General features: G+C 28.1%; 1 protein-coding gene across 2 annotated transcripts; it reads left to right on the top strand.

Annotated features, from left to right (window-relative positions):
* Nucleotides 1–14,035: 14,035 nt before the first annotated feature.
* Nucleotides 14,036–69,413, top strand: LOC129972104 (annulin-like). Of its 2 annotated transcripts, none has more exons than XM_056086088.1 (17): nt 14,036–14,176; nt 23,257–23,582; nt 49,545–49,769; nt 50,614–50,750; nt 51,670–51,814; nt 53,107–53,225; nt 54,281–54,391; nt 54,557–54,731; nt 55,256–55,394; nt 56,328–56,434; nt 57,145–57,310; nt 58,657–58,736; nt 60,415–60,560; nt 61,402–61,549; nt 63,046–63,206; nt 65,603–65,742; nt 66,761–69,413. In XM_056086088.1, exons 2-17 carry the CDS (start codon nt 23,432–23,434, stop codon nt 66,978–66,980), a joined length of 2,370 nt encoding a protein of 789 aa, XP_055942063.1. In that variant the 5' UTR covers nt 14,036–14,176; nt 23,257–23,431; the 3' UTR covers nt 66,981–69,413. The 2 variants fall into 2 exon arrangements, with proteins under 2 accessions (XP_055942063.1, XP_055942064.1); XM_056086089.1 differs by lacking the exon at nt 14,036–14,176 and adding an exon at nt 21,813–21,923.
* The last annotated feature ends 2,676 nt before the right edge of the window (nt 69,414–72,089 follow it).

Below are 72,089 nucleotides of genomic sequence, written 5' to 3'. Positions count from 1 at the left end.
GGTAAAAAAAAAAAAAAAAGTAACTATGAGCATTTTTGACAATAAAAAAGACGTTGATACACTGAAGTGATCGTAAAAAAAAAAAAAAAAAAAAAAAAAAATCATGACTTTCCCATTAGAGAATCGTTGCTCAAACGCAGTTCTACCCGAACTCTAGATCAGTGTATCTAAACCCATTATATCGAGCATTTTCCCACTGATGTGGCGTAAAAGCTTTCAGTATGTATGCCAGTTTGGAAGTTGTCTTTATCATCTGATCATAGCTCAAAATCGTAAGACCAGTTCCACAAAAGAGCTCTCGCATAGATTCAGAACGGGATGATAGTTGATCAGTCTCTGAATACTAAACTAAATATAAACTTAGTTTAATTTTGTAAGATTAATATCCAAATTCTAGGTTAGTTGAAAGTTATTTTGAAAGAAGTCATATGACGTAAGTATAATGGGGCTTACAATCTTTTCTCTAAACTTTCACACTACACAAGCGGAAGTAGAACTGACCATCAATAGATCAAATGCAAAACAGATAAATATATATCATGGATTTGTGTTTCCAATTCGCAACCCAGCGATTCCGAACCTACAATTCTGCCTCGAATCAAAAGCATCAACAACCACGAAAAAATTATATTAAAAGAAATCAAATATGATTTTTTTCTAATATAATTCAAACCAATATATTTGTTGAAGTAATTTTGTGTATAAGTATTTAGAAAATACAAAAATGTTTAAAATTCCATTTCCGAAAGTAGAGTGCGAATCCACTGTTTAAGAAGAGATGCTTTAGTCTTACCGAAAATAAATTAAAAGAATAAAGCAATTAAATAATATGATTGTCGTATTTTCTTCACATTTCCTTATTCAAATAATGGATTTCAGTTTCACTTTCGATTCTCGGGATTATCCGAGACTGCAATAAGGAAAATTAAAGACAAGAAAATTAATAACCGTTTTCCTAAACGGAAACCACTTGAAATGAACTGTTTTCAATGGGTAAAGGCCGTGACCCAGAGCACATCCGCACTTGGAAAAGATAAAGTATTTGACACTTCCTAAAGCAAGCGATCGTCACTTGCGCATGACTCAACTATGTTCTGGGGAACTCTGTGACGAAGAAAATTTTGTTAGGGTTCTTCAAAGCAAAGCCGTGACATAAGAATTAATAATCGGGAGATATAGATGACGTCTCTGCATCATGGTTTCGGTTGCGAGAATCGGAGACTGTTGAGTGATGCGTCGCCAAACAAATTGGCCGCCAAGAAAAAGCGCCAAATGTGATTTATGTGAATATCGTTTAACTGTGAAATGTTGGGCTATATTTAAGTGGTCAGATTTTCTGAAATTCAGATCGTCACAGTAGTTAAAAAGTGATTGGGAATTTTTTTATTTTCAAAAAATTATTTTTCAATTTTAATCTAATAAAATAGAAATCATTTCACTGATTACAAAAATGTATATTTTGTATAAGTTTCAAAAGTTGAGAATTTATAAATTATATTTTAACAGCGAATAAGCTCCTAGTATAGAAAGATAAAGTTTTCAAATTTTTATATGTACAGAGCGCAATCTATTTATTACAATTGCATAAAATTTTATGGAACAATATTTGCAAATATTATGCATATGTTAAACATGTTTTTTGAACAATAGTATTAATCTTTAGATACTGTTTATTATGCAAAATATATTTTTTAAACTTTTAAGTAAGAGATATTCGTCATTTTTTAAAATTTTTTATTATTAGCGTATTTAAATCACAACATCCATGTGTCATTAAAAAAACAAATATTTTTTTACAATTTTTAAACAAAAATAAATCATTAATTCTATATGTTCTAAATTTTCTATCAGATGTTAAATTTTACTTGTGAAAAAATCCTCTTTATTTATAATTGAAATTTCGACAAATTTCATTGTCGACAGCGTCCAAGTTCCCTTAAGGGTAGGGAAAAATAAATATAAATTCCGGAAGTAATCGAAATGTGATTATAAATGTTGTTCGAAGGAAACCGAAAGCATTAAATAAAATATCTTTCCTTTATTTATATTTTCAAACAATTATTTTTTCTTTCATATTAATTCATTTGCATAGGACGAGTTAAAGAGACTCCATTCTATATTTAACAAAAGTTTTAAAAAAATTCTTCAAAACCTAAATTTAAAAAAAAAATCGAATACAGTTAATTTTTCGAATATCAGTTTTTTATAAATAATTATAAAGCGAGATAATCCATCAAAATTTAATTCAGGTGCGAAACAATTTTTTTTTAAAGACAAGTAAAATTATAATCCAGACGCACCGGCTAAAGGAATATGCCATATTTTAATAAATTTCAAAACTTTTCTTTTTTTTTTTTTAAATTTAAAGCTTTTACAAAAACATTATATGGTTTTAATTTAAGCTGAAGAAGTGAAATCTTTAGAATCGGGTTTTCTTACTTATAAAAATTATACAATCATTTTTGCAAAATGTTTATTACAAGAGTTTAGTTTCTGCAAAAATTGAGATATTTTATATACAATTCAGACAAATAGCCTTTATTCAAGGTTGATCTATCTAATTTGGACATCTGAGGATTTTAAAAATGCATAGGTTAACCGAAAAAGTTACTACCTTGAAAAATTCTGGAAAAAGAACTTGCATCTAAAACTAATTTTTAAAAAATTATTTTGATATTCGAGCGATTTTGATCAAGATAATATAATGATTTCAATGCTTTTAAAGACAAATATTTCATAAAATGACTGATACAAATCCAGCATCAGTATGAATAAGGAAATGAATTATTCAATTTATTTTAATTTCATTTAAATTATACTACTAATAATAAAATTTGCTCCTTAATTTGATAAATATAAAGGAAGATTGATTGATACCAATATTAATAATTAATGAGATTTTATTTTGTTCTAATTTATTAAATTAAAAGGTTTACTAGGGAAATCTTCAAAAGATATTTCCATAACATCATAATGATCAAGAAACATTTATTTAACTGCAAAGAAAAAACATTAATAATGAATTGTTAAATTCTTTTGAGTAATTCCCTCAACTTGTCATGATATATTACTAGAATATCCATCCCAAATTACCCTTGGTATAATTCTAAAACGAGAAGTTAATCTAAATGAATTAAAATGAAAAACTATGAGCGAAATTTTTTTCATTTTAAATTATTTATACTTTTATTAAAAACAAGGAGAAATGTTTGTATAAAAAATACATTTTACTCTATTATACTATTCACTGTTTTTAAATATGGTATTCTCTATTTAAAATATACACTATTTACTATTTTTTAATATACTATTTCAATGGAAGTTTTCTCTGATAATTAGTACAAAAAGTGAGTAAAAGTAAAATTTTTTCATATACTTTGTCAAAAAAAAAACAACAACAACAATGGATTTCTTGTTTTAATTTAGTTTAGTTAACTCAGCATCCTATTCTGAAGCTACACTAGTACCATATGACAGATTCGAGAAATAGGAACTTCACTCAACTTCAAAGATAAAAACCTAAACCAGAACCCTTCATTAAATTTTGCTCCAAACCTAAATAATGAAAACTCTAAAACAATTAAACCGAGAAAATAAGCGAATTAAAATTAAGGAAAAGGAAAAGCATTTGTCATTAACCCTTTAATGATCGGTTAAGCTGTTTCCGGCGATCTAATGCCTATTATTCAACCCTGAGGAATGCCTTTGCGTTCCTAAAGTGTCTCACAAATTTCGCGTGTATATGAATTCAACAGAAAACCCCAATTGGTGATGTAAATTAAGCACGAAAAAAAATTATAAGAAATTTCTTTTATCAAAATCATTTCTTTGTAATAAGAAGAAAGATCTTTCATGATAATTTATTGTCTGTCACAACTCAACTTTTTCACAAGAGGCTTCCTTAATTTTAAAAAGATTAATTAATTTCTTCTGTAGTGGATAAAGAAGATCTTTTTATGTCAAAAAAGACCAAGAATTACCTGAAATTTCGAGACACCATAAGTTACAGCACCTTAAAAGTGAGAAAAAAAAAGTTAGTGTCTTCCTGAAAACGAATTCATTTTTCTTCCTCACAATGCAGTCTTTCAAGAAGGAACAATTGAGTTGCAACTCAAAATAGAAGCGTGTCTAATGAAAACAAAGTGCAGGGTTTCACGTTGTAACAAAACCAATAAAAAGGCGTTACATCATGCCATGCTTTGAAGACCTACCTCCGAGAAGTTAATTACAGGTATACTGTGTATTACAGGTATACAGGTATATATACTACTTCGCGACTGTCAGCCCAGAATGATCAAAAAGGAATTTTATAAATCTTCTTTCATCTACATTTTCTTTATTAAATTGTGTTCTATAAGTATATTTTCAATTATTTACAACAACAAAATTTGTAAAGATATTTTCCTGCCAGCTTCGTCCATCTGAGATTAGCTGAGGTCATTCACTCCGACCCCTTACGTCATGTCTACCCTCACCACCCTTTCTTCCTTACCAAGAATTTTACACTGGAGGAGGGGGAAGAAAGTTTGTTTATCTGAGTTACTGTAGGAGGCCGTCACAATATCACAAAGGACTTACAGCTTTGAACGTTAGATTTGATGATCAAAAATACGAAAAATCCAATGCTTTCAAATGCGTTTTAGGATTAAGGGCTTCATATTTATTGAAATGACGAATTTGGTGTAAAACCTTTTCAACACAGACGATTCCCGAATGAAGTTTTATTGTGAGAAAAGTATTATCTGAGTTGAAAGTACACTAAACTACTCATTTTCGGTATATAATAGAATAGTATAGACTTACATTTTTGAATATACTTTTCTTATATATTCAGACAAAGTTAAATTTTTAAATATTTTCAAAGATTTAGTTTTTTTCTTTAAATAATTGAACAATACATAATGATATAACTGTTATCTTATATTGCATTGATATTGTTTTTATTGATAGCAAGCTATAATCTTTATTACTAGAAATATTAAGATCTTTTAAATATTTTTTATAATATATGGAAATTAAAATAGCTATTTTAAATGTCACACCGTTTTTTTTTATTATTATTACACAGACGATTGAGAGGAAATAAAACAGTTTATAATTTTGGTTCGAAAAAAAAAAAAAAATGTGCTAAATTCAATAATTACCATGTTCTCGGATTTTAATCTAATCCAAGTAAATAAAACTTATATCTTTAAAAAATATTCACTAATAATTGTATGTGACACACTCAAAGCAAGCGCGACTAATGAAAACATTTTAAAATTATTTAAAATGCATTTCATTGTGAATTAAAAATCCATTTAAAAATCATGACAATTTTTTTTGCACTCATACTTAAAATGCACCATTTTTGTTTATAATTATTGCAATTATTTTTATATACAAACTTTCTTGTAAAAGAACTTTACTATCTTCTTCTCTTCTTTTTAATAAATTTTTATTGGTTTTTAATTGAAAATTCAAATTTCACTTGTAATTAATTATTGATGTGTTTCAATTATCTTTATTCTCTATTTCTTCAAATATCTTGAAGTTTATAGCCAGCTTTTTTACTTTCTTGTTCTCAAATCTCCTGAGTCCCCCCCCCCCCAAAAAAAAAAATGTTGGTTTGTCTCTGAACACGATAACTCAAAAATGCTTTGAACTAGATGGCTGAAATTTGGTATATTGTCCTTAAACCAAATTCGATGATTTCTACAAAATTTAGAGTAAAATCCATTCAGAAGTAATCTGTCTTTCCGGCTGTTCGAATATAATTCAACACGATAGCTACAAAATGAAGACGGTTAGCTGCATAGAATTAAGCTTACAGATTTAATATCTATTGTATAGGCACTGATCAAATTTTGAATCATATCCTATGTTAACCCTTTCTAGGGCTGTGGGAAGTATGCTTCCCACCAAATTTATCAATCTTTGTGTGAAATTAAGTAGGTTGGAATAAGTTCTGACAAATTTTTTTATTAAGTCAAAAACTTAGATGCTTTAGTTCTTTATCTCAGACAAAATGATGTGTCTTGATTTGTTACTTAATTATTAATTAACCAAATTAATTAATTAATAAAATTAAATTTATCTGATACGCTAAATGAATCCCTTTTCTTATTCTAATTTCAAGCCTAAAAATATTTTAACATAATATGATTAGAAAAAAATGTCCCTTTAAAGGGTTAAGTCTATACTTTTAAAAGGTTGTAAATGCGATAGCTAAAAAAAAAAATCTATGATTTAAACCAATAAATTCGTCTATTACTTGTGGTTATAACTATAGTTTCGTGTCAAATTTTGGCGTCAATAAGATTGCAAACGATATCCAAAATAGATATTCTTGAGATAAATTCTGTAAAAATGCTAGATTCATTCCAAAAATCTATATATATCAATTATCTTTAACCAATGCCGTGCAAAATATTAATTCGCTTACCCAAGGTTCTCAAATTTATGTAGAGGAGAAAACAAGATTTTTACTAGAGAGTTTTCAAGAAAATTCGCGGAAACCATTCTGTTTGTTTTATATTGTAAAACACATATTTTGAAAAAACTTCAATGATTAAATATATCAGGCTTAAAATATTTAGGAAATTGGCTGAAAAATCGCTATTAATGAGTATTTTATTTTTCTTATCATATGTTGTATAATATATATATATATGTTGTTATATAACATATGTATATATAATATATATATATATGTTGTTATATAACATATGTATATATAATATATATATATATGTTGTTATATAACATATGTATATATAATATATATGTATACATATGTTGTATTATAAAACTATTAGATAATTCTGTGTTCGTATGAAACTTAAATTTCCTATGCTTTTCTGAATTTAGCTTTTCTGAATGCTTTTCTGAATTTAGCAGAAAAGCATTCTTAAGCTAAAATAAAAGACTCGGAAGAAACTATGACTACATCATTTTTTAAAAATATCATTGACGCATTTGCAGTCATGTATCATACAGGATGTGGTATATTCAAATTTTTTTTTCTTACAATAAATATGATTTACTGCTCTGAATGGAAGTTATCAAATATGGAAGTAGTATATTTGTCCAATAATAAATAAGACGATTTTCTGCAAGCTCATATTTTACGATTATGAGTCATCCTGTGGAGATACTTCCCTTTTATGATTTAAAAATAATAATTTTCATTCATTAAATTTATAGTGAAGATTTACGTTATTGTTTTCGTTTAAAAAGATATCATATTTACCCGCGATAAACTCAATGAATTGTTTGTAAATCTCAAGAAAAAAAAATTATAATTAAACATATGATTTTGTATAAATCAAATGAAGAAGCAATATATTTTATTCCTAAAAAAATAAAAAATAAAAATTCTGATAATTTTGATTATGTTTCACGATAGAGAAAATTTTACATTAGAAGTGAAAATGAATGGTGACCCTCACTGTATGAATGAAAATAAAAGTTTTCATTTTAAAAATGCGTTAAGAAAATGTACGTTCTATTTTAGATTTTGACGAATCTCCATGTTAAAAAAACACATTTTTGGAGAATGTGTGTCTATCTGTGACAAAGATAACTCAAAAACGATTTGAGCTAGACAGATGAAATTTGCTATACGGTCTTTACACCGAATTTGCACATTTCTTTCAAGTTTTGAGTAAAGTCTGTTCAGAGGAAGTCCGTCTGTTCAACTCTCGGAATATAAGTTAACACGATAACTACAAAACGAAGAGACCTAGATAGATGGGATTCGGTATATAGATTTAACATCTATAGTGTATACACCTGTCAAATTTTGAGTCAAATCCAACTACAGGATGTCTATCTGTTGATCTGTACTTTCAGAAATAAGTAAACTAGATAATTCAAAAATCCATTAGTATACGAATTTGTGACTAAAGTGTAATTTTGTGACACATTTTTGTTTCAATCGGTTGAGACAAATGCGTCCAAAGCACGAATTCGATTTTTGGATATTATTGACAACATGCCAGGGTTAATCACCAAATAACTCGTCAAGTATCACACGATAGATTCAGTAAAAATGGTAAATTCAAGCCAGAAGTTAATATTTCATAGTTATTATGGTTCAGAGGTGCAATGCCCCGAAAGGTATTCTCTGGAATAATGCCTTTATTAGAGAGTATGCGAGAAAGTTTTGGAGAGACCACTCTCGCTGGTTAAGTAAATAAATAGAATTTAATTTAATTATTTAACTAATTAAGAACAATTTTCAATGAAAATATAACAACTGCTATATAAAAATTTGGAGAACTATAAAGTGCTTTATAGATATATTTTTTTTATTTTAATAAAATAGTTAATATTTCGTAATTATTGTACTCCAGTGCCACGTAAGATGTTCTTTGGCATGAAGAATTATTAGAAAGCACGCGAGAAAGTTTTTGGGAGACAATTCCTGCAGGTTTTAGGATCAAGTTAGAAATGAAACTTGATGATGATCCTCATTTCTATGAATGAAAATAAACATTTTCACTTTTAAACGCGTTGTTAAAATTTATGTTCGATTTTGTTATTTAGAAATATATTCTAATGAATATGCAGTTTCTTTAGATACTGCCACTGAAGCATACAAAAATTGCTTTTAAAAGTTGTTTTCTGTACCTAGAGGGTGTGAAAGATAGGCGTTATTGACCGCTGAATACGTTTATGGATTTCATAGATTTACCTATATAGGGTTCAAATGATAGTGCATTTTAACTCAGCTTAAATAATACGCTCATAAGAGTTTCTGTGACTTAATGGCAAAGATTTGGATTTCGGAATTGAAACGCAATTCCGTCAGCGATTCATCTTCTTTGTGACACTAGTACTCATTCAATCTTTCTCAAGTCACTTGTCCTATTGTCACATGGAAATTTGGAGAAATGCCTATCACTTCTAGTGTCGTCTGTTGAAAGTCTCAAAATAGCTCTCTCACTTTTAAAGCAGATTGTTCATCTAACTTAACTAAACTAAGTAAAAAAGGCACTTACGAATAATCCAGAAGAATTATTTCAAAGTCTTTGCAGACTATAAAGTCCTCAACCACCAATTCAAAAAATTTTAATAATAAATACGCTTGCATCATTTTCATCCTCCCTTTTCAGTCACAGCATTGTGTATCACAAGATATGTTATAAGCAAAGAGCTTTATGTCATCGGTTAATATTTTTAAACTGGCAAACTACCGGCCAATTGTTGATGCAAGAAAAAAAAATCATACAAACCGAATGCAATTTTATGGATAATGCACAGATTGCACTGAATTGCAGGATAAACCATTTGATCTAGTGTTCTCAAATTCAATGCATACTTTTTTTTGTATAGAAGGTGAATATAATAAGAAAGGGTTTTTGAGAATTTAAATTACATGTTGGAATACAAATTAATGGAAATTTTAATTTTTTCCGACTAGAAATAGAAATGGAGTATGATATTATAGAAAACAACTAAATTTTCAATTTCAATTTTATTTTAGTGCAACTTTTACTTTCTCGCATATGAAATACAGAGGAAGTGCACTGTAACTGTCAAAAATTTCAAATTCGAGATCTTAAAGAATCTTCACGTTTCTTACTCCCTCAGTTTGAAAAAAAGACATATTTTTTACATTATATCTCATCATTATGTCTATCAGTTTGTGAAAACGATTACTCAAAACGCTTTGAGCTAGGAGGATGAAATTTGGTGTATCATTTTTACAACAAATTTTTAGATTTCTATCAGATTTTGAACGAAATCTAATAACAAACAGTTTGCTTGTCTGTTCAAGTACAAGTGAACTCGATTTCTTCAAAATGCAAAGTGCTAAGAAAACAAAATTTGATACATTTTGTACATTATCTAGCTTTTTCAAATATCTGGGCTATATATTCACTGAATAATTTCCATAATAGCATTTTTGATATTAAAATATGTTTGAAATTTAATGCAGCTTTGTTTTTTTAATTTCAGTTAACATTAAATGCTCAGAAGCAATAATTGTAAAAATTCTAGAGCTCATTGTACACTTTCAGAAGTTATAGCATTGAAAATTAATATTACAACTGCCTTTCATACATTTTTCAATAATTATCAATAACTTGATTGCAAAGTCCGAGACGGAGGATTACGTATTTCAAACTGGATTTCAACTGCGAATTTTTAACGGGGTTAAATATTTTATGTCTGCAGTATGAGAAAAGTTTGGAGAGAGATTCATTGTTTGGCTCCATTATTTGACAACTGCTAAAAAATGAACAGATTCATATTTAAGTATCTCTCATATAGGTTCAGAATAGAAAGCTAATAAAAGAGTCATGTCACCTAGTCAATCACCTAGATATATTCATTTACCGAAGCCAAGGTATACAAATGAGACATTTTGTTAGTCTAGAAATAAAATGTGATTCTATTTTCCAAGATATATCTACATTGTTACTTAGTAATTGTAAGATATTGTTTCTTAGTAAAAGAAAAAAAAAATGCAATTTAATATTCTCGGAAAGGGAATTTAATTTTTATTTGTTATGTTAACACTGAATTTAAGATTCCTTTGCGCACTTTTTGGATTTACATAGATGACTGAATTCTATTTTACATATTTTCCTTTCGAAATGAGGCACTGAAGCGTAAAAGAAAATTCTGAGTAAAACTGTGAGCTCGATGAAAAATATGTAAATAAGCATTTCAGTATAATAATAGCATTGACTCAAATTATTAAACATATTTTTTATGTATATTGAAGGTTACAAAGATTAAGGACAAGACAAAGATCAAATATTTTTTATACTGAATAAATTCTATAAAAAATAAGAATTCCAAAAATTCTAAATAACTAAGTACTTACGATGAAAGTATTTTTTCTGTTATATGATCTTATAATAAAGATGTTTCTGGCTTTTTATACACAAGGCGTTTTTAAATTGATAATATAGTCCAATATGTATTATTTTTACTTTCTCGTATGCGAAGTATAGAGGAAGTATCGCAATCGTCAAAAAATTCGAGCTAGACCCTGTGACCCAAAAACTAATTTTTGGAATTATGTCTCTCTGCTTATGACAAAGAAAAAAAATCGTTTGGACTCAAAGGATTTTTAGCCTTAATTTAATCCATCTAACTAGACAGATGAAATTTGGTACATGGACTTTACTCAACATTTATTTAAATTCTATTAAATACTGAAAGAAATTCATTCACTGGAAATCTATTTGCCTGTCTGTTCTTGCACGAAGTAACTCAATAACTTCAAAAAAACAGATAAATAATCTATAAAAAATATGGTGCACAAATTTAGTATCTGAGATATAGATAATAACCAAATTTTGTGCCCAATCTGTCAAACGACTGTCTGCCTGTACTTTTGCATGCATATATATGCAATAAGCCGTAAACACAATGACTTAAATCAATGAAATTCAGCATGCTATCGTTTGATTATAACTGTGATTTTCTGCCGAATTTTTGTTTTAATCGAGTTGAAAAAAGGAGCACAAAGTACAATACCGAGTATATTAATGTACTTTGTACAAGTACAAAGTACATTAATTCTCAAAATAGATTCAGTAAAAATGCTAGATTTATGCCAACGATTTATTTTTCATTTACCAAACAAAGAATTTGCGGTTCTGCACAAAGTTCCCAATTTTTTGCGGAGGAAAGTGGGTAAGACTTTTATTGGAGAATATGTGAGAAAGTTTCGGGAGACTACTCCTGCTAGTTTTGCTCTATAATAAAAATTGTTTTTGGCTTTAGAATTTATCAGTTAAGTTTCTCTTAATTCTAGCTACGCAAGGCAGCTTTTATTTACTGAAAAATCAAATGCTCATGTTGATCAGTTGGATGCTTCTATAAAGAAAAAGAAAAATCATCAACTCATACAAACTTTTTTAGAATAAATAGATGAAAAAGAAACAATCCCACTAATTGGGTAGATTTGATAAATTGATGTAATAAATTAAACCAATCAAATATTCTTTCAAAACAATATTTTACAAATACGACATTTTGCCATTTTTAGTAATAAAACTCGATTCAATGTGAGCCTTTCTAGAAATCTCTTCATCATTTTTATCTTGTACAATAAACAATATCACTGAATTAAATAGATTTATTAATCTAATAAATCAAATCAACGTATTATTCGTAGTACATGCTGTTCGTATATGTTATACGCTGTATGGACCGAATGCGAAAATGTTGGGAAATAAGTAATAATTTTGATGTTTGAAATAATAAGTATTTTATGAACTTTTTTGTTCCATTTGGTGAACTTGGTATTGCATTCTCTTTTTACTATCAGGCATTTCCCCTTTTTATCATCCTATAATGCATTATTCCTTTGATCTTTAACCTACCAAACGATATTTAAAGTTTTTTGGTATATGCAATATTTACTTTTTTTTTAACCTTCAACTATAAAATTTCTCTATATTATATTGCGATTACGAAATGCTACATGAATATTTGCATGCTATACGCTATGGGCTTTTTAATCTTTTAAGTTTCGAACGTAAAGGGATGGTTCAACAAGATATTGAATCCTTACTCTTGTACTATTTTAGAGTTCTCATTCCAATGCGTCTTGAAAATTCAAGGAAGAAACACTCAGTATTATCCATAACCGTCATGAAAATAAGGCTATTTTTCTCGGGTTTCAAATAATTACTAGTAAAATGTCTTGGGTTTTACGAAATTAAATAATTTCAATTAATTTTTTTTAAAAAAAGAACAATTTGATTAATTTTTAAACAATTCTCTTCTGAGGAATTATTCTTTCTACTTTTACCATACATTAAATATCATCTCACTCGTCTGTTAACCAAATATGACGAAATACTTCAATGCAAAACGAGTTGAGTTTAAGTTATCAACTACATTATTAATGGAACAATGAGTATTTACCCAATTAACAGGTTAAATACTCGTTGTTATATATTTAATTTTTTATATTATTAAATTCCATGTGTTTTTGTTGTAGTGAGAAAACCTATACATTAGTCATATATTTCCTAATGCTAAATTTCAGTTAAATGGACCGAGTTGACTGCCCTCTACTAACGTATAGGTATTGAAACATTCTAGGTTACAATTCTGAAAAACTGTTCACCTTAGTTGAGCTAAAGTATCAAGAGTGTTTCGATTTAAGGAATAAGCAAGTTCGATTTAAAGAGTAAGTGTATTGAAAAATCCGGACACACAGAGATGTATTACAGATGGAAAAGATGCAAAAATACTTAGCAAGGCAAAAAAATTATAAAGTATGAAAATGAAATAAAAATTTAGATTTTGGACTTTAATTAGTTCATTTTATAGTAATTAAATTTTTTGGAATATTTGAAGTTATAAAGAAGTATAAATTATATATTTTGCTATGCCTTTATCACTTTTTCTTCACCCTCAGTGATTGTATTCAAATTATCTTATTCAATCAGCATTGAAAATTGATATTGATATTTTATTTAGAAGTCAACTTTATAAAAAATTAAACATAGTCCAAATTCTTGAATAAAACTATTTATTGATAAGAATAAAACTGGGCAGTCTAGAATATTAGAATATTTAATTCAAATTTGGAACATTTTTTATAATCCAAAACAAAAGTGCAGAGATCAGGATTTTTTTTTTTTTTGATTATCTGAAAAGTAATAACTTTATACGTATAGCAGGAGGTGTATATTTAATATAATCAATTTTTATAATAATCAAATTTAGATTATATTTTTCGACATGGGTTATTATACTTTAAATTTAAGCCATTTAATAAAAATTAGAAACTTATCAAAGAGTCTCAATTTTAAACAGACACTCGATATACGGGATTGAATTAGATAATCCAACTAATAATTATACTTGCATCGTCTTTCTAATAGTTTTCATCTTCTTATATAAATTGTTTTAGGATGAAATAATTTATATTAGTCAATCGTTTAAGATGAAATCACCAAATTAGACGATAAAGCAGAGTTTCTGGCACTCCTTCCGTCGGATCCTACTCTCATCCGCTGGAAGATTAAGTGCCCGGATGAGTGCAAAAAGCAACCCTTTTCATTCTCTATTTGTAAAAAAAGCGGAGAGTATGAAACAATTTCTCGTTCGAATCTCAAACCCGGCGGCTGTGATCTAACGTTACTGTTCCGATCCATTGAACATAAGGAATATACGGAGGCTATTTATCTACCGCATCTCTTCTCACTATTTACAGGTTAGTGAGGCTCATTTCGGAGTCACTTTTTTTATTAATATTTGTTTTATTTTGCTTAATGGAGTAGAAAAATATTTATCAAGATTGTTTTTTATTTATTTTTTTTGTTCGAAACTTTGACAAATGTCATCAAGTGAGTAATTTTTCTGCCTTTGAAATTTTAATGATTCATTCTCCATGTAGATTCTATGGAATAATTGTTGCTTTTCATGAATTTTTTTATGATACATATTTGTTAATATCTGATAAAATTATTAAGAAAAATGCTCATTTTCTAAAGAGATAACTAGTGTGGAATGGTTTTGAGAAATTTTCAGCGAAAGCAATTGTGATAGTTTTAAATATGGAATATAAAAATATATTTTTCGTGTTTCGTTATAGTTAACATTCGAATGTAGTTCTCTAAAGCAATTGCTTTTTCCTAAGATTATTTAAATGAAATTTAAATAATCTTAAAACGTACCATTCTCTTAAAACGTTCTTGCTAGAAAAATTCCAACAATCTAAATAAAGAAAATCTTTTTTTTTTCTTATAACTATATAGTATAACGGGCATCGGAATACAAGTTCCTAAAAGCCACCGACATTTACTCAAGATTACTCTAATAAAGTTTAAAATTTTGTCTTCAAATACATGATATATTAATTATCTCAAAAGAAATTATTTCATGTTCAGATAATTTCTATATAGCAAATTAATTTTTCCCCGTTTTTTTCATCATTGTGTCACTTGATGATATACTCCTTTCTTAATCTTTTATTATTGCATAATATTTCTTAATCTTTTATATTACATTATAATCTTAATCTTTTATTATTACATTATACTTAAAATAAAATAGAATATTTCTGACAGATTTCAAAAGTCAAAGTCTCTTATAAGCATTCATTTATTTAGTTATAATTTTGATGCACATTGTATAATTTTTTAAAAAGTAAGAATCTGTCTTATTAATTCAAATCCTCTTATAATATTATGAGTCATTCGTCTCATTTTAAACTTTACGATTTGTTGATTTTTTTAGATAATTTCTCAGTCAGTGAACGGAATCGGAATCTTTTCCTTAGAATGATATAAAATAAAATGACAACGATATGATTTTTTAAGATGTCGAAATAATCTTACGATGATTTAAAACTTCAAAACTGCTACAAGAAAGAAAATTATCTTGTCTTTTTTTTTTTAACTTTCGATATGAACTCAAATGATTTGCCAATGAAAATTTCATAAAGATAATGAATTATTTAAAGATATTATATCACAATATTTCTCTTACTATAAATAGTTGTTTGACGGAAATCTGAGTAAAAAGCTCTTAGCACTACTGAAATTATTTTTATTTCGTGAATGGTCTCGATTTGATTGAATGATAGATTTGATTAAGAATCTGGAAAGATAATTCTAATCATTTGCTAGCAATAACTGCTTACTCCATAGATAATATATGGAAGTGATAAATAGGGTTACATCCTAACCGATAGGATTGATTAAATTATTATTACATATGCATTCATAAACTGAAGACTATTTGTTTTCATTAGAAAATGGACATAGTTTGTAAAAAAATCTTCAGTAGATTTGGAGAAGTTTGAAGAATAATATGCCCTTTCAGTCTAAAATTCTTTTTTCTTCTGAGTTGTAAATTCAAGTATAATTTGTGTGAGAGAAAAAAACATATTTGAATAGTTGGACCAATATGAGTGAAAGAGTATAAGTAAAATTTAAGTCCACTAATTAGTTAATTAATGGTTAGTTGTGTTATTTACTTTATTTAAAAACATATTTGGAAAAGTATATTTAGTATATATTATTATAAGTATAAGTATTAGTAAGTATTATAAGTATAAGTATTAGTAAGTATTATAAGTATAAGTATTAGTAAGTATATTTAGTATAAAAGTAGTATATAGTATATTTGGAAAAAGGAGTATATCTAGTCTTTATACAATATTAGCAAAGAAAATAGAATCTCAGTACTACATTATCATACTATTTGAGAAAAAGGTAAAAAGTACCAAACTTGAGTTATTTTTCATAAATTATTGCAATATTAGCAGAATTTTGTTCAATAATTGGAAGTTCGTTTGAGGCATACTGTATATAAAAATATTTTTAAGCCTATCTTTAAGCCTTAGTTGTTTTTCATTCAATATTGCTATATTAGCAGAATCCATTAAATGGATTCCTTAGCAGAAGTCCATTAAATGGATTCCTTAGCAGAAGTCCATTAAATGGATTCCTTAGCAGAAGTCCATTTAATGGATTTTGTATTTAAAATTATTTTTAAGCCTTTCATATATCCATTTATGAAAAAGAATATATTGTATATTAGAATAATATATAAATAAGATTTTTTTTCCTTGAATATTCTCTTAACATTTTTGAATTTTACATTTTCAAAGAATTATTTTTGATTAAAGAAGAGCATTTTTACAGTTTATATCTATATTAGATACATAACTTAACCTGATTTCTTGAGAATAATTCTTATATATGTGTGATATTATCTTTGAATATAATTGATATATTATTTTTGGAGACTGTTTATAATTATTTTCTCATTGTTATTTGCAAAATCGTTTTCAAATACCTGATCAGTTTTTACTATGAGCATTTGATTACGACCAATAATCCTGGTCATAGGGTCTTAACTTTCTGGGCAAGAGATCGTATGTTCAAGGTCTAATTCTACCTGATTGCTGCGGACCTAGAGTACGGAAAATATTTATTTTGGCTGAAATATTCTGTAGAAATTCGGAGAATGGAATGTCGCTTGAAATGTCAACGTTATTGTTTGGCTACATTTAATCTCTTAATCATTTGAACCTGATTTCTTGAGAATAATTCTTATATATGTGTGATATTATCTTTGAATATAATTGATATATTATTTTTGGAGACTGTTTATAATTATTTTCTCATTGTTATTTGCAAAATCGTTTTCAAATACCTGATCAGTTTTTACTATGAGCATTTGATTACAACCAATAAGCCTGGCCACAGGGTCTTAACTTTCTGGGCAAGAGATCGTATGTTCAAGGTCTAATTCTACCTGATTGCTGCGGACCTAGAGTACGGAAAATATTTATTTTGGCTGAAATATTCTGTAGAAATTCGGAGAATGGAATGTCGCTTGAAATGTCAACGTTATTGTTTGGCTACATTTAATCTCTTAATCATTTGAACCTGATTTCTTGAGAATAATTCTTATATATGTGTGATATTATCTTTGAATATAATTGATATATTATTTTTGGAGACTGTTTATAATTATTTTCTCATTGTTATTTGCAAAATCGTTTTCAAATACCTGATCAGTTTTTACTATGAGCATTTGATTACAACCAATAAGCCTGGCCACAGGGTCTTAACTTTCTGGGCAAGAGATCGTATGTTCAAGGTCTAATTCTACCTGATTGCTGCGGACCTAGAGTACGGAAAATATTTATTTTGGCTGAAATATTCTGTAGAAATTCGGAGAATGGAATGTCGCTTGAAATGTCAACGTTATTGTTTGGCTACATTTAATCTCTTAATCATTTGAACCTGATTTCTTGAGAATAATTCTTATATATGTGTGATATTATCTTTGAATATAATTGATATATTATTTTTGGAGACTGTTTATAATTATTTTCTCATTGTTATTTGCAAAATCGTTTTCAAATACCTGATCAGTTTTTACTATGAGCATTTGATTACGACCAATAATCCTGGTCATAGGGTCTTAACTTTCTGGGCAAGAGATCGTATGTTCAAGGTCTAATTCTACCTGATTGCTGCGGACCTAGAGTACGGAAAATATTTATTTTGGCTGAAATATTCTGTAGAAATTCGGAGAATGGAATGTCGCTTGAAATGTCAACGTTATTGTTTGGCTACATTTAATCTCTTAATCATTTGAACCTGATTTCTTGAGAATAATTCTTATATATGTGTGATATTATCTTTGAATATAATTGATATATTATTTTTGGAGACTGTTTATAATTATTTTCTCATTGTTATTTGCAAAATCGTTTTCAAATACCTGATCAGTTTTTACTATGAGCATTTGATTACAACCAATAAGCCTGGCCACAGGGTCTTAACTTTCTGGGCAAGAGATCGTATGTTCAAGGTCTAATTCTACCTGATTGCTGCGGACCTAGAGTACGGAAAATATTTATTTTGGCTGAAATATTCTGTAGAAATTCGGAGAATGGAATGTCGCTTGAAATGTCAACGTTATTGTTTGGCTACATTTAATCTCTTAATCATTTGAAGTTGCATTATATGAGAAGTGAATCATTTGAAGTTGCATTATATGAGAAGTGAATCATTTGAAGCTGCATTATATGAGAAGTGAATCATTTGAAGTTGCATTATATGAGAAGTGAATCATCGCTTTTCAGTTTTTCAGCTGAAGTCAAATAGTTAAAAGATGCTCGTATTCGGTGCAAAGATTACCTATGATATACCCACACATCAAATATTCTATATTTCTTAATTTAATCCGTGATATATTCATTTCCCAAAACGGAAGGTGCCATCGAAATAATAAAAAAGCAAACTGTTTAAGGGGTTAAAATTAAGATGTCTATACAAAATTAACATTCATAATATATCAAACTGTGACGTTTATTGATAACTAAACTAAACCAAACCCAGTTGGTGTCAATCAAGAATGTGGTTTGGTAGCATCTATTTTAGTGGCATGATAAAAAGAATGTAAAAAAGGAATATATTAATAACGAGTACAAAGTAAACAATCCTCGTGTCTCCATTCTGACATTTTAGAATTTCAGGATGAATTAATTTGTCAAAATTAAAATTAATAAATGCTAATTTCAAATCAAAACTTGTTTATTAAATGGCAATTGTGGTTAAATGTTTGACCTATTTTCAATATAATTATTATTTTGAAAATATTTTAGACAGGTTATCGTTGTAAATCATTTATTTCCTTGAAATAAGAAAATTTCTTCGCAGACTCTCGTACATAAACAAAAATGAATCCATAATCGTTTGAACAGCCTTGGAATCTTGGAATGCATAAAAATGTCGTTGATCCGCTATGTAAGAAGACCTCGTAGCAATTTTTTTTAGTGCCGTAGCCGTAATTCAAGATATAATAGCACGAATAGATGTCTCGTATCAGTATTCTAATGTCAAAAAAAGTCTTATCTCAAATGACTTATCATTGACAAATTTGATAAAACACGAATCAAAATAATTTTTGTTTAACTTAATATCTGGATGAAGGATGATAAATTGATTTTAAAGGATTTTCATATTTAAAGTTTAATCAAAGGAAACAGAATTGAAACGTCGAAATTTCAATCTGAAAAATATTTTAGCTTCTGATATATCTAAGATTGTTTGTATAAAGTAGGAAATAGAATTGGATGCAAATAGATCTTCATTGCATGATTATCCATTTATTTCTTCTATAAATATTCTTTATATATTTTTTATTTTAAGTTTTAGAATAATAACTGCATTTAATATGTTTTTAGATGTAAAACAAATTGACAATTAGAATTGGGAAAATAAAATCATAAGTTTAAATAAGAATCCCTAAGTCATTATCTATTCGGAGAGAAGATTTGTTGGCCTTTTTCATCAAACCGAGGCAACTTATTCTTGCTTTCTTTTATTAGCAGTGAATCTTATTGTTCATTATACTCGTACATAATGGAAACAATATGGAGTCGTTGTATAAATGTTTACAATTCTGAATATTTGAGAGCAATTTCTTGAAGGGAGTAAAATATTATTGTCATTGTAGTACAGAATCTTTACCATCTAATGCGAAAAAGTAAAATTCATCTTTCGCAATATATGTACCAGGTAAAGCGCAGAAGTAAAATTTAATTAGTGCAATCTTGTTCTCAGATGAAAGTTTTAGTAATACAAAGACTATAGCATCCATTATATACAAAAAAATATATACAAAGACTATAGCATAAACATTGGAAAAATTCACTAAGAAAAGTTTCTTCTAATACTACATTTGTTCCATTCTTAAAATAATTAATTTTAATAAAATGGATCCTTTTAATGTTAAATAAACGAACTCAGGGTATCAAGTTCATTTAGAATTTCTGAAATGTGAGATCGTTTCGAAATCAAATTCACTTTCACTTTTAAAGATTTTAAATGATAAAATCAATTTTTTTAGGCGAATTATAAAAATATATTTATTTGTAATACAATAAATTTTCTGTAAAATATAATCTAATTCCTTTTCAATTTTTTTTCATACAATTAATTCTTTTACAACGTGAGCTGTAGGGAAAGAATTGCTTAACTTATATCGTGTTAAGAGATTGAACAATAGTTTTCGATTGTTTGTGGTTGTGATGACATTTAAAGTCGCCGAGATCTGACATTATTTACGAAGTATCATATCATGAATGATAAGATGATATAATCAATGATTGTTTTTGAATTTCATAAGCTAAACGTGAAAAGCGTCACCTGAGAAGCTTAGACATTCTAATTTTAAATACATACATATATGTTGTAAATTGAATATTGAATTGCTAAACTTTTGTCATGAATTTCTGTGTTTGGGAAAAGAAATGTATATAAGCATAAAAAGAATTGCCGATTTTGATTGTAATTTTAGTATTTAAAAATATTTTTTTGAATTATTAGTTAACAAGTATATTGACAACTATGTATATTTTGAGGAACAGTTTTTTATTTTTTTTCTTATTTTGTCCATCATTAAATTTGTAATTCTTCTGTTTCCAAAGAAATTCTAAAAGAATGAAATGCACTCTTTCAAGTGCTACTGAATTTACAATTAATATAATGTGAATCCGAATGCTTATTAAACGCAAGAACGTTATAATCATTAAATAAAATGTACTTTTGATTATAAAATGGTATAATTGTTTTTCATTTATTTATCATGCACAGTTTATTTTACTTTATGATTAACAGTAAAATTAGCTTAAAATTTCGGCATTAATTTTTGAAAAAATTATATTCAAATAATTCAAAAGAATGTGCTCATAAAATTATTGTTGTAATGTATCGGAAGATGTCAGCTGCTAGTGGAATTCAGATGATTTTTTTATTTCATCACCTGCCTTATGATTTCATTTATTTTCACTATAACTATTGTACTAATTTTGTCATTTTTTTTAAACCAAAAATTTCATCAAAAGAATGCAAACGATATTTTGATGCAAAGAAAAATAATTAATATTAAAATAAATATATGAATCTAACATTTCTTAATACAGCCATATTTAAACACAAAAACACTAAAAGAATGCTACACGAAATTTGTTCTAAAAAATGATCCTATTTTGCTCTGTTTTTTTGAGTGTCTTAAACAATAGAGTTGCAAACTAATATCACTGCAAAAGCACGCATGTTTATCCATTCCTAGACAGAGAAATAAAGAAAACAAAGTCATAACATTTCAAACGATAAACACAGAAACATAATATTTATAAGAAATTTCATTCTTTTGTGCATCATTTGTCAGAATCCCGCTGTTTTTTTATAGTTGCATCGGTTATTGATATTTCAATGAAGTTATCATGCACCCAAATGGCGGTTATTGCCGCTGTGAACTGTCACACGACGTCATCTTTTAGCTATGCAGCTGTTAGCGAGAATACAAACACAGTGTCTGCAGAATTCTTTAGATTGACAAGCACAAGTCTGCGCCGTGAGATATGGGGAAAATTAAATGTTTTCCCACCTATATCCATACAGCTATTGCGCGTGTAAATAGTTTCTCAGGTTGTATTCTTTTTTTTTTTTAATGAATCTTTTGGTTTGATGTATTTTTGGAATTTCTGTGCAATTGATGAAATATCTGTGCAGTTAATCGTAGTTGTAAAAAGAAGAGTTATCTGTTAGCTTATTTTATTTTCGAAGTGTCAAAGAGTTATATTTTTGATTTGTACTATATAATTGAGCATTATTATAGGAAGAGTTAGTCATTAAATGTTTTTGACATATTTTTAAATTTTCGCTGATTTGTATTATTAATATATATCACTGATTTATGTATAAGGTATATTAAGAATAGTTAACTGTTTCAGGAAAATATATTGATTTCATCTGGGAATTAAAATGGTCTATTATTCTCATTATTCATTTTGATTTAGCTGTTTAAATATTTATACATTAAAAAAAAGGATACCCTATACAAATTCGAATCTGTTTTTATTTACTTTTTACTTTTTATTATTTATACCAAATACATTTTTTAGCTTTTTATTAATTTAAGAAAGCTTCATTTATTAAAGTTTTTTTCGTCCATTATTTTCACTGAAAATGTTTTTAAATAATAATAATAATTGGAAAATTTTATTTATGCAAACGGTAATCAAACGATAACATGTCTTAACATCGTTTATGAATTTAATTATCTTTGTATTTTCTAATAAACAATTATCACAATCAAAATTCAATACTATATGAATCATTTTTTATCTATAATATCTTACAAGTTCTTCAAAATCAGACGATGTATCAGATATCTTTTGTGTTTAAATAATAATAATAATAATTCAGTTTGAAAGTCTTGATTATGCAAACGATAATATGCCTTAATATTGTTTAAGAATTTAATTTTCTTTGTATTTCCTTTTAAATATTTATCATAATCACTATTCAATACTATATTTATCATTTTTTTATTTGTAATAGTTACGTAAAACATCGCAAAACAGCCGCTGAAAGAACTTTTGATATTTAAATTAACAGTTTTGCAAATCCTGAAGATGTATCAATCATCTTTTTGTTTGCTAACATAAGAAAATAATGTAAGATTTTTTAAAATTGCCACAAAAAACTTCCACAAAATTTCTTTGTAATTCAAATATTACAATTAATCCTGAATAAATATAAATAATATATATATATATCATCGAATAAATTTAAACAACCATTTAGAAAAAAATACTGCTTCCCATTCAGACGATCGCAAGGGATCACTACACATGTTTACCAAACCACACAGGTGTCACCAGTCTGCCCAAACCTCTCAGCAACGCATTACTCGGATGTTCTATTGCATGTCATGCCCTTGGCCTAGTCCTACTAAATCCCACACTTTCTCTTTCAGAGATCACCATCGAGAGGCCCATCTCTTCCAGCCAGTGAAGAAGCTATCGCAAAGGTGTGTACTTGCGAGACTGGTTCAGCAAGAATCTTAGACGGGGGGAGCAGTTTTGCTCCGAAATCGTTTATCTTTTTTTAAAAAATATCGTTTGGACAGTAATCAGCCAGAATAAGAGAAGATGGGAAAGTGTTATTCGTGTTTTCGCGCCAAGTTTACGCCCAGTTCTCAGGATGGTAAAACTGGAGGTCTGCCCCTAGTGCCTACGAGGAAACCTAGCAAGCCTGATGTACCTGGAGATCTGCCCCGCCCGCCCAGTGTGGACAGCAACAGTAAGTGAAATTGAATTTTTTTTTTCATGATATTTGCGTTTAATTTTTTTGAAAGTAAAATATTATGGGAAAATTCTGTTAACTGAAGATGAACGTCAGGAACTGTATCATTAATATATAGTGGGCAAGACATATTCTCTATCTTAAAAGTTGACGCTTTGTGAGGGGAAAATGTATTGAATACTATACAGATTACGAAAGTTTATATTACTGAGACGAACTTAAATATTATTATATATAAAAGAGGAAAACCAGGCAAATATAAATTAACTCTTTCAATCATTGTGGTTATTTCCTGAACCACTTATATTAATGTTTTATGTTCAGTTATTAAATCACTTAACAGAAAAAATATGCTTTAAAATTAGTAGTTTTAAGTTTTAAACTGAATACTTTTTTCATTAAGTGATCTTAAAGTTGGAACACTGGGCATTAAATACTTTGATAAATGTAGTTTAGAAAATAGATCACCATGTTTCAAGAAATGAGAAAAGTGTTGATTATCGCTTAATAAGCTCATAATAGAATTTTTTTTCTTAGGAAAACGTTTTTGTGTTAATTGAATTACTTAACACTCGAAGTTACAGGTCAATAGATAATCAATCCTTTGAAAAAATTGGATTTTGAATTTCATACGAGTCTGTAATGCAGATTATAAAATTTTGCACAAAATTTTATCCATGTAGCTCTTTACGTTACTTACTTTTCTTGTTCAGTTATACTTGAACAAGTAGACAGACTTTATGTGAACAGATTTAGTCCAACGCATGATAGAAATCCACAAATTTGTTTAATGAGTACGCACCAAATTGCATCTATCTAGTTTTAAGAGTTTTAAACCACACAGATTTTATTCCAAAAAACAAGTATTTCAGATTCAAGGCGCTGTAAAACAAAGATTCATCAAAATCTCGGGATAAGAATTTTTGACCATTGCAAAATGTATTTGTTTGCATGCTTTTGAAGGAAAAGACTCCATTCTCTTTGTATTTAGAGAAAATAAAAAAAGAAAGAGGTATAATAAATAATGAAAGAAGCATTTTGACTGTTGAAAGAGTATTCTCTTACTTCATTTGCATTCTTTTACCATCATTTAATTCTGTGCTTTTGAAAAACATCATGAATGTAAATAGTATCCCGCATTCGTATGAAATCGTGTCTCTAAATTACACTGTCATGTATTTTTTTTCTTTTGTTAAATTAGGCATTCAAACATCTGAAATTATTCTAATCTAAATAAAATTGTGCGTAATTGAATTCAAATTGCTGAAAAGGCGCCATGAGCGTTGCCAAATCTTTGTTATAAATGCCTGTAATTATAATCATTTCAAATAACACAAGCTTTTGCCAAAAAAAAAAAAAAAAAAAGACTTGCTACTGAATCCCAAAGAGAAAAAAAATGAATAGAAAATATTTAATTCTTTTCATTAATTTATTTCTCTTTAATTTATTTTGAATGGCTTATTTAGTTCTGTATATATAGTATATATAAAATTATAAATACTTTAGCATCAAAATCTGGGCTTCCACAGATACTGAGTTGCTTAATATCCCATGCTAAAGTGTTCGGTCGTATATATGATTTTTTTCACTAATTACGCTGAACATATTATTCTCAAGCTGACTCTATAAGAAATGTTGCATCAAATGACTCGTGATCATAAAACTAGTTCTTTTTGTGAAACACATTCAGAAGACTCAGAAAGAAAAACACATTTTTGTATATGATGTAGCACATTATTTCATCATCTGATTGCCGTAGAATGAAATATCGTTGCGTATGGCCATAAAACCATATTTATTACTATAAGTACAAATAAATGCTATGAAATATTTCAGGTTGGATTTTTCATCATGAAGAATATGTCGATAAGATTTTTATGAAAATATTTGCTGCTTTAGAATAAAACATTCGAGCTTAAAGTTTCATGAAAAATGTTGGCTATTATCCCTGAATATATTCTATTTCGAAATATTATTATTTTCATTTTTTATTGTCATATAAAAGCTTAAATTATTGAAAGAAATTAAATTATTAAAAAGATTTCCTTACTTTTTTTGGAAAGAAAATGAAAACGATATCAAATATCGTATGCAAATAATTTGTGTTTCACGATTTTATTGATCTAAAATTGAAATAAATGCAAACGATATTAAGTAATGTTAGAAGGAGATGATGATTAATACATTTGTTGCATCTTCTGACTTTTTGGCATCCTAAAATTAATTGCCCAGGATTGTGTATTAGAAATAATTAAAAAGTTATTGAAAATTTAAGCATATTAAGTTAAATGAGTAAATATTACTTATTATGATGCATAGTAACCAATAGTTTGCAAGAGGTGACGAATCCAATTATTTATTTAAGGGAAATATTAAAGTTGTGTAGTTTTTGTATGTTATATCTTTTTTTATTTTTGTATAAGATTCCTTATATTAGTTATTTTAAAATATTTGTTCAGGGCTAAGAATGAACACATATTTGATAGCTAAAGTCGAGTAAAAAAGAAGGCATTTCGATATTTCTTTATGTTTTTAACTTTTGATTCGATAGCAGTTTAAATTTTTTTAAATTTGTGTTATAATTTTGTTTATGATTGTAAGCAATATCCTTAAAAAAGAGGAAATATTGATAAGAAAGCAAAATTATGATTATAGCTGAATTATTGACCACCTTAGACATTTTAAAAAAATGTTTTTCAGGTAAATGTTCGTAAATAACAATTTGTAGAACTTCAATAAAGAACAAATACATTTTGATAAAGAACAAATGCATTTAGTAGGTATTTTATTACTAACATTAATATCAAACTCGAAAAATTAGTTAATAACGCTTAGCAGAATCTATTTTGAAAAAAAAAATTACTTAATTTCGAAAGACATTTTTTTTACGTTCATACGACTTTCCGAAGTTTAATATATGCGTTAATTAAGTAGGAGCATTACGACGCGAGCAGCCGGCGTATTTATAGAAAACAGGTACTAGATAAAACGCATTTTCCGTCAATACCAAACAGGAATGTTTGGAAAACACGGGAAGAATTTATTCATTTACGCGCTTTCAAGGTGCTAATTTCAATAATGAATGTTCCGTTTTTATTTATTTGTGGAAATTCTTCCGTAGTCGTAGAATTTTGGCTTGCATTTTTATGTAAATTGTGTCAATTGCTGCCACTAAAGGGGAAAAAAGTGAAACATTTTTTAAAAAAATTTTTTGTTGGCTGTGAAGAATTATCAGTTGGCTTTTAAATCTCATTATATGGTCATGATATCAATTATTGTTAATTGCCTTTCAGCTATCAAATATATATATATTAATGCTTAGCTTAACCTAATACATTTCTTTCATTTCTTTATCTCTTTACTTCGCTGAAGAAGTTAATAAACATTTCTAAATTTCTGAACAATTTTCAATTGGTTTAGAACACACATGATTTTGAAGAAATAGTGTTGTCTTTTTGCTTTCTTTGTTTTCTTTTTTGCTTTTGTTTATATTGAAATAATACTGGGAATTCGAAAATAATATTTATTTTTAATTTATTGCATTTAAAAAATTATTATGCATCTCGAAAACGATATTTAAAATGATTTTCCCCCTATTTTTTAATAAAGAATTTTAAAAAATATTTTGAATTTTGCCTTTTGACTGCTGTTTATATTATTTTGAAATTTGAGTTTAATTCATAATTGCCTTAATTTGGGTGTTTAAAGTATAACATTAAAGCAAGTTTCTAATATCTACGCTTTAAACTAAGTATTAAAAAATTAAATTAAACTGTTAGTAACTTCGGAATTATATTAATATTTCAGTTAGTCTTTTTTTATAAATTTTATTTTTTGTTGTTTATTTTCTTTTTATATTGTTCCTTTTGCTCTATTCTACTTACTTTCTATATTTTATTTGCGTGTATTTTATTTTTTATGTGTGCTATTTACGTGCATAGAGTTAATTCTTTTATAAAACATATTCGAAATATATGAAGCAGGAAAACACTTTATTATATTAAAATTTCGTCATTTTCGTGTGTCAGTCATTTCAAGCCCTAATTTATTTGAAAATCAATGATTGCAATTAATTTTTTTTTTCGCAAATATAAGTCTTGATCATGACGTTTTATTTCTCACTAAGCAGTCTATTTTTCGTCTCTCTCTTGCCAAAATTTATATAATTCTTCCCTAAATACCCCTTTGTCCCCCGCATTCTTTTTTTGATTTATAACATTTTCAGGCTCTTATCGGCATAAATCATGCCATTAATTCCATGTCTTCTTCATCTTTTTCTATTCGCTACTCTGTTATAAGCTACAAGAAAAAGTTTTGTGATCTTGTATGCTTTAGAGAATTTTTGAAACGGTATAAAAAAAAAACTAAAAAATAAGAATAAAAAACGAAATAGAATCGTCGGACAGTTAGTTGTAAGAATAGAGGACAGTTGTAAGAAAATTCAATTCAAAATTGATATTTAGTGATATCTTATGAAAATTATAAAATTAATAGAAGTTCCTTGAGTAATTCCTTATTAAAATTTTGATCATTCACGAAATCTATAAAACTAGAAAAGCTAGAAGAAATTCTTGATTTCAGAATTTTTCTCCGCTGTCCCACTTACGGATTCAGAGTTCAAGAAATCCGGTTTAATAGGAAGAAATCACGACTGCTAAGCTAGAATCCATGTATAAAAAATTTTATGTGAGATCAATATCTCGAGTGTTTTCTAAATCGAGTTGAGTAATCTTCGAAAATTTCGAACTGGTGACGAATCTCCACATTTCAGGCCTCTTTGAGTCCGAAAAACTCATTTTTATCATAATGTGGAGTGTCTATTTCTGACAAAGATAACTCATAAACAGTTTGAGTTAAGTAGATGAAATTTGGCGTATGATATTTATTCCAAATTTGTAGATTTCTATCAAATTTTGGCAAAATCAGTACTGAGGAAGTCTGTCTGTCCGGCTGTTCGTATATAAGACAATACGATAATTACATAACAAAGAGAGATGGACGGATAAAACTCGGAAAACAAATTTAACAATTATAATCTAGATGCTTATGAAATTTTGAATCAAATCCAACTAGAGACTGACCGTCTGTCTATCTGTATACTTTAAAAAAACGTAAATGTAATACTGCAACAGCTTAAAAATATCAAATTTTATATGTGATTCTGTGACTACACGTGTAGTTTTTTGCCAAATTATTGTTTCAGTTGGGTGGGAAAAACGCGTCTAATACACAAATTCAATTTTCGGATACAATTAGGATTAATCGCCAAAGAAAATCGTCAAGAATCACACGATAAATTCAGCTAAATTCACGGAAAAGTTTAATATTTTGTAACTATTGTACAAATATCATGCAAGGTGTTTTCTGTGATAGTATAGAGAGATGCGAGAAAGTTTTGAAGAGACCATTGCTGCTAGCTTCATTAATAATTTCCGAAGCTGTGTTTTTCAGAATATACAAGCAAAAACGCGCGAAGAAACAGAATTTTAAATTTGTTAAGGATTTTTCAAATAAATTCACAACTTTCGGTTTTACTTATAACTTTTCATATGGAATGAAATATTGTTTTAAGTTATTTCTTTCTCTTTGGAGTTTCATATTTTTAAAATATAAATGTACACAAACTGAAATTTATGACTTCACGTTTAAATATATTTTATCATTCTGTTCCACCGTTTTTTCAATATTTTGTTTACTTTGACCATGCTTCATAGCAGGTTTAATTTATTAATTGATGTAAAAATCCGTATATTCTCCAGCGTACAAGTATTCTTCCCAAATTTCAAATGCAAAATAAACTTAATGTTGAGACTCATTATTGTCTTTTCAATGCGATGACAATAACTATATTTATATTTCATCCAAACATTTATTTAATTGAATTCGGCTATTTATCATATAATCCCTTCTTAATGACATCAGTGGACAAAACTTCAAATTGAAACTGACGCAAATAAATGTCTCTACTTGCAATTTTCTTTCGCTTTATAAAGTCGTTCACCTTGCTTTAAAATCTCAATAAATTTGTTACCCATGTTTACAATTTTGCATAACCTGAATCCTTTATTTTCAACCCAAACAGTCGGAGGTCATCTCTCTCATTCCCAATTCCAGCATTCTTGATGAATCCACTTAATTACAGATCGTCGGATTCTTTTTGATCTTGGATCATTCACTGATTATCGACACAAATTAGGCTGTGGGAACCAAAAAAAATCTTCTTGGAAAAGTTTGTTATAGCTCCAGGCTTCACAAGTTGATTCAAGGATTAAAACGAACCCGATTCTGGATTGTAACATTGGTTAATTAATTTTAATTATCTAATTTAGAAGCGGAAATGATGCGGGGAGTTTAATCCTGAGGTTTTGATGTTGTTTATAGCACACCCAAAGGTATTTTTAATTCTCATATCGTGAGCTGAATGGGTGGTAAAGAATGGATGTTAAAGAACAACCTCTTGAGTCATAAAGCTTCTTTTGTGTTGTTTCTATTAAGATTGCGCAGTTATGCGACGTAGGAATATAAAAAGAAAAGATCAAAATAGATAAGTTTGGTTCCTAGAAGAAATTTCTTGCAGGCATTTTATTCAAATATTTATGCCTATTGTAGTATACAATAAAAACGCTGTGACAGCAAAAAGTTGTTTGAACGGTTTGAAAGACTTTTCATCATCAGTTTGCAGTTATTTTCAATAACGGAATCTTTGCCATTAATAATGATAAAAAAATCAATACATATAGTTTCTAATTATAATCCTGCAAATTCAGATATGGTATAGAGGTCGAAAGTATAGCGATTTTAATTAGCCTAAGACATAATAATAAAGATTATCTATCCATATTGAATTTATTGATTGGCTATTTTTTTTTCATTTAGTACCTTATATTCTGTACCAAAGTGACAAAATTTTTGGAAATATCTCTATGTGAGATGCGACAAAATTGCTGACTATGCTGATGAAGTTGCTGAAATAATATTCAGCAATATTATAATTTTTAAGTGCATAAAATATTGAGACTATGTCTAAAACGGAGAATAACAATCGTATAATAAGTAATTTGGGTATTGAGAATTTTGTATAAGGTATTCAGAAGATGCTATCACCAACAAAAAATGTTTTATTCGGATTTTAGACGCAAATGTGCACAGTTCAGAGAATCTTACAGTCAAGTCCTATTATTTTGTCTAGTTACTGTGATGTATACCTTACGGTAAATGTGATAAATCGGTGATTATTTATAATTACCAGTGATTATCCATAATCACTATTAAGTTTAATAGTGATTATGAATAATCACTGATAATTATACATAATCACCACATTAATTAGAATGTATCACAGCGTATACATTGTTTAATTTCCACTTACAACACTTAATACTATCAATTAAGGTTCAGGTTTTAATAATTACTAAAGTCAATGGAAATATTTATTAAAGAATAGCGCAGAATTACTGTCTTAGTTTTACATTAGATCAATAGAGAAAGGTCTAATTTTGCAATATATTTATCTTCTGATAACTTAAATTATATAAATAATCACTTAAAAAATCCTCATTTCGAAGTTTAGTTAACACTTCCTCATGGTGTTCAAAATTAAGTTATTGAACTACCGTATTAAATAGATACTTTAAAAATAGTTATTCAAAATAGACCCATGACTTTGTTCTCGAGAAAACCGGGGCAGTCACTGCTTTATAATTAGAAACATATTAACTAAACACTTTAAACCCAAGAATTCTTTGCATACATTTTTGTCTGCCACATGGCCACAGACGTATTTGGTGAACGCGGGAAGACGGTTTATGTAGCTTCTATCTTAAAAATACTCTTTTCTGGCTTACTTCACCTGCCACTTCTGCACTTCCGACGTATATTGGTTGCTACGAATTACTCATTTTTCTGGATTTTTTTTTCTTTTAAAATTTGTATTGAAACTGAATCATGGAGCTGAAATATTTGAAAATGAGAGTGATTCGCAGAACTGGAATGTTAACCGGAGAATTAACCATAGTTAGTCAGGACGTACGAATTGTTTATTTCCCTTCTTTTTTTTCCCTGCTTTTGTTTAGACAAAGAGTGGAGCAGTGACGAAAAAAAAAATGAGCATGATATCTAAATTAGAATGCTAGTAGTACAATTGATATAATTTTTTTTCTCATTTGCCATTTCTTCCTCTATCTATATTTTATTCTGAAACGAATATCCATATAAAAAACTGAAAATGAGCATGATTTCTCTTACTGAATTGTTTATATAGGAATACTGAAATTGGTCAGAAACTGTATAAACTTCTATTTTTTATTCATTTTATATTTTCAGTTTATGTTCCTTCTTCTTTTTCCTACAATTTAGACAAAAAGTGAATGAATCAGCATGATATCTAAATTAGAATACTAATAGTAGCATTGCGGTAATTGTTCAGGAGGTGTATCAAGTGTTAACAATTTTTTTTCTCACTTGTCATTTCTTCTTCTATCTATAGTTTATTCTAAAACGAAGATTCATATAAAAAAATCTGAAAATGAGCATGATTTCGTATGTTGAATTGTTCATATAGGAAATTGGTCAGTATGTATATCAGTTCTATTCTTTATTCATTTTCCTTTTACTTTTTCAATCAGTTACATGAAACCTGTTGATTGAAGTTTGAGAATCAGCATGATTCCAAATGCTAAAAATTTAATATAAGAATAGTGTTGTTGGTTAAAAAGAAATACATCCTTTAAAAAATATATCATGAAAAATATTTCTTTTGAAATGAATTCAGTTTCAAAGATAGCTTTTTTTGGTTTGGAAATAACTGAGCCATGCATATTTATAAAATGTACCAATGAATCATCAGATATACAGTGGCTCAAACAATTGAGAATACACCTTACTTTTACATGATAAATTCGACTTTCATTATAAATAACACTTTACCAAGAAATGAAAACATCTTTTTATTTTTACTTTCTTTTATTTAATCATTTGAAAAAGTTAACTGCCTTTGCTCTTTTCACTAATCGCTTGCTCTTTTCACGAAAAGTTATCTGACGTATTTTACTAATCGCCGTAAGTAATTTCAAACTAAAAGTTCTTCAACATAATAAGGTATTTTTTAAAGTATTTTCACACTGAAATACCTAGACATATCAAGTACAACATCATATCTACCTTTGGAATCATAACTTTCAAACCAGTTTTAATGAAAAGCATCATATTTTTTCATACAGATATGATTCAAATGATGAATTAATGATTGTTTCGCAAAACAAGATCGTAAATAATACTTGCATAATATTATACAATCCCTTCTGAATGACTTAATATATTTCCATACCAGTTGAATTCTATCATTAATATACACTTATTATTCAGCATCTAAATCAACTTAACGATAAATTTAGGTATAGGAAGATAACTGAATTATGATAATGGGTAATGCATCTTTGATCCCTTGGAATTTGGAATGAACTTGACTGCAGGTGGAAAGTTCTACGATTTTCTAAATACCATTTCTCAACTTTCATTGTTTTATGCGTGTTTTTTTATATACCTAAAACAATAGATTAGAGTTTCCACTATAATAAATTACGGTATGTATTTCATATTTCTAGGAAAAAACACCGAACCAATTTTCTACTATAACACGCTACGCCGATTTCCAAAACACTAAAACCGAGCTATTATTTTCACTACTAGATCACTCCAGCGAAATAACAGGCTATTTCCCTCAGTTTCCCCTCTCTCTTCTTTCTAATTTATGTTATGTTCTCTCGCATTCTTTCCAGCTTTTCCCACGCATCAGGATACCCGTTTTTCACCTCTTTCTCTAAACGGTTCATTCATGGAATTGCCAACACGAAAAAAAATAAAGAAATAATAATAATAATAAAAGAGCTTTCGCTATCAGCTCTGCCACAATGCTGCCACTCTTGAATGACCGCACGTGACCTATTAACATCGACTGCCGTACTCATCAGCCTTGCAAAGTGTAAATGAGCCAGGAAGTATGTCATCCGATTATCATTCCAAGTGTTAAATGCCGGAGCATTGTGCACTGGCCCCTTCATTTTATTTTTTTGATAAACTGACGCATTTGTGCGTTAAAAGAAAAGAATCCCGCCGCACTGGCCAAATTTCTGAAGTAGAATTTTGTTGCAGGAAAGTTGAATGGGTTCAAGTGCTTTCTTGGATTTCAGCACTTGACTTAATATAAACCTTTCGAAGTCTTGGAATTCATTTCGCATGCTGTTTGTTGGAATGAAAAAGAGGCTTTGTTTTGATTATCATCGATTTTATTCGCCATTTATATTTATAAACCGCTTTATGATACATCAAACATTTATTTTGTTTGATTTATGGATACAAAAACCTTTGTATAATTGTTTTATCGTTTTGAATATTGCCTTTTGTTTAGATATAAAGAGTGGGATTTTAACCTCTTTGAAATATTTCTGTGTCACACACACACACACACACACACACATATATATATATATATAAAGTAAAGCTAAATAAATTTAATAATAGCACACTTTTATTAGTGTATTAAAAGTAAATTTTTTAGTTTAATTATTTTCTACTTTTTAGTGTTTAATTTATGATTCATTATGATAAATATTGCAGAAATTTTAAATAGTTTTTTCTCCTCTTCTTTCTCAGATGGCGTCACCCTAACCAGATAAAAAATTTAATTAAATCCATCGATTTATTGATAATTTTAAAAGTATTAAAATTATGTTTGTCATTGATAGTACATAAGTATATAGAATTTTTAAGCATTAAGAAAACATTTGTTTGCATATAATTAATGTCAAAAATATTATTGATATCTTAACATCTCCTGAAATTTGTCTTCCATATTTTCTTTTTTTTTCTTTTGTTAATTCTTTATATACGAAATTTAAAGAAACAGGTGCATCGAAAAAAAAATTTTAAGGTTGAAAATTGTCATACTTTAAACCTTCCTAAATTAGAAAACTAATAGTAACAATTTAGAATTATGTTTTACAACGTTACATCTATACTATTCCATCTATCTATTTGTATGTTATTTCTACTACAAAATCTTAAATCGATCAAATTTGGGGGAAATCTAAGAGGATATTAGTCTAGTTGTCTGCTTCTTTGTGTGTTAATGCAATAACTCTAAAGTCCAACAACCTAGATGGTTATACTAATAATATGGTTTTATTTCTAAAAGTGCAGATGTTGATGAAATTTGGACCAAAGTTATCAGAATGTTTACTGCTTATTAACCTTCTGCCTGAGTGCATGTGAAAATGCTAAATAAAAAGTGAAACTGGCTATATAAATGTGATATGTGATCTTCGCACAAAGTTATAATGTTGTCCTACTTTAAGCAATATTTGCCAGATTGTCCTTATGCCTGTTTGTCTTGTGCATTTCTCATGTGTTAATACGTAAAACCAATAAGGGAAAGCTCAAATACATACTCAGTTTACTTCGTTATACGAATAAGCTTGACTGAAAACGGGTTCTATTGTATAAGTACACGTAAAAATTAAAGAAGAATATTAACGCTATTTTATTTTGTCAAAAGAAAGTCTAAACAGAAGGAAGTAAACATTTATGAATTCTTTTAACATATCTTATCACGTAACATAATATGTAAACAAAACAATGGAAGCTATTACCTAGCGTTATGATGCTAAGTGTTCTGTGAGTATATGCTATTACATCCTTTAGTTCAGCAGTCTATAACTTTCATAGATTATTCAATGTTCAATAAAGCATTTTTTACGGTTTATCTCTATCCATTGTTTAGTTTCGCTTGAGGTGTCCTGATATTTATCTTTAATAAGGAACTAATTTTCCCTTATGAAATGGAAAAATTATCAAATTTATTTTTAATAAACCTAAACAAAGGGATGTGCGGAACTTTCTCCTCAAAAGCTGGACCTAGAGATGATTGTTTAATTGAAGCAATTTGAACCCGCCAGACGGTACGAAGTGAAGCGAGGTCATAAAAGAACAATGGATTTTGAGAAGAAATGATTCTTGTTTTTTAGTGTTCAGATTCTCGGAACATTTAGTGCTTACAAGTAACGGTTGTTTGAGGTTTTAATTGCTTAGGAACTAAACATCCTAGTTTTATGTCCAATTACGTATCACTATCAAATATGAAAAGTGTGTGTGCTTCAGCTTTATCAAACGATATAGTGTAAGAAGTATTTGCTTGAAGTTTTAGAAGCAATTTCAGTCACAATTATTCTACTGATGCTAAATAAAAATCAGTAGCAAATGAATTTATTGTAATTTGAAAGATGGACGAAATGCTGTAGCAATAAAATTAGTCAAAAAAAATTATGTGAGATATATTGGCTGGCAATTAAGTAAGAATATATTTTTGTGAACGCATCAGAATTATTTTTGGTTCTAGTAAAATTCAAGTTGGGGATTGATTTATTTTATTGGATACAAATTCTTGATCCTGGATTTTTTATTTTGTTAACGCATTTGAGATCCTAAACCAATCATTTTATATGATCAAATGAAAAAGATGTGATGATAAATTTTGGCAACTGAATATTTTCCAAGTCAGAATAAACCTAGCACATTTTTCCATGCCAGGATGCCGGTTTGATCTGAGATTCTGGCCTTTATTTTGAAACTTGTGCTTCATTCTGTGAAGTAGAATGACTATATGTTACACATATTGGACAATTTTTCCTGTTTACAGCCGACAGTTTGAATCAGCCTCGCGTAAAATAATGAAACTGATATAATGAAAAAAAACTTTGGATTCTAAATGTTCTCATAACAATAGATTTCTTTTTCAAAAATAAAAACAAACCAGGAAAGAAACACTTTTTTCACAATTATTTCCTGTATAATATGAAACCTGCATTACTGTCATATGAACAAGAATTATGCTGAAATAAATTAAAGATATCGTGCTTTGCTCTAATGAAATACACACAAATTAAACAATAATAGATGGCGATAGCGTTTTACAATTTTAGATATTACCCTAGACTTCTATTCGAGAAGAAAATTTTCCGACCAATTTGGAATGCTTGTTTTTCCTTAAATGTAAATATGATGGGCATAATTATTACTAACGAACAACATTCTTTATACTTTTTTAAAATATCATTATTTAATTTTGCATGTATTATCTAAATCCATCCACAGTTTCACTAATTTCTTTTAAAGGTTTTAATATTCAAAGGAAACGTTGAGAAAAATTGACTGTTGACTTTAGAAATTTAAGTCACCGATTTCTACTGCTGCGCATAATCAGTAACAAAAAATTCATACTGTAGCGCAGTTTAAAGAGGATCAAAAAAGTGCTGCCGAAACTACAGACTCGGGAATTTTGGAAGTGGGATTTTAAAGTTTTTCCTAGATCCAAACAATTTGAAAACAAGAAATTATTGTTATATATTATAATATTGTTATATTTAATTAAAATTATTGTTATATATTTTTCGTAAATAAATACGAAAATAGCATTCGTATATGTGTAAGGCTTAGTGTCCTATGGAGAAACTGTAATTAATAAAATATTATGAATGCATTTTTAATTATAATTAATTACAAATTATCTGAATACTTACTATTTCTTTATTCAAATTTATATAATATTTCACAAAATCTAATTGTTAATTAAAATATTCAGAATTAATTAAAAAAAGTAAAGTTTAAATAAAATTTAATTATATAAATTATGAATTATGAAAGCAAAATATAAATTATGCCGAAAGTGATTATACATATTTTAATATATGCTACAGTTTCGTCATGGCTAAAATACACGAGACGGCGTTAGTTTTATTTTTATAATCTGTCCTACATGCGTTTCGTTGCTACATCAGCGAAACTGTAATAAATAATGTTTCTGCAACAAAAATAAACTGCTTAGTTTTACTGGACAGTTTATTTATTCAATGACTGTTCAATTGTAATTCATATAAATTGCAAAAAGTGTCAGATGTTTGAAGGCCAGTCTGGCTTATGTTTAGTTTGATTTCGTCTGCCCTTATTGTACATATTTATAGCTTTGCGAAGGTTGGAGAATATATGAAAATCATATAAGAGATTATACAAAATTGGTTGTAATTTGAAATTAAAATGAACTTCAAAACTAAATGGAATATTTCGCCTTTTTTGTATAATTTAAAACCTTTTTATGCCATTTTTTATTTTTTTAAATAAATAAATTGAATTTAGCTCTTTGAGTTCACGAGCAAATTTAGACGTTTTGCGGCCCAAAAACAGTGCGCATTATGAGTGCCTTTTTTAATTTAATTTCATATTTTAACACATTTTTAATTGAATTTACATATTAATAATTAAGTTATTTTCTGCTATTAATGCATTTGTGAAAATGTATTTGTTATTATATGTTTACTAGAGCTCAAAATTACCCAACGTCTACTTTTGAAAAGAATATTATTTAAGTAAGCTCTCTGTGGTAATGTTGAAATAGCAAAATGAATTTAATGAAATATATAGGAACGTGACTTAATATATTTGAAAAAATGATAATATTGTCCTAATATTTTACAATTTCTAAATATAATAAATTTTGAAAATCGTACTTTTTTAAAAAATTTATTAGATATGACACATTTCTGCGAAACTGGAGTTTCAGCATTTTCGGAATAGAATTTTTCATACTTGAAATCTATTATTTGCCTTTTTTGTAATAATTCTACAGTATTTTTAAAATCAATCACTTTTTTTTGAAATTATTTATTTTATTTTTAATTCTTCATTTTATTTTTTTAATTATTTTTCGTTATTTATATATGGAGCAATTTATTATTCTGTAATGTTCAACTTTTTTTTGTTCCAAATTAGTGTCATGTTCTGATTTATTAGCAATCACATTAATAACATTTTTCGATTGTAAAATAAATAATTGAATCAACAAACCAAAGTGCACCTATGACGATATGTTATCTTATTCCTTGAAACAGAAGAATTATGCATTTTTTTAAGCGGCAGAATTATACGAGTTTTATATCTTGCAAATACAGTGGTGGTCAAAAGTGTGGACATTTTTTGAAAGTTTTATATTTTTCAACTTTACGTGCTTGTAGAATATATTAATTTTCACTTAAATACAAATGTCTATATATCAAATTGAAGGTACTTTAATGTAGAATTTAATAACAAAAATAGTATTACAATATCTGTATTACAAAAAAGTTACGCTCATTTTAGTAAGATCTATCTTAGATTTGCATTTTTTTTAAAGTGATACTTACACAATCAATACTTAGTAGGATAATCCTTATTTTTTAAGACAGCTTCACAGCGTCTTTTCATCGAGTGAACGAGTGTTTGGAGTTCATCTTTCGTAATCACATGGTGCCAAGAATCAGTTATAGATTCAATAAGTTGTCTTTTATTGGATGGACGTTTTTTGGAAAAGAATTTTCAAACGTCGCCACAAATTTTCAATTGGATTGAGATGAGGGCTGTTTCCTGGCCATGGTAATACATCTATGAATTTATTTTGAAACCATGCTTTGCATACTTTTGCTGTGTGGCATGGAGCTGAATCCTGCTGAAAAATAAATGGTACTTTGTTGGGGAAGAAATTCCTGATGGAAGGTATCAATTTTGGTTCCAAGTCAGTATTTTTTGGCATTCAGGATGCCATCAATGACTTGAATTCGGCCCACACCATCTGCAGACATACATGCCCAAATCATGGCATTTGTTGTTGTTTTTATAGTTGCTTCAATGCAATCAGGATGAAGCGCTTCACCTACTCTACGCCTCACGTATTTTCTACCATCACTACCAAAGAGCGATATTTTAGTCTCATCGCTCCAGATTACTTGCTTCCACTGATTTTCTGACCATTTAATGTGCTCTTTTGCCCACTTAACTCATTTTTCGTGTTGCTTTTGATTTAAATATGGATTTTTCCTTGGAATTCTAGTTTGGAGTCCAAATCCTGATAACCTTCTCCTTATTGTTCTTGAACTTACTGCAATACCCGCTGCATTCATTTCACATCTAATGGCATCTGATGAAATTTTTCTATCTTGAAGGCATAGTCGTTTAATTTTTATATCGGTAGTAGCACTTGTGCATTTTTTCGGCCTGATTTGGCCTGATTTTCCACTGATTTCGTTTTTTCATAACGTAAACAGAACTTTCGTACACCAGAATAAGTCACTGAACCACCAACTTGTCTTGCAATTTCAGCATAAGAAAGGCCATTTTCTCTCAATATGACAATTCGGCTTCTTTTTGTAGATGTCCAATCAGTTCTTCTTGTTGGTGGCATTGTTTAAAATTAGTTTAATTATAAAAAAAGGTCTTAAAATATTCAAAAACAGCCATATTCTATTTAATTGTACTAGTATGCATCATTCCGCAAAATATTTCCACAACAATAACTCTTTTACCATCCAAATAATCTAAACTATACTTACAGACATTTGATGGGTCCTCAGAACAGTGTTTGTGATTGGCTAGTACGCTTTTATTACAAAACACGTCATTATTCAAAACGATTTGTGTTTGTTTGTTCTTCTAAAATGAGAGTAACATTTTTTTTTTGTAATACAGATATTGTAATACTGTTTTTCTTATTAAATTATACATTAAATTACCTTTAATTGATATATAAATATTTGTATTTAAGTGAAAATTAATATATTCTACAACCACGCAAAGTTGAAAAACATGAAACTTTCAAAAAATTCCCACACTTTTGGCCACCACTGTATGTCTGATTTGGAAGATTCTAACTATTCCTGAATGTGAAATGCGATTTAAAACTGTCTTATTTTGCCTTACATCTTATCTTAATGTTGCCCCAATTTACTTGAAAGACAATGAATAATATGCTGTTTCATTACTTTTTGATTCTTTCCCGGGTTAAGAAAGAAATAAAATGAATGAATCCCATGGCAAATATTTTATGTAATATTAAAAGCAACTAATTCCTAAAACGTGCCTCAAACCATGCTTCTGCAAGAATCGAAAAACATAAATAAAAATTCATAAAAGCAACGAAAGAAAACAAAGCAATTAAATACATAACTGACCTATATAGAGGACGATTTCTCTACAAGTGTCTCTTATCTAAGTGATAAAGATTATAAATTATATTAACTTATTCGCCTTCAATATAATATCGGAATTTTCGAAACAGGTAATCTTACAAATATCTGATTTGTAAGGCCCTAACCTTCTCCAGTTGATGAAGGTTGATATTTTTTATGTGTTTTTGATTATTTTACTCCAATGAGTGAAGGTCGCAAATACATCTGCAGAGTTTGTGTCTTAAGAGCTGATGGGAGGAGCATTCAACCATTAAGAGGACCTCACTTTGAACCTTTTTTGCATCTTATTCGGGGTCTTTATTAAAGGGCGAATCGTGATGAAACAAATATGATATGGAAATCGATTTCGGTTATTTTCTCGTTAATATCTCATTTGACCTGCAGAAATGATGGTAAAATGTTTGTCCCGAAAAGGTCTTTTGTAGTGAAGTTGATTTGACCTCATGGATTTGTAAAAGACGTTTTTGTTTTAAGATAGAAGTAGGTCAATAGATCAAGTGGTCATCAAAAAGTCTAGAATTATTAAATAATCCTTTTGATGTAAAGAAAGGATATTTCGTATAGATTTTTTTTAGTGGAGCCAACGTAAAATCTCATATATCTCATTGGCTAAACATTTTCATGGGGGTTTCTTAACTACTAATGGTAGATGTTTTTTGTTAAATTTTATATATATGTAATGATATTCCTTAATCTAAATTAAATCCTAATTTTTTTATTTGTAAAAATATTAAATAAATTAAAAATAAAATAAATAAAACGCCAAAATGGCGCATTATCTAGAATGGTACCTATCCAATGGTAAAGGATCAAAAATTTTACTTTTATACTCTATTTTTTTGCTAAAATTAATTTTTTTCTTATGCAAAAAAAACTTATATCTGAAAAAAATTTTGCAAATTATAAATTGGGCTGAAATTTTCGTATAATTTATTTTAATCAAATGAGTTCACACTTCTTTAAATACTTCCTCTTTTATCATAGAATATTTTTAGACTTTGTGTTTTGTATTGTTACAGATTCACGACAATTAAAAGTAGAATGGGCTTAATATTTGGATCAGATGCAAACTTATCTTTGTTTATATTGAAAAGCCCCTTTATATTTTATTCAGTTATTTAATTTATATTTAAAATTATAATTAGAAAGTTAAAATATGGCGCATTATACGAAATTTAGTTTATTAAGCTTTCTGTCTGCTCATTTTCTTTCGGTTTTCGTTTTTTATTTTTGTACTAGATTGGTTAACTATTCTCTAAATGATTTTTTTTTAATTTCTTGATCATGTTATGCTTCGAATTTAATAGCATAAGAAAGCGGTACAAAAATAAAGTCTAGACATCTGTTTAATTGAATATTCTCATTCGTTGTGACTTAAACAATAGTGAGATTTTCTTCAACAATCAATTCATTTCTTTTACAACTCTTTTCAGAAAAAAGCAATAAAAATAAAATGGTAAGATCTTCGTGAGAATGACAAAAGAATAGCTCCCCCCCCCCTCCAATGTTCTATGAAAAGAAAAGGATCCGCCGTTATTTCACTTCATCAACTTTAACCTGTGGCCTCCGCTTCCGCCTATTGGCTGAAACGTAAACTATTTCATCACCTGTCCTTGATCTTCTGTGCTCACTTCTTACGTGAGAGATTCCCACTAATATAACTCTTAGAAATTTCTTAGTAAATAGCTCTTAATTGTACTTTATTCGCAATGAATAGCCACAGTCAAGATTGTAATTTATTTTTCTTAATTTAATTTTCATGCTTGAAGTCGTATGTTAAGTACTTTATTTTGAAAACAATTTCACAAAAATGTTAATTATATTCTCATTCATCTTAGTGACTCAGAGTTTTTTAATTGTGTATTCCAATCTAAGTGAGGTCTCATGAAGGAATTCGGAATCTCGAAAATATTAACAACGTCTACGACTGCCCAGTTCTATAATCCTCTTCAGCAAAATAAATTAAAAAGACACCATATTAACATATATTAAAACTAACATGTAAATTAGCTTATATAAATTAATTTTTAAAATTCAAATAGAACTAAGATCAACTGATATATAAACACCCGTGTTGCCCCCTACTGGCTGACAAATCTTAAATGCATTTTTATCTCATCTTTTTAACCGCAATAACTAATAAGGATATTGAATGTTGGATGTCTAAATTTATTAACCATTAAAATTACTTCTATCTCTCTTAACTATTTAAAGATGATAAGAATAATTTTAATGGTTAATAACTTTAGAAATCTAACATGCAATACCTCTAACTGTTTAAAGAGTAATAAAACAAACAAAATTGGTTTTTGCAAAAACTTTCTTGCATACCATCTAATGTTAGTCCTCACCTCCAAAATTGTCACCTTGTGTATGGTAAGAAATGCTTCGCATGAACATTGGCGTACAATGGTTACGAAATATTAATCATTGGCATGAATTAAGCATGATCTACTGAATCTACCGAATGATCCTTGGCGATTTTTTGAAAATTAATCCATGACATGCCGTTAATAATATCTGGAAATCGAATTTGTGTTTAGACATGTTTTTTTCCCAACCGACTGAAACCAAAATTTGACGCAGAACCATATTTATAGTCACAAAACCAAATCACATACCAAATTTGATATAAAATATAATTAAATCATTCCATTTTTTTATCGCTTTTACTTTCATCTTAAACCACAGACCGACGGTAACTCTTGATGGATTTCGCTTAAAATTTTACTAGTGTCTACTATAGTTATTAAATCTGTATACCGAATTTTATTCAGCATTTTCTATCCGTTTTTCCATTTATGATAAGTAAAAGATTATCATGTTAACTTATATTCGAACAGCCGAACAGACAAACTTTCTACGACTAGATTTTGCCCAAAATTTGATAAATACCTTCAAATTTGTGTAAAGACCATATAACAAAGCCTTTTTAGTTATTGATAGATAGTTATGGCAAATTGTTTTATCAAAATTTCACGCCATAACAACAAGTTATAGCAGTATTTGGCTTTTAAGCAGTAATATAACATTAAAAGTGATACCTTAGTTATCAATTTAAAAATACGATATTAAAAAAATCAATACTTTATGCTGACATTCTACAACAATTTTCTTTTTTGTGGTAGTGTTATTAATATTGACTTTCTAGAATTTTTTTTCAGCTGTAGAAATTTAAAAATAATAATAATTTGTCCTTGAATTGGAATAGAAATTAAATACCATATGTGTAATAGTTATTTTCAACATTCATCAGTTGTTGTTTCTATCAGTTTAACGTCATCACTAATTATAATAATTTTAACGTTGCTTTCTGTTCAGTAATATTAAAACGAGTCTATTTAATTTGTGTTAACTAAATCAGGATCGGTTATTAATCTCTTTAGAGCATGCACGTCCTCCCATTAGCATATGCAAATTTTTATTGGCAACATGTGACTTCTGTTCAACATGTGACATAATTAATTCTTTTTTTTAAAATTATTATTTTGAATCTGTTTTTAATTTGAAGAGATCAGGAGAAGATAGTTGCACGACTTAGAAATAGACAAAAATATTTAATACTTTATCGGATCCTTTATTCTCTTAGTATAGATGCTCATTAACGGAAGCAAGCTTACAATAAAACAAAATTTCCTATATTCTTTATTAAAAAAATTATGTTGTTTATGTTGCGGTAGTTGAAAGTAAAAAATAAATAGCAGCAAGGTAATTCGATCACAAGTTCGCTGTAAATGAAATATTCTGAAGGCTATTGTATGTACGTTAAAATTCACTAAATATAATGTAGTTTGATTTTAAAATGATATTCTAATATTTACAACATATTTACGGATTCTTTGAGAAATATTTGCATTTCATAAGTGTACGGTTACAGTCGTAAAAATGCCTGTATAAAGTATACAACGAGTCGATAAAAAATAAACTTAAGTTACGTATTAGAAGAGTATGATAATTAAACTGAAAAAAAAAAAAAGCTCGAAAACACCAAAAGATATTCTCGCTATTCTTTGTGGCACGAAATAAATTAAAGGTCAGAAACAAACGATAAATTCCTAGCACCATCTGAAGGTGACGTCATTTCATAAAAACGCCGAACAAATAGTTTGAATGTAAAATTATTAATAGATATTATTAATGAAAGATTTATTAATGTTAAAGATTAAAAAAAGATTTATTAATAAAATTATTAATGTGATAGATAAAAAAATTATATTTTCTTTTTTAAAATTAAGTTAAGCATCATTTCCAGCTTTTACTATGCATGTTAAGCGATCAAAAATTCAATACTAAACCTATTTTATTGTATTTAACTCTCTTTTTAAAAATAGCACTTTGAACAATTTTATTTTATTTTAATAATTTTTCAAAGAGAGGCAAATAGTTTTATATTGGAAAAGTGTTCCATATTTTAATTACATGTACTAAATAATCCCGTTTTATACATATTAATAAATAATTCATATTAAATAAAAGATAATCAGGATTTAATTAAAAATTGACATCTATGGTAAAATATAAAAAAAATATGATACAGATTATATTGTAGTGTTTAGGATCTTCTAGAATTAGATTTTTAAAAAATTATGGCCGCTTCTTTTAAGGTGACATTCAATAAAATGTTGCATTTTTTCTAGAAAGTTACTAATGTTACTCTTTGTATTTTGATATCAAAATTACCACTTTATGAAAGATCTCATTAAAATTACTCCTTTCAGAATCTCCATCCTTTTTAAACATTGCTGTAATTTTCATGAACCGAAACGTGCAAATGTTTACATTAAATGATAAAGGCAACCCTAGGTAGGATCACTGTTACACAACCGCCAACATCTCTTGTGTAACACTGAATGAAAGACCATCCCCGAAACAGGGATGGAGAACTCGAGTATTAAAAGAAAAATAATAACACATTGTTAATCCTTTGCTATAATAACGCTAACCAAACGAGGAAAAAAGAAAAGAATGAATGCCGAAAGCGGACAGTGGATCCTGTTTGGGTGATGTTTCAAGGACAAAAAGGCCCGCCGCGTCGTGTGTAGAACCCATCGCTTTGGGAAGCAAGGCCGCGTCTGGGGCAGGTAAATTTAAAACTTGCACCTGGGATTAGGTCCGCAACAAAGTGAATTAATCAATGGAGCTTGTTTATTTTTTAATGAAAGCTCTTTCAGGTTGGTTAATGGATATAATAAATACTGTCCTGTTACTATGGCAACAAAACTTTTTATTTATTATTGTAGCAGGTATCTGGATTTATTTTCATACGAAATAAGACTGCGAATCCCATGCATTTACATAATATTCGAATTATTTGGAATTTAGGAACATGATGTAGTAGCAGTAGAGAATCAAATCTTTCTAAATTTCTTAAATAATTGTGTTATACAGTAATGTTCTTTTATTTTCTCCTGTACGAAATAAAAGTGAGGGAAATGCTGTAATCTTGAAATATTCAACTTTGAGAATTAATTAGATTTCAACTTTTTCCACCATTCCGAGATCTATGAGCATAATGACTAATGTCTATGAACATGGTGACTCATACCTCTGAATATGGTGACTCAAACTCTATTCTCGGTACAACGGTGAAATTTGATATATAGTTCTTAAAAAAGAATGATAAATCTCAAATTCTTCGAAAAGAAATATGCTTACATCTCCGTCTATCTGCATGCGAACATGATGATTCCAAAATTCATCTAGTTAACACGACACATGAATTTTAATATACGATCAATGCATAAAAATTATAGATAAATTTGGAATAGTTTTAGTCGAAATTGGCCTATGCAATCTCTTTTTCATTATATGTAGTCCCAAAACTATTCCTATTAAGGACGATATACTTAGCTTCGATTGAAATGAATAACCTAAAAATATTAATATAGTTTATTTTCTTTCAAAATACGAAATTAAAAAAACAAAACAAAAAAACTCGCATTTAAATTTTAAAAATATTTGTACAATAGACTTAATTTTAACTTTCATGAATGCACGTTAAATCTATAAGCTCAGATTCGCACTACTTCACCCTTTTCGACAAAGCCCTGACTCAGGCAATTTCGAATGTATTCTGATATTTAGGAGGAAAGGTAATTCGCAATCAGCCGCTCATATAGATGGCAGACGATTCTATTCTGTTCTCGTGCATGAAAAATTAGCCTAGGTTGTGAGAACCAGAATTCTTCGACAAGCCTGACTATAATTAAAGGCACATTATGGTCGATCTCTTTTGCTTGGTAAAATAATGATATTATTAGCTTTAAAGAAATCGCTTTTATACATCAGAGAAAAAAGTTTAAAACTGTGGTGAATATTTCATTTTATGCGAAAACATTTTAAAATGTTTTTAAATCTAAAAATGTTTTGCAGCTTAATGATTAGTCTAGTTTTGATTTCAAAAGTGGGCTACTGCATTTTTAATACAGTTTTGCAATAGAATTATTGAGATGTATTAAATTGGCATTATAATAATGAAGGCTTCTAATGAAGAACGAGCCTCAAATGATATTATTCCAAATATTTGAGTTTCAGTCACAGCTTTCATAAGAAATCAGTTGCATTACGCATATTTTTTTACTGTCAATTTATTTTTTTCACTATCTTATGCATTTTTACATCATTAATGCGAAAGAATAATTAAAATAAACATTTTTTTTGGAAAAATGTGGTCGGATATTTTCCTTCGAAAGAAATAAAGCATGAAAGAATTTAAGAACACATTTTCATCTCATAATCATGAAATTTTCTAATCTTTGCAGGTTTTCCATTTCTTTCATTTCTTTGAATCCCAGGTTAACATATACGATTTCGACTGAATCCATAAAATGTGAATTATTTAATGTTCTCCTTTTCTTTTCCTTTTATTTCGAAAATTTTTTTAAAATTTATTTTTCATACTTGTAATATGCTACTTTCATTGTTTTCCAGTGAATTCCATACCTTTAAATGCTTCCGTTTTGGTTGAGCATCGAGCATACTTTTAGAAACAAAATCGAATTCCACATACGACGAGACTCATAAATATTCAGATTGTATTGTCAAAATTACCATTGTTTGCCAAACAACTTGACCTTGCCACCCAGCTCCATTTAAAGCTGTAGCGTCGTGACATCGATGACGTATGCATCAAGGATTTCCCAATATTTTTACTCATAAAGAAACCATCCCGCTTTATAATAATAATAATAATAAAGACGCCAAGGTGATTATTTTGGTTTTGATTGAAAGGCATTAAGTATATTAATTTGTTTTGATTGATCAACTCTCACGTGATTCAAATTTCTTTTCAAATCATTAATTATCGGTTTTTGAAATTTTCTTTTAGGAAGACAGGATACAATCGATAAATGAAATAAACATGCTCGTTACTCGCGCTTCCTGTTTTCTTTATTTCATTCTATCTCTTTCATGGAAACGTTACTGTATTTGTTTTGTATGAAAATGTTTTGTTACATAGTCATTTATTCTGTCACCTTGTTCGCTCTCACATTTTACATTATTCAGGTTATTTGTTTCTCCATATTTGGTTAGAGATTACCTGCAATGAATGAAGGTGAAAGCGAATTTATTATTATTGTTACAGGGAATTAAATATAGAACTAGTTTTTATTGTTTCTAATGCCATTCGGCTGACTTTTAGTTATCCTCATAACTAGGAATAAAGAAAACAGTTTATTTTGAGTCACTAGAACGCCAAGCTTGCAAAAATAAATATCTATGATAATCCAAACAATTGTTTGACAACATGGCTTACGAATTTATTTAACCTCCTAATTATGTGTGGGATATTTATTATTATTATAATTCACCTCTGTAATAAACATCTATGATAATCCAATAAGTTGTTTGACAACATGGCCTACGAATCTATTTAACTTCTTAATTATGTGTGGGATATTTATTATTATTTTAATTCACCTCTGTAATAAATATTTATGATAATCCAAAAAATTGTTTGACAATTCTACGAATCTATTTAACTTCTTAATTATGTGTGGGATATTTATTATCATTTTAATTCACATCTGTAATAAATATCTATGATAATCCAAACAATTGTTTGGCAACATGGCCTACGAATTTATTTTACCTCTTAATTATGTGTGGGATATTTATTATTATTTTAATTCACCTCTGTAATAAATATCTATGATAATCGAAACAATTGTTTGACAACATGGCCTACGAATTTATTTTATCTCTTAATTATGCGTGGACATTTATTATTATTTTAATTCACCTGTGTAAGATCAAAAATATTGCCAAATGTTTGTAGTATACCCAGAAATATTTTTATGTTGCAGATTGGAATTCTTGAGCATTTTATTATTTATCAGATGACGCAATTTTGTTGTTACTTTTTCGTATAAGAAATAAGAGGAAGTATTGTAAACGTCAAAATAATTTGAATTCTAAATTTTGACAATCTCGTCATTTCAGACCTGCTTGAGCCAGAAAAACAAATTTTTGGCTTATGTCTGTCTGTAAATACAATAACTCAAAAACGCTTTGAGCTACATGGATGAAATTCGTCATATGGACCAAATCTGTAGATATGTATCAAATTTTGAACGAAATCTATAAAAAACTCAAGGAAATAGAATTTTGTACACAGGTTTAGCATGAAAAATAAAGTTTCATATCAAATTTTTAAAATAAATTTGTTGAGTGGTGATCGTATGGCGGGCTGCATTTTCACATGCATATAAGTACAATAGTTCTTTAAATTTTGGTCATCATAAATTACATTTAATTAAAAAACGTAAGAGGATTAAAGTAAAAGGGTTTGAGAAGTAACTATCTGAATAAAACGTTGAATCGATTTTTGCGTGGGCGCTCCATGATGATCCACATTTTTACTAATCCATATTTGCTTCATAAATTTACTGAAAAACTCTTTATTATTTTCTAGTTTCGCCGGACAAGCAAAATGATGACGACGTTTTGGTTGTTCAAGGCATCGATCTCCACTTGGATGAGAACGTCGCAGCGCACTATACCGGCGACTATGACATCGTGCAAGCTGAGAAACCTTGCCTTGTCCTGCGAAGGGGCTTTCCTTTCAAGTTGGGAATCAACTTCAATCGAAGCTATGACAAAGAAAAGGATGTGGTTTGCCTGGTGTTTACTGCCAAAGGTGAAATATTAAATTTATTTAAAGCAAAATTATTTACATTTTTCGTTGCAAAATATATTTTGTATATTGAAGAGATTAGATATATTTTGTATATTGAAGAATTTAATTTTCTTTTAAATTTTAAACCGTTGTTGTTCTTCTTCTTCTTTTTTTTTTTACCACAAGGTATTGTACGATATTCATTAATATCGATCAATATCGTAAAGTAATCGAAACAATTTTTTTAGGGCATTTTGTACTAGCTAATAGGGTTACATCAGTTACCAGGTTGCATAAAATGCTAATTTGTGAAAAATAAACCCCACTAAATTGTACAACGATGTACAAAATTAAACATTATTTTACAATATTATGCAATATTGAGAATCTGTTTTTAGCAGTACGTATATGTTACGATATCGAATAATATTGTATGATCATTTTGTACAGTTATGTTTAAAAATGATGTGAATATATACAAATATTGTTATCACAATAGTAGGGTTATAAAATATTAATATTATAATATTAATGTTCCAAATTAATTAAAGGATAATAGTGGCACGAAAGTAATTCTTTTATATTGCTATACAGTTTGCAGTAAGTCCTGTCAATTTCTCTTACTTTCCTAACAAATTTTAAAAAAAATCATCCACAACAAATCCTGTCGATACTGCCTCTTTCAGTGGTGGCGGAGTGGATGGCTGTACACAAGAAGATTAAAAAATACGTGTCGAATTTCCTGAAAATGGTAATTGAAAAATCAGTGGAATGAAGATATTCATTCATTTATAATAATTATAGGGCACATATTTTTATAATTTATTGTAATTATTGGTATTAATTCACTCTTTTTCTCTTACAGATGCTGCGAATCCATCCTATTCTCAAGGTTCGATGATTTTCTGCCCCATTATGCCAAGTGATAATGCGGTGCTGCCATCTGACGCATGGCAAGCGAAGCTTTTGTCCAGAACTGAAGAGAACACAATTTTAGTTGAAGTGAGGATCCTTTTCTTTCGATAATAAATTTGCCAACCTATTCTAAATGTTTCACTTGCATCAAAATAATAAAATATATTCATATTAAAATTAAAATTAAAAAAATTCTAAGGATTGACCAGTTTAGATATATGATTATTCAGTTGAAAATCGCGAAATTAAACACTTTTCAGTAATAGTATTACTTAATTTATGTTGTGTTTTAGTGATATTAGCATTATCTAATGACATCTTGCATTATTATACATGTATATAAATGTGCAAAAATATTGAAATGATGAATCTGTAGTAATTTCTATCAAGTTATTAAAAATTTAGAAATATGATGCCTTAATACGGATTACATACAGTAAAATTGAGGTTTTGGATATAATAAATCTGCATTGTTATTATATGTACACTTAGGACGCGTTACAATCGAACGTTGTAGAAAAATTACCAAAACCTTCTTATAACACATCCTATCATTGTGACATCCTTCCTGCAATATGTTTTCCACTTATTATATTTTAACTAGAACATTTTTTAAAGAAGAACGTAAGATACAAATACTTCTGGAACTGTGTATTGATGCTTTATCTTTTATTTCTTTTAGATATAATAATGATACAGATTAATTTCATATATTACTATTATTAATTTAAGATTTAATCTTCATTTGGCATACTAAATTCCAAATTTAGTTAATATTATTTTATTTTATATTACTTTTGATATATTAAGTCTGAAAATTCATTAAAAATGCATTATATATTTTTATTTCTTTATCTATGGAAATATATATCACTGCTATAGAAATCTTATATAAAATCAAACATTTCCCCTGATCTGTACTTTTTAATTGCCGTTTTTATTGTTTCTATTAATGCATTCCATTTTAAATTCATATGGGATATTGATAATTATTTTCTTAATGTAGGTTACTACTACACCTAATTGCATTGTGGGTGATTGGATCTTGGAAGTGGACACTAAATTGAAGGAGGAAAAAGAAGGACAATCCAAGAGTCTGAGATACACAGCAAAACAACCTGTTTACATTCTATTTAATCCTTGGTGCAAACGTAAGCATTCAAAATCTGTCCTTTCACTAGCTTTAGTATTATATATCCTCTCATAAATCAATTAAAGTCATAATTAAAAAAAACTGAAGATTAAGTTAATAAACAAGAAAAACATAAGACTATATAGTACACTCACGAGAATCCGATTCGCGATTATTCGGCTTGTGGAGTTAGAAAATTCTAGGAATAAATACCATAGTAGTGCCCTCTACCGGGACGTACAGTGATTTTTCTGTATAAGTATAAAACGGAAATAAATTAAATACTTTAATACTTTCAAAATATACCGTAAATTTATTTTGTAAAAGAAATGAAGAAAAATATCTTAAATATTTTTTATTTTTTTAAATTTTGCTAGAATGTGACTTTTATTAAAGCTGTTTTAACATTACTCCAAATAAATTATTTTTAAATCTCTTCCTTTTTGTTTGTCATGTAATATTATTCCGTTATTTCAATATATCTGCAATTTAAATTTTCCAAGTACAAGTTTGAACAAAAAATTTTGGAAGTAAAATTTCATATAAATAAAACTTTTTCTTAAGTAATATTAATTATTCTATTTAAAATTTCCTTCTTTTGGTTTTTTTCAATTTTTGGGGTACTTAAAAATTGGTGATTTCTGATTATTAGCATATAAATTCTTGAAAATAGGATTTTTTTCATGGTAAAATTATTAATATAAAATTTCAAGAAGAACTTAAAATTGTTCAGTCTAAAAATTTTTAAAATTATCAAATAAGTCATATATTTCTTTCTAATATTATTAATATATTTAAAATTACTTATTTTACAGGAATATTGATAAGTTCTAATAGAAGATTTTGATTAATATTATTATTAGAATTATTGTAATGCTTTTTTTTAAATTTAAATAAAGCAAATACATCATCAATCAAAGTAATATATGTGATGAAAATTCCATATGAAAAATCGCAGATTTCCGTGTTTTGTATTATTTTATCTTTATTCTCTTAGCATACATTTTTAAATGAATGCATTGTATAGTTTCTAAAGAATTAGTTTCTTTTTCCGGTGAGATAATTTTCATTGAAAGTGCAATTTGTGCAGATAAATGATGCTGCATCTTTAAATTATCATCCAGGTAACATAATTTGTCGCGCACTAATGTACAACATTTTACGATATTGTATGATACTGAACAATGTTCAACAATATTATACAATATTGTCAATATTATTTAATATATGTAATATTACATAATATATGTGTTCTACCAGAGTACAGGATGAATAAACATAATAATATTATTGATGTTTTTAAATTTGCAGAGGATACAGTGTACATGAGCGAATATGAACATCGCAAAGAGTACGTGTTGAATGAAGGCGGATTAATCTGGAGAGGTACAAATAATCGCTTGCGGCCATGCGTCTGGAATTATGGTCAGGTATGAATAATTCGATGTATATTGTTATTTTCCATTTTTTGCTAAAATTTATTAAAATTGTCTTTTTTTTCCCCTATATTTTTTTGTACTTTCGCGCATATCAAGTACAGAGAAAGAGTTATAATCGTTAAAAAATTTTTTGAACTCCAGATTTTAGTAAATCTCCAAGTTTTAGACCTATCTGAGTTCGAAAAACACATTTTTGGCATTATGTCTGTCTGTGACAAAAATAACTCAAAAACCTTTTGGGCTAGAATTGTGAAATTTAATATATGGTTTTTGCACCAAATTTATAGATTTCTATCAAGTTTTGTGCAAAATCCATTCAGAGGAGGTCTGTCTTGCTGTTCGAGTAAGAGTTAATGCGATAATTATAGAACGAAGAAAACTAGATGGATAAAATTTGGTGCACATATTTAGCATCGATAATGTAGACAACAGTCAAATTTTGAGCGAAATCCAAAAAGGTGTTGACCTACTGTCGGTCTGTACTTTGAAGCATATAAACACGATTACTGAATATGTCAGTATACATATACTGAATATGTCAGTATACATATACTGAATATGTCAGTATACATATGCTGAATACGTCAGTATATATATATATACTTCAATGTCAGATTTTGAATACAAATGGCTGGGGAAAATATATCGAAAACAAAAATTAGATTTTTGGATGTTATTAATTACTTGCCATTAATTAATCTGAAAAAAATTCCAAAAATCACACGATATATTCAATAAAATATTAAATTCACGCCAAAGTTATTGTTTCACAAATTTTTTGTGGATGGTGGAAGATAACACCTCTATTACAGAGTATGCGAGAAAGATTTGGAGAGACCATTCCCTCTGATTAGTTTTATAAAATGAAATATATAAAAAATTGATTTTTCTGAAGTGCCAATTAAATAAAGTTATGAAAGTGTTGTGTCATCTAAAATTTCAAGAAATATGATGAAAGTTTTCATGTTAAACTTATTATTTTCAAGATATATTTTATTTGCATCATTGAAATATTGTTTTCTAGAAATACGCATTTATTGTTTCAGTTTGAAGAAGACGTGATGCAGTGTGCTGTTTACCTTCTCGGACACATTGCCAAGCTCTCTATTGTGGCCAGAGCAGATCCGGTCAAAGTTGTCAGACACATATCAGCTGTGGTAAGTTTCATTTCTTTCTTTATTTAAATATTTCGAAACTTTTTTAAATTTGACTCTTTGTATGTATATCATAGAAGCTTTTCTGATTTTTCCATACATTTCATTTTGATCTTCAGTTATAATATTTTCAATGCCATCCTGAACTTTTTAAATACTTATATTAAGGTAAACTCCCCTGATGATAATGGTGTGTTGGTTGGCAATTGGTCAGCTGACTACGGTGGTGGTCAGCCTCCCACCCACTGGACTGGCAGTGTAGCAATCTTGCAACAGTATTATAAAACAAAAAAACCAGTGAAGTTTGGACAGTGCTGGGTGTTTTCTGGTGTCGTTACTACTGGTAAGAATTACCATTTTCTCTGAAAATGATTTACATACGGTATTGCTAAATACAAAAAATTATTTTTGCTCCCAAACCATTTTTTTTATGTAAAATTATTTTAAATATGATATATCTTGCATTGTGAACTATTTAACTTATATTTCCCTTCTTTTTTATCCATTCAGTTACATTTGCATATTTTTTATACCTTCTAATGTAAGAAAATTGAAAATATTGTTTATCAGTTTTATTTTGAATTTAATTATTTTATTAAAATGAATTAAAGAACAGTAATTATTTAATGAATATTATTATTTTAAAAGTTATTCCATTGTAATCAAAATATATTGAGTAAATTGTCTCATTATTTAATTTTTGATTTATTCTAAATAAATTTTTAAATGCGAAAAAGATTGATGAATAGATAGGCAAAGATGTTTTATTTACTTTTTATTCTGTAGAATGCATTTTTTTTTCATTGTTTTAACTTGTCCGTGATTTTGAAAAAATGCAATTATTAACAGAATATTTTTCTTTGGTAGTTTGCAGAGCTTTGGGTATTCCATGCAGATCTGTCACAAACTTTGCATCTGCTCACGACACACACAACAGTCTCACAATCGATTATTTCTACGATGAAGAAGGGGAACCTCTGGACAAGTTGAACATCGATTCGGTTTGGTAAGGAACTGAAATGTTCATTATTATTATCTTGTAAATTATATGAAATTTAAAATTACTATGTAAGATTTAGAATTAAGATAAATTACGAATTCGAAGTGTTTTTGTAGCGTTTAAGGTTCCGATTTACAATGAATCGGAGAGTTAGTTGAATGAATTCAAGTAATTTTTTTTTATTTGACAAGAATGTCTTCACGGATTATTAATAGAAGAGCTTTCATATTTAATTAAATTTAATTAGATCAGCTTTTATTTTGAAGGAATATAAGGTCTATTATAAATTTCGAAGTGTCTTTGATTTTTGAGCTGTAATCAGATGACGAGGATGACATGCGAGTCCCCATTTCAGCTTTTACCGAACATATACACTTGATGTGATATTCATCGTACATGACTATGGATATTGGATCGAATAAGGCTCTTAACCACAAACATTCTGATCTCTACGTCGTTGTCTTACCCCGAGGTCACCGAGTCTGTATAGAAATTTTCAACTCAATTAAAACAAAAACAACAAAAAAAATTGTTATCTTCCAAAAATAAATTATGTTTTATTTATATAATATTTTTAAAAAATTGCAATTTGAAAAGTAATTTATAGATTTAAAATGGTGTCACTATATTTTAACTTAACCATTAATTTATTAAAGAATTATCAGTGACTTGCAAAAAATGTGATTGATTACTTAAAAGCATTTATTATATGAGTCAAAATAGCAAGAAATATTTCACTTATCAACTTTGATACAATTTATCATTTCATCTAAAATTATGATTATTTATTAATGGAAACTGAAATATTTAATGTAGCGTTTTATGCTTCTCCAAATAGACTAGAATATTAGAAATAAAGTTTGAATTTTTTTTAAAAAAATCCGAATTTTTTTTTCCTTTATACTATGAGATCTTTCTGATGATTGAAATTTTTCATAGGAACTTCCATGTTTGGAATGAAGTATGGATGGAACGACCTGATTTGGAACCTGGTGGCTATTCTGGATGGCAAGCAATTGATGCTACACCCCAAGAAGAATCTGATGGTAAGAAATAATTTTGTAGTGGAGGAAGTGATGGATAAGTTGAGCACCCCTTTAAAAACAATACAAAGGCTTTTATTTCATGTCGACATGAGAACATTTGTACTCGGTGTTATTGGCAATATTAGCTTTTATATGTGCACAGATACAAATTACGGTTACAGTTAAGATCTACGGTTACAGCTAATATATGAGTCAGAAAAAGTGAATAGGAATGGTAGTGGATAATCACTGAGATTCGAATCCGAGATTTTACTGGTGAGTTTCGAATCCATAGATCCCCGCAATTTCAATATACAGCTAACCTTTTTTTTTTAATCCACTTTTTGTTCGATAAAATTTTTCCATATATCACAAATATTCCACATATTATTCTATATACATTGAATATTCCTTATATAATTCCATACTTTGAATATTTCGTATATTATTCCATAAATATCAAATATTTTTTTAACTGATTCCACATATTCCGGAAAATATTCTGTGTTGTAATATTTGTTACATACATGCCAAATAGTATTGGATATTTTCTATATATTATTGCAAATTGCTTAATAAGTATTCAAGTTATTGCAGATATTATTCCATATATTCCTTATTCTATGTATTCCTTATATTATTTAATATATTCAGTGATTGTTCCATACATTCTGTAAATTCTTCCAAAATATGAATAGCATCTTTTAAATTATTTGAACTGTTTTCTTCAGGTCTCTACCGATGCGGACCCTGCAGCGTTGCTGCCATCAAAAGAGGAGAAATTCAGAAGAATTATGACGGTCCTTTTGTTTTTGCCGAAGTGAACGCTGATAAAGTCTACTGGAGATTCCGAGGGAAAAACCAGCCTCTGAAGCTCATTAACAGGAAGACTGAAGCGTAAGTTTGAAATATAAGCCGATTACTAATATACCACAACTTGAAATGTGATGTAGTAAGAAATGTATTTTAGTTAGAACTGGATTATATATAATTATATGGAATTGCAGCATTTCCATTTTTTAAGAACAAATTTAATCTCTTACTTATTTACTTTTCTGACTAATAGTTAAGACCATTATTAACAATCGAATGCGATTTTTTTTTTTAAAAAAGTCTTTCAAACTAACACAGTTTGTAAAAATTATGTTTGAAGCAATAATATAAGAATAAAAAATAATAATAATAAACATCTCTAAAGGTACTGTTTCATCTACAGCTTAATTTATCGTGTGCTGTGCATGCGAAAACTTGTTTAAAATGTGATCAGCTATGGCTTTTAATTGAAAAGCCGTTTCCTACCTCTAATTTACTGATTTTAAAACAAAGGTTTAAAAAATTTAGGTGAAAACCTTTGCTTTAGTGCAAGTTTTTTAAAAATAGAAATTAAGCATGATGAATAAAAATAATATTAAGATGGATTTCCTTTGCAATTAGTCGGTTAGTTATGAATGACTAATTCATAACTAACCGACTAATTGCATTTGTGATGATTGTATTTGCGATACAAAATTTTTAAAAAATATTTTTACTAAAAACTGTTGAAGGGTCTGGCAGAAGACCCTCGAAAAATTTTCATCAAATCTAAATCAGTCATTATTATCGTATTTCAATCATCATTAACTCTATACAGATAGACTCGAGAAATATAATATCTGAGAGAATATCAATAACTTAGGACATTTTACAAATTACTTTAAATTTGTGATTATTCATCTTGTAAAATTGTTTTTACACACAAAATGTTGTAATAAAAACTTTAATTACAAATATAAAGCAAGCGCTTTAACACACACCAAAAAACACCTCAAAACATTTTATCTTCACATATTAATTTTTTCAATCACTACTTTTTTTTAACTACTCAATTAATGAAATTCACTTAATCTTCGTAATGTTTTTTCCCTATGCACATTTTATCCTTTTAAATTTTAATAATAAATCATTAATAAAATCATTAAGATTTAATTTTTTAAAATTATTTTATATATTTTTAAATTAAAATTGAATATTTTCCATTTATTTTTAACTTAAAAAAATCTTAATTAATATTTTCATAAAAATATGAAATGACATTTAATATAATAGAAGTTTACACAAGGAATATTGTTTTTATTACTCTGAAAAAAAAATTCTGCTTAGAAAAATTGTTGAATTATTAAACTATTTTGCATTCCTTATTTTATGCCAATTACCAATAATGCATTCATAATTTGTTTTACTTATATATTTTTTTCTTTTTGTAGTATTGGCCAGTTTATTAGTACTAAAGCTATTGGAGCTTATGAAAGAGAAGACATCACAACTGAATACAAATACAGTGAAAGTAAGCCATGTTAATTTTTTATTTAGTTACATGAAGTGTTGTATCATGCTCATTAAATTGATTATAAAATTGAGCTGTAAAATATGGATTAAATTGATAGAAAATATAAATTTACCAGAAGACAAAAATTTAATTAAAAAAACAATCCACATAATTAAAATTTACACACACACACACACACACACATATATATATATTGATGCAACATTCATAATCAACTGGAACTGGAATCGGATGAAAATTTGCCGAATATCGCTGATATTGCGCACCTTTTTTATCTCGCGACTTTTATTTCATTTCGACTACTGGAATTAGTAGAGTATTTCCAATCTAAGTATTAGAATTCATTGCTTCTTGGCAATTGGTTGACTTTCACAATTCTTTAAAATTCTGTGTTTTCCTGAAAATTCCTAAATTTTTCACGTGCCAACTATTTTTTCAAAAATTCTTTAATGACGTAAGTTCTTGGGAAATCATTATTTAGGATACAGCTTTGATTGCTGCTTATCTGCATTGAGATTTTCTTCTGCAAAAAAAAAAAAAAAAAAAAAAAAAAAAAAAAATTGTAATTGTATTGTAATTGTCGATCAAAAATTCTTAAGAAAAAGAAATGATTTGCAAAGCATTAAGAATATTCAGTCATTTAAATATAAAATAGGCAACAGTTTAAATAGTAATAAAATATATTTAAACAAATATTTTAAAGATTTAATAATAATATTATTCTTTGAATGGATGCAATTAATCGTGGTTTTTTAAAGTATTTACTCTCGTTAAATTTATTTGAATTTTTCATGCTCGTGAAAATGAAAATTTTATGAAAATGAAATTAATTAATGTTTTACTCATTTCCTGATGTATTTAAAATTCTGTACAGCTATGCATTCTTGTTGACAGTACAGTATTTTGATGGTTTCATGATTAAATAATTAATAGATAAATTTCAGCTGATTTAAAATTCTATGAAAGAGGCACCCTCTAGTTATGAATTTATGAAAAAACAATAGATTGCTAGATTATAATGTTTATAGTTATGAATATTAGAATTATATATTAAAACCTAAAAAGGAGAAAATAATAAAATTAGGAAATTTAATTAAACTAATTTAATTGTGAATCAGAAAATTGAATATATGTACAGGGTGATCGGTAAAATCCTTATAAATTAAAAAAATACCGGCTTGTAAAACAGTTAAGTAACGTATAGCTATAGTTAAGTGACTGTGCTGTGTTTATTAAAATAGACAACAGCGGCCTTACTGTCGAAATAAGGAAGTTACAAAAGAAATTAAAATAAATAAAGGAGATTTGCAGAAATATCCAGGTAGAAAAATGTTCACTATACCATAATGAAAACACATGAAAAACTTTCAAGGAATTACCTGTAAAAATGACGGATATATTTACTATTAAAATTGTAAACTTTCCCTAACTTGAAAAAGGGCTCGTTCTAAAATTGATGTTTGTTTGTTTTTAGAGTTAAGTAACAGCGTGGTGAAATTAAGGCAACAAAGAAAATAAACAAAAATAATAATGAAAAAAATCTGAAAAATGCTCTCGAGGGATTTGAAGATGCATATTTATTTAAAAATGTGTAGTTGCTTATAAAATTATTTTAAATCAATAAATATTATGAAAATGTTGTAAGGTAATACCTTAACATCATATTACTATACAGATAGCAAAGAAGAACGAGAAGTCATGCTTCGAGCTCTTCGCCAGTGTGGAAACGTCTTCTCAAGGTATTATTTGAACGACGAGTTTGAGGATGTGTCTTTTGACTTCCAACTGCTGGATGACATTGTTATTGGACAGCCATTTAATGTAAGTAATATATAATTTTATATTCCTATTAAATGCAACAAAAATCTGGGGCTTTGATATACGGCTTTAAGCTATAAAAAAATAATAATTATGTGCAAGCATTTTTTTTAAAAACATTCGTAAAAAAGTATGTACCGTGATCTAATGGTAAGGTCCTCGGATAGGAATGCTACTTGAACCCGTTTTCACTAAAGATCCTTCGGGTTTGCAGGACTGGCGCATACTAAATCTGAAATTTTAATTGTGATGTGTATTCTTGGAAAGGGGGTACCAGTTCAGTCGTCGCCCTAGTCATCTGAACATAAGTAACTTCCATCTTAAGTGCTCATTTTATCATCCAGAATTACAACTTAGTAGAAATTTAAATTTTTTTCAAGAATGTCGTTTATTTTTTAAAATATTGGGACTATATTCAGAATTATTTTACCAGGCTTAAAAATACATTTTTTAGCATAATTTGTTCTTTTATTTAAAATTGTTAATCATTGATTGTTTTGGCTTACTGGCTTTGCTTACTTGATAGCTACATGTTGCTACTATGTAGAGCTTAAGCACTTCCGGTCTTGGATCAGATGTGTTCTTCTTTGGAAAATTAGAATATAGTTATTTTGATGATGTCTTCATCATCTGACCATGGTTTAACATTTATTATAGGATCCGTAATCAGCAGCCGAAAATAAATGCCTGTGCAAATATAAAAGTCTTGCATCGTTGCCTTTAATATCCTCTATGTTAATTTACTGTTAGACTTGTTTGAAACTTTTTTGGAATTTTAGATTTAAGAAATAGAACTTGGTTTTCCTAAATTCTTCGAAAAAAAAATGTACCAATTTCTTTGCAGGTTAAACTGACAATGAAGAACAAAGGCTTGGAAAAGAAGACTTACACGGTGAAAGGAGTGCTAGCCGTACACACTGTACTTTACACGGGTCAACTGAAGAATGCCGTAAAGAAAGAAAGATTTGAAGTCAATATTGGAGAGGGAGCAGGTAAAAATCAAATGTTTATTGTTTTTTTTCTTGATTTCATTAAAAATTTATCATAGATATGAGCCTAATTGTACTTGTTGTTACATTCATTATCTTGTAGTAATTTCAGATCGTAGGTTTCCACTTAAAACCATTTCATTCATACATCTGTTTGAAATTGTTATATCCATTAATTGAATTCATAATGTAGCTTTATAAACGCAAAATTTATGATGAAGATTAAGTCAAAATAATTCAATTTATTGTTGTTCATGACAAAAATATGGTTTGAAATGAATTTCTTAATAGTTCTTGAAAATTTTCTTAACAAATTTTAAATTCCAAAGATTTGGCAAAATATTATAATATTAATAAAAAATAATAATTACTAAAATAGTATCTTATAAAGAAATAAAAATATTCTTTTTCTACCTTTCATTGCTCTTTATAAAATGTTACACAAAATTAAAAAATATATATATTGTAATTGTTTTTACACATTTGGTTCCGATATCTGGCTTATTCGCAGAAATGGAATGCTGAAATTAACTGAATAAATATTCTGTCACGCTTAGTGTATTATAATTAGTGTTATTTGTTTTAAAAGAAATAAATATTTTCTGCTTAGGTGAAAACTTTATGAAGAAGCTCACAAATTCAACTTTAACCAAGAGCGCGTCGTATGCTTTATCATATATATTAAATATCTTAGAGCTTTAAATTATCAATTCTTGTATTTATTTAATTTGTCTCGGAAAAGGCTCGAACGATTTGGATCAAATTTTATATTTAAATAAGATTCTGCTTTTTAAAACCTTAATCGGTGCGGTATAGTGGCACTTCGTCGTGTGGGTAGCGCAGTATAGTGATCAGAACAACATCGAGTCGCTCTTTTTGCCTTATTTTTTTACTTATGTATTTATATTTAATAATTTTTTTAAGTTTATCTATATAGTCGTCTTTTCTGAAAAATCACGATTTTACACACACACACATTTTTTTTAAATACAAACACATTTCTATTTGCTGTCATGCTGACAATGTCATATAGCTCCATCTCGGACCCGAGTTCACCATTTACACACACACATTTTTTTTAAATACAAACACATTTCTATTTGCTCTCATGCTGACAATGTCATATAGCTCCATCTCGGACCCAAGTTCACCATTTACACACACACACATTTTTTTTATTCAAACACATTTAAAATGAATACTGTAATATAGCAGATTTTTTCAAATAACATGTTAAACTAAGTGCATTCATGATTTATTTTTTTTTAAATGTTGGTAAGATTAAAAAATATTCTTATGTAATCAATATATGATTTATATGATTCGTGTCTAAATATTTTCTCCGAAAAAAAAGGATTTTACAAAATAATAATAATAATAACCTGGTCTTCCAGATATTTGTTTAATAAATTAGTCTTAAAACATCAGTGTTTATTAGATCAATGGCAAAATAAAAACCATGAAGAAATAAATTGATTTGCAGTCTAATTACTTCGCAGAGAAAGAAGTCATCATGAATGTGTCTTACGACGAATACGAGAAATTGCTGGTTGACCAAGCAGCTTTCAACATGATCGCCATGGCCAATGTCGAGGAAACTGGATTCGATTACTTCGCCCAAGATGATTTCAGAGTCAGGAAGCCCGACATCAAATTCGAAGTACGTTATTTTTAAAGTATAATTTCATTTCTGATAAAAGAAATTCTGATTTGATAGATCGTTTTCTTAAAATAAATCCTATAATGTTGGGCTTTTTTTTCATTTTAACCCTTTCAACAGACGGACCCAATTTTTGAATATTAGCAAATGCACAAGATCACTATGGCTCCAAATCGTCAAACATTTACTCCTTACCTTATTGTTTATTTCTATAAAAATAAAATATGGCCAGAGTATATGAATGTTTTTTCATGCAAATAGGTTCTATTTAAGGGGGGGGGGAAACAAATGAAAACTAAAAAACTAAAATTAAACTTAGCCCCTTTCTTTTCCCCATATCTTTTCTGTATTCATTTTCTTTTTCATAATTCCATTCATATAAAGCCTTTTATTTTTTAAATAAGTAGTTTTATTCTATATAGAAATATTAGAAGAATAAGAAAAATCTATATTTTACACATAATTTACATTTGAACATTTTTGGAAAAAGAAGCCTAAACATACAACTTTGAAAATTCACAACTTTTATCTTTCATTTTTATATAATACTGAAAAAACTATTTAATCATTCCGCACTCAGAATAAAATGATTAACATAAATTTCAAGGCAACTTATTTATGTTATAAGAAAACACCTTTTATATAAGGATTTGTTATTTTTTTCAGAATCAGTCTCGATCAGATTTTTTAGAGATTTCAGAGTTTTTATTTTGTCCGTTTCTGCATCATGGTAACTTTCAGAATCCTTTTTTAATATCTAATGAATTTGAGTTTTAGTCATTTTTTTTATCATTAGAAACACTTGCGAGAAGATTTCTGAATCTCTGCTGCTCATGTTCGGACCCTGTCATAGCCATAACGCTAAAAGACTGAAACGCTAGAATACGCAGGGGTTAATTTGACCCCAACTTATTGGTAAAAAAGGAGATCCATTATTTTACTGATTTCTGCTATTCTAGTCATCTTCTTGTAATTCCCTCAAGAAAATATAGGAAGTAACAGGTTTAAACTTTTATAAATTTCTAGAATTTCTGATCAGAAGAGAAAAGATAAGGTCAAAAATGCGGCCCCTGCGTTTGTTCACGTGTTATATAAAAAAATGTGTTCAAATATTTCTTATATATTCTATTATAGGAATTTTATAAAGTAATTATGGTGATACATCTATTTAAATATTTAAAAAATACATTAAAAATAATAATCTTATGATGAATGATAAAGTGGAACTCTACTTTTAAATTATCAGCATCGGAAATTACTCGTACTTGTCTAAGAATTTTGAGCTTCAAATAGGTATCAATAGGTTTAAAAAAATGTGGCATTATTCTATAAAAAATGAGCACTCAACCTAGAGTTAAAAATCTTTTTCCTTTAATGAATGTTAAATTGTTTAAAAATCGAAAAAACTGTGCTCAAAATAAAAATGAATAAATTATCGCAATGAAAAGGGTTCACAATACATGTTCTTCGTTGCTTCGTTAGTTGAAGTTTGGCTCCATTTGCGCATTTTGCAGATATGAAGGGTAAAAAGAATGAAACGTCATCACATAGTTTAAGACAATGTACTCTTAGATGCTATATGGTATGTGTAATCTCGTTTGTCATGTGACTATGACGCCACGTGAATTGTATCTTTTAAGGTCCATCACCTCTTTTTTTTTGTAGGTTTAAGCATTTGGAATGAAAGTGGTTTGGCATAAGAAAAATCTTAAGAAACCTGCAGATGTATATTCAGCAAACAACTTTCTTGAAACACTCCGGCCATTTCAATTAGTTGCCTTCAAATTTTAAATTTAAAAAAATCTTTTTAATAATTACATATTTTCTTGCAAATGAATTGAATTTAAAAAATAATCCAGTTCGAGTTTTTACAGATTTCATTTTAATAAATAAATCGTCTGTATGTAATTTTAGTATTTGGCGAAAATCATGAATTATATTTCGCAGAACTAATCTTTTGTTTGATTTCTGTTTACTTTTTCAACTTTTAAGAGAGTGGTGGGAAATTTAAAAAAAAAAAAGAAAAACATTTTTATCTTTTATAAAGATAAACTTTATTGTTAAGATAAACTTTAAGGTATGGATTATTAATACTTTGTTCAGTATTTTGTTTTTATGAAAAATGCTTTTCTAGCATTTTTCAATTTCTTCTTTCAGTTTATATTAATGACTCTGTAACACGAAAGGTTGTCTTTTAGTAACCACTCTTAATCATCATTATATTATTATTAGGTATTAAAAGTTCACATTTACCATTAAATTTAAAAAGTAAAAAATGTTGCACGTGAACATGATCTAATATTCTGTTGCAACATAAACAACGTGGACATGATCAATTTCGGATATTTAAATCTTGAATTTTCTGGAATTAAGTGGAATCGTTTGAATTTTTGCAGATTGAAGGAGACTTAGTGCAAGGAGAAGAATTCAAGGTCACTGCACAGTTCAAGAATCCTTTACCAAGGCCTCTAAGAAAGGGTTACTTTGTTATTGAAGGACCTGGATTGGGACAACCTCTCAAATTAAGATTGAAAGAGTAAGATACGAATTTTGTTATAATTGTTCGTTAAAGTGGAAAATATTTTTAAGATTTATTGATTTTTAATATAATATGTAGTGTACTTAAATATATCATTTTTTAAAGAAAATGTTTTAAGTAAAATCTTTTTTTTAACCAGTGGCAATGACATTTCACTGATGACATCAATACCTTATAGTTAAAACATGTTTCTAGAATTTGTGTGCTCATGTATTGTGATGCCATCTGTAGAATTTGTTAGTGTAACGCCTATTAGTCACGTCTTTTCAATTCTTAAACGTAGTTAAATTAATAATATCAAAAATCGTGCAAATATTTAAAATGCACGAATTTTATATTTTACAAAGCATTTATTTTAAGATAAGATTTTGGTGAACATGATTTTTCTGATTTTTAAGGTAAACATGAGGTTGTTTGAAAATACTACTCATATTAATAGAAAGTATTACATAATATTTTCGCGATGTTTCTCAATATCCAGAATGCTATCAGTATCGTAAAAATATTATAGAAATGTTGCTGGACATTTTACTCTTAAAAGAATCACGTGATTTTTCAGAATGCCTATAAATTGTAATAATTGAATGTCTTTTTGGATACTAATTAATCCATTTTTTTGCGATATTTAACTAGTTCAGGAATTTAAAATTTTATTTTGTTGCTAGAGACCTTTTTTTTTCTGATTACTTATACTAGATTTTTTTCTCATCATTTTCTAATTTCTTATCAGTTTTTTGGTGTTGGCACAAGTTGTTGACTTTAAGCTGTGATAATTTATTGTTTTTTGTGAAATTCTAATTATTCCAGTCATTTCTTTTTGCAGTATTTAGCTAGTTCAGGATTTTAAAGTGGGTTTTTTTTTCTTGCCTGTTATTAGAGACTTCATTTTTTTTTCTTTTTCTATATTAGTATTTTGGCATTGATGCTAAAGGCAGATATTAATCAATTGTGAAACAATATTATACAAGATTCGTTTGATTTCCAAATTATTTATTATTTTCTAATTATTTTACAGGGACGTTGCCCCTGATGCCATGGCTAAAGTTTCATGTAGCATCCGCCCCAAGACTTCTGGGGAAAAGAATATCGCTGCTAAGTTTGCATCTCGAGAACTTGATGACGTTGATGGCTACGTCGTCATCGACGTGAAACCCAAGATAGTCGTTACCGAACCGGAGAACAACAAGCCTTCCGACAACGAGATTCCTTTGTATCCCACTGTTGACGGAAACTAAGCGAACTTTCACTTGCCGTCCGAAACAGCTGTACAAAACTGCAACTAACTGCAATCTGAAACAGCTGTACAGACTGCAACTAATTGCAACGAATTAAACTGACTGAGTGAATCTCATTGAGACTGTGATTGAACTCCACTGCCTTCCGCTGTTTCGAATTTTGAAAACATATTTTTATATGCTGAAAGTGAATTCACCGAAGTGCCTTATTATCACAGTGACACAAGTGAATACAGATTACTATTTGCTTTCTCAACTGTGAAATACCATGACAAAGAAATTGCATTTTATTTTAAGATGTAGATTCTGATCGCTTTCTGTCCGTGCCTATGTTATAATCACTGCGTGTTTTTGTAAAGGTTTGAGGGATAGGATCTACTTTGTCAAGCAATAATAATCACCATATAACATTTGGTGGTATTTCTTGCAGTGCTGCTCAAGTCTTTTGAGTTTTTAAAACCGTATTATATAAAATAAAATTTTTATAAACTAATGTGTTGTAAAATGATTGTGAATTTAAAAAAAAAATATAATTATTTTCTAAGTTAAAGTTGTTTTAGTTTTATTATAGTATTACATATTTTAATAGGTTACAAGAAACAATATTTTATCGTTAACGACTGGTTGCCAAGACCCAAAACACATTCTGGGTAACTTTTTATCTTAAAAATATTTTTTAAAGATAAACATAAATCTATTAAAATTTTTTTGTTCCCCAAACAAAAATATTATACTTTAAACTTCTTATAATTCACTTTTATTTGATAATAATATATTTTTGTTAAGATGAAAATTTTATCATTGAATATGAAAATATCTTATGAAATTACTCTCAAATACAATATAAATATTCAATAATTTTTTTTGTGTAAAAAATGACGTCTATGCAAATTTATTTTTATAATAAACAATGATATGTTTATTAAGCAATTAAAATTAACATTTTATAAACGATCTTAATATAATTCGAACAATTAAGCTTAGAAATTTATACCAATCTCGATTAAAAACATTAGTAATAAACAAATTATTGATCCATTCGAAATTCTGTCTCAAATGTGAAAATTATATGTAAGTATTATTGGCTAAATGTAATGAATTAGTTTGTTAAAAAAATCGGGCAAAAATTCTATATCGTAATTAGAAAAACATTAGAAATAATTTTTGATCTAAAGATATGTGAACTAAACAGAATAATTTATATCTTGGGAACTATTAGAAAGAATCTTCAAAATTGGGAACACTCTTTAAAGTTATAATATTAATTTATTTATATTTCATTAAAATTTTTCTAATTAAAAGAAGTTTAAAAAATAAAAATTATTAATTCCATGTATTAATTGTTACAATAGTTACTTTGTATTATAATCTTTGCTAATTATATTGTATGAGCATCAAATAAATAGTGCATATTTTTAATATGAATGAGACTGATGTATTATAATTTGTAGCAATCTCAGTATATTATGTCTTATTAAATGATTTTTTTGAAACATGTAATTTAACAAATTTATTGAATGTAAAATTATTGTATTGCATTTATTTTTATTTAATTCTACTATAATCTTGATTTAACTATATTATATGTGAAAAAAAGTCCTATTGTGTTTGTTTTGATCAAAATGTTAGAGCAGCTTGTGCTACATTTTTACTATGTAGATTTTAGAATGTAAAATATTTTAATATGTATACATTTTTTTTATTTTTTTTTTACAATTGGTGCTTCCCTTTTATATGATAGATACTGAAGAATATATCATCATTGTTTGTTATGCATTGTATATAATGGCTTTTAAATGGCTTTTTTCATAGTAGTGTTAGTTTTGGAGACACTTTTGCTGGCGAGTCGGTGGTTGGTTATCAGAGAAATAAATATTCTGTCAGCATTTCAACTTGTCAGCGAAATTTTTATAAACTTTGATAGATATATTATTTTTAATACTTGCTGCTCTATTTTAAAAATATGTTTGTATTTCGATCCTGACTTTCCATATTTGGATAGTATAATATTTTCTCCCAAATTTTCGAACAATTTTAATGTTCTAAGCGAAGTTATATTAATAAACGTATTTTAAAAAATATATAATATTTCTAATAAATTTTGAGAAAATAATAATCGTTTTTACTTGGAAATCACTACTGGCTATACAAAATGGGCCTTCTTTTATCCAATATATGATGCAGTATATCCTAATTTATAAATTAATACATCGAGCATATTCTGCTTGTGGGAATCGGTGGTCAGTGCCTTTTTTTAAACCCTAAAATGTTGCTAGATTTTGTATTTTAAAACATATTTAAGTAATAAATGTTAAGAAAAAATATATTTCTCAAAATGTAACTACTATTTTTTCATATATGTTTCAGCTTTGTAGTTTGTAAATCATTTTTGTATGTCTACGTTATTTCATATAAATGTTTATACAAAAAGAATGTGTTTTCTTTTGTTTTATTCAGCCTATTTTTATTTACTTTCCATATAATTTTTGTTTCAGATAAATATATCTCAATAATATCCCAATAATTAATTTCTTAGTTAATTGGGAAGCAAAAAAAGAAACAAATTTTCCGTCCTTGTCACTTTTTTTTTTTCTTCTTTCTTTCTATTTTTATGACAAACTATTGGCTGGAAATATTATATAAATGATTTTTTTAAAATTTAATTAAACTATTAAGAAATTGAAAAGTGAGTAGAATATAACTTTTTTCCAGTTTCAATTATTTTTTGTGTGGATTTATGCACAAATTTGGATGGATTTAATATCTGTTTGGGACTTGCACCGGTGCCCTTCTAATTTTTATCGGTGTGAGTTAACAATATAACTTAAATATAAATATAAAAAATCAAAATGGATAAAAAAATATTACATTTTAATGTAAAAAAATCGAGTGAAATAATAAATTTTGGATTACGTAATAATTCATGAACTTTTGCCAACTATTTTATAAACTTTCAAATTATTATTTTGAAAAAAAAATTCTTATCGCTTGGGGGATTAGCTGGAAACTCTGTTCAATAGTTCTTCATTTCTTGAGGTATTATTTTAAAGTGCAGCATTGTTCGCCTAACACTTTCGTTATCTGAGTTATTGTTTTGAGACTGATGAACCAATAATATATTAAGTGAGGTTTGTTTTTCTGGCAATTCATCAAAATTCCAAAGTTTAATTTTTTTAAAAATAATTACTCCGTATACAAAAAAAAGGGAAAATAAAATATTCCATGATTACTCGAAATATTTTTCCCCCTATAAAACGGAATTGCAACTGGCGAAAATTCTAGGATCATCGATTTCATGACCAATGAAGATAAATGCTAGAATTCTTTTAACCTCTAGTTTGTATTTGTTGATTCAATGACATCTGGTGTAAAATTAGTGGGAGTGGTCTCTCCGAAACTTTCTGGTCCCTCCCATATAAAATTGAGAGCCTTGGGAAAGGCCGCGAATCTCTTGCATGGAATTGGCGAACAATACATACGAAATATCGCTCTTTACGGGGAATTTATCATTTTTTTTACAGAATTTATCATGTGAATATATATATATATATATATTTCGAACGCCTTTTTTGCCAATCGAATGAACCAAAATTTGGCACGGAACTATAGTTGGAGTAATACGATATCATACTGAATTTCGTTGATTTGAGCATTCCACTTACGAGTTATTGCGTTTACATGTATGCAAAATTACAGACCTATTGACGGTCAACCATTTGATAGTTTTGGTTCAAAATTTTATAAGAATCCATATTTTAGATGTTAAACCTGTATACCCAAATTTAATTACCCAGCTTTCTGCGTCTTAGAGTCATTTAGTTCATTTTTCATCGAACATTCAAACAGATGCACCTCTGTGAATGAATTTCGTTCGAAACTTGATGGAAATCTTCATATAATGACTTAAATTTATATGCCAAATTTCATCCGTTTAGCTCATAGCGTTTTTGTTTTATCGTATTTACGAACTGACTGATATAATGCTACATATGTATTTTACGAACTCTGGAAATTCTGAACCCTAAAGTTTCGTCAAAACCTGGAGTTAAAATATTTTGTCAGTTACAATACTTTCTCTATACTTCATATATAAGAAAGAAAAAAAAAAGACAAATAACTCATTGGATGTGTACATGTAAGTTGTACCCCAGTCTCTTTTCAATTATAAGGAGGATTTTAATCAGTGGGTGAATCTAGGCATTTTGTAGTCCTCTTTTACGAAATTAATTTAATTGCACAAATTACTACGATTTATCTTAATCAATCCAGATTCCTAAAAAGGAAGAAGATATCTCCTATTAATTCATGAATGTTATGAAATGCAGTACTCTGTATAATTAAGTCGTCGAATTCCCCAGCCCTCCAAATTATCTCTGACAGAGGGATTCGAATTGCCGATTTCCTATTAATCTTTTTCCCTCTATAGTATAAAATTATTTACATCAATACTTAATTGGTCTGCATTATAATAACTACATCTACAGATATATATCTACATCATCATTACATGCATTATTAGATCTACATCATAAAGCCGAAAGGATAATAATAGGATGATTCAAAGCAAAGCGCCAATTACAAAGATTATAATACTCTTTATTAAAAATGATATTAAATAAATATATAAACTAAATACAAATGGAAAATAAAATTTTGTTTAATAAATGTTCAAAGTGACTTACATTAGCAGGGGTGTTTGTGCTCCGGGGAAACCCCGGAATTCCGGGGATTTTGAACTTCGATCCCCGGAATTTCTGGGGATCGTCGTTCAAAAGGAAGTAGGAATAATAATGAATTATTTATTTTGATCTGGGCAATTTTGTTTGCTTTTAAAGCAGAAAACGCAAGGTCAGTGTGTGTGGTGAAAACTTTTCCTTTCTTTCTCCAAAGGCAGTGATAATGCGTGAAAAGGGGGAAAAACTTCTTTTTTGTTCTTTCCTTATTGCGAGTTATGACTCATTCCCCCGGTTCTCGGACATTCTCTTCTGGATTCTTTTCGGCAAGTAGGCGCGGCAGAAAGAAAAGGGGGATACTTCGTTCGACCAGATGTGCGATAACGTGACTCTGGGTTCAAAGGTCTTATCTCTACTGGCGTGGCGCCAATAAGTA

Source organism: Argiope bruennichi, chromosome 6, assembly GCF_947563725.1.
Source record: "Argiope bruennichi chromosome 6, qqArgBrue1.1, whole genome shotgun sequence".
NCBI classification, from domain to species: domain Eukaryota; kingdom Metazoa; phylum Arthropoda; class Arachnida; order Araneae; family Araneidae; genus Argiope; species Argiope bruennichi.
Note: the sequence above shows the minus strand (reverse complement) of the source record. Positions and strands in the feature narration are given on the sequence as shown.

Coding starts and splice junctions, on each gene's coding strand:
- LOC129972104 (XM_056086088.1), top strand. CDS start 23,432: ATGGGAAAGTGTTATTCGTGTTTTCGCGCCAAGTTTACGCCCAGTTCT. Junction 54,732..55,255: donor TTCTGGTGTCGTTACTACTG/GTAAGAATTACC, acceptor TTTCTTTGGTAG/TTTGCAGAGCTTTGGGTATT. Junction 63,207..65,602: donor AGCCCGACATCAAATTCGAA/GTACGTTATTTT, acceptor GAATTTTTGCAG/ATTGAAGGAGACTTAGTGCA.